Source organism: Aegilops tauschii, chromosome 6 (genome assembly GCF_002575655.3).
Source record: "Aegilops tauschii subsp. strangulata cultivar AL8/78 chromosome 6, Aet v6.0, whole genome shotgun sequence".
Classification (NCBI taxonomy): domain Eukaryota; kingdom Viridiplantae; phylum Streptophyta; class Magnoliopsida; order Poales; family Poaceae; genus Aegilops; species Aegilops tauschii.
In genome coordinates, this window is record NC_053040.3 from 19,088,310 (window position 1) to 19,158,301 (window position 69,992).

The following is a 69,992-nucleotide window of genomic DNA, read 5'->3' on the forward strand; positions in this document are numbered from 1 at the left end:
CCGGATAGGACAGATTCATTACCATATACTCATAGGCGAGACCTCTAGGGTTTAGCCATTACGATCTCGTGGTAGATCAACTCTTGTAACACTCATATTCATCAAGATCAATCAAGCAGGAAGTAGGGTATTACCTCCATAGAGAGGACCCGAACCTGGGTAAACATCGTGTCCCCCGTCTCCTATTACCATCGATCCTAGACGCACAGTTCGGGACCCCCTACCCGAGATCCGCCGGTTTTGACACCGACAATGAACTTCTATTAATTTGGTCACTTATCTATCCATGATATTCTGTAATGGTTTTTGACACACTTAATTATATATAATGCATGCAGATAAACCGGCAATGGATGTATGGTGACAGACACACCTCTGAGTATGTTAAGGGCGTGCATAATTTTCTCGAAGCGGCTGAGGCAAACAAGCAGAATGGTTTTATGTGCTATCCATGCCCTATATGTGGGAATACGAAGTCTTACTCTGACCGGAAAATCCTTCACAGCCACTTGCTTTATAAGAGTTTCATGCCACACTATAATGTTTGGACCAGGCACGAAGAAATAGGGGTTATGATGGAAGACAGGGAATAAGAAGGGGACGATGACAACTATGTGCCCCCTGAATACGGTGATGCTGCAACGTGGGAAGCTGCTGAAGATCAAGAGGAACCAGACGATGTGCCCGATGATGATGATCTCCGCCGGGTCATTGTTGATGCAAGGACACAGTGCGAAAGTCAAAAGGAGAAGCTGAAGTTCGATCGCATGTTAGAGGATCACAAAAAAGGGTTGTACCCCAAATGCGAAGATGGCAACACAAAGCTCGGTACCGTACTGGAATTGCTGCAATGGAAATCAGAGAATACTATGCCTGACAAAGGATTTGAGAAGCTACTGAAAATATTGAAGAAGAAACTTCCAAAGGATAACGAATTGCCCGACAGTATGTACGCAGCAAAGAAGGTCGTATGCCCTCTAGGATTGGAGGTGCGGAAGATACATGCATGCCCTAATGACTGCATCCTCTACCGCGGTGCGTACGAGGATTTGAACGCATGCCCAGTATGCGGTGCATTGCGGTATAAGATCAGACGAGATGACCCTGGTGATGTTGACGGCGAGCCCCCCAGGAAGAGGGTTCCTGCGAAGGTTATGTGGTATGCTCCTATAATACCACAGTTGAAACGTCTGTTCAGAAACGAAGAGCATGCCAAGTTGATGCGATGGCGCAGAGAGGACCGTAAGAAAGACGGGAAGTTGAGAGCACCCGCTGACGGGTCGCAGTGCAGAAAAGTCGCGAGAAAGTACTGGGCTGAGTTTGCAGGTGACCCAAGGAACGTATGGTTTGGTTTAAGCGTGGATGGCATTAATCCTTTTGGGGAGCAGAGCAGCAATCACAGCACCTGGCCCGTGACTCTATGTATGTATAACCTTCCTCCTTGGATGTGCATGAAGCGGAAGTTCATGATGCCAGTTCTCATCCAAGGCCCTAAGCAACCCGGCAACGACATTGATGTGTACCTAAGGCCATTAGTTGAAGAACTTTTACAGCAGTGGAATCGAAACGGTGTACGTGTGTGGGATGAGCACAAACAGGAGGAATTTAACTTGCACGCGTTGCTGTTTGTAACCATCAATGATTGGCCCGCTCTCAGTAACCTTTCAGGACAGACAAACAAGGGATACCACGCATGCACGCACTGTTTAGCTGACACCGAAAGTATATACCTGGACAAATGCAGGAAGAATGTGTACCTAGGCCATCGTCGATTTCTTCCGACCAACCATCAATGTCGAAAGAAAGGCAAGCATTTCAAAGGCGACGCAGATCACCGGAAGAAGCCCGCCATGCGTATCGGTGATCACGTACTTGCTATGGTCAATGATTTACACGTAATCTTTGGAAAGGGTCCCGGCAGACTATCTGTTCCGAATGACGCTGAGGGACGCGCACCCATGTGGAAGAAGAAATATATATTTTGGGACCTACCCTACTGGAAAGACCTAGAGGTCCGCTCTTCAATCGACGTGATGCACGTGACGAAGAACTTTTGCGTGAACCTGCTAGGCTTCTTGGGCGTGTATGGGAAGACAAAAAATACACTGGAGGCACGGGAGGACCTGCAACGTTTGCACGAAAAAGACGGCATGCCTCCAAAGCAGTATGAAGGTCCTACCAGCTACGCTCTTACCAAAGAAGAGAAGGAAATCTTCTTTGAATGCCTGCTCAGTATGAAGGTCCCGACTGGCTTCTCGTCGAATATAAAGGGAATAAAATATGGCTGAGAAAAAGTTCCATAACCTAAAGTCTCATGACTGCCACGTGATTATGACGCAACTGCTTCCAGTTGCATTGAGGGGGCTTCTACCGGAAAACGTCCGATTAGCCATTGTGAAGCTATGTGCATTCCTCATGCAATCTCTCAGAAGGTGATCGATCCAGAAATCATACCAAGGCTAAGGAGTGATGTGGCGCAATGTCTTGTCAGTTTCGAGCTGGTGTTCCCACCATCCTTCTTCAATATCATGACGTACGTCCTAGTTCATCTAGTCGACGAGATTTTCATTCTGGGCCCTGTATTTCTACACAATATGTTCCCCTTTGAGAGGTTCATGGGAGTCCTAAAGAAATACGCCTGTAACCGCGCTAGGCCAGAAGGAAGCATCTCCATGGGCCATCAAACAGAGGATGTCATTGGATTTTGTGTTGACTTCATTCCTGGCCTTAATAAGATTGGTCTCCCTCAAACGCAGTATGAGGGGAGACTGACTGGAAAAGGCACGCTTGGAGTTGACTCAATAATATGCAGGGACGGGCATTCTTGGTCTGAAGCACACTACATAGTTCTACAGAACTCTACCTTGGTGACCCCGTATGTCGATGAACACAAGAATAGTCTGCGCTCCAAACACCCAGAGCAGTGTGGTGACTGGATTACATGTGAACACATCAGGACTTTCGGCGGTTGGTTGGAAACATGTCTCAGAGGTGACAACACTGTTTGTGATGAGTTGGACTCGTTGTCCAGGGGACCATCTTCGACTGTATTGACTTACAAAGGATACGAGATAAATGGGAATACATTTTACACGATCACCCAAGATCAAAAGAGCACCAACCAAAACAGCGGTGTCCACTTTGATGCAGCAACCAAGAGGGGAAAGGACACATATTCTGGTTACATAGTGGACATATGGGAACTTGACTATGGACATGATTTTAAGGTCCCTTTGTTTAAGTGCAAATGGGTCAATCTGTCAGGAGGAGGGGTACAGGTAGACCCACAGTACGAATGACAACAGTGGATCTGAACAATCTTGGGTACACAGACGAACCGTTTGTCCTAGCCAATGATGTGGCTCAGGTTTTCTATGTGAAGGACATGTCTACCAAACCGAGAAAAAGAAAAGATAAGGAAGCGAACACATCATACGATGAGCCAAAGTGCCACATAGTTCTTTCAGGAAAAAGAGACATCGTGGGAGTGGAGGGCAAGACAGACATGTCCGAAGATTATGAAAAGTTTCATGAAATTCCTCCCTTCAAAGTCAAGGCTGACCCAAGCACCCTGTTAAACGATGAAGATTATCCATGGTTACGGCGCAATAAGCAAAGGACAGAAGCAAAGAAAAAGTGAAGACTTTCTCTCCACGACTATTATGATGATGCCTTTGATCTAGAATATCCATGTAACAGACGAGTTTCCGTATGAAACCCTGATACTTCGAAAGAGATTGTCCGTTTTGTACACGAAGTGCATCCAGTTTTTGCCATAACCCTCTCAACTTTTTAGCACATGCTATTTGGGTGAAATGATGATACCATGCCAACTTTCAACCTTTTCAGAGTTCATCTGTAGTGCTTTTAAATTTCAGGGTCATTTAGCTAAAAAATCAGTAAATGCATGAAAAATAACAAATGACGTCAGAAAGGGTTGAAAATTGATGATGTGGCTTTGAATGGTGCATTTTGAACACACAAAGAGTCTGGAGTTAAATAAGTTCAAAAAATCAAAATTGATGTAGTGCTTTTCAATTTCATGGTCATTTAGCTCAAAGAATGAACTAATATAAAAAAGAATGAACTAGAGAACTTTTATGAAACTCTAATAGCAAAAATAATAAACTAAAATTTATGCAACTAAAATTATCAAAGTATTTTCTGTTCAAAACATTAAAAGCAAAAAAGAATTTTCATAAAGAACTTTTTTTGTTAGAAACTATAATCGCAAAAAGAATTATCATAAAGATTTCTTTTGTTAGAAACTAAAATAACAAAAACTATTTTTGAATATAATGATAAAACACAGTAATATTAAATAGCAGGAAAAGGAATCACTCCAAAATCTATTTTTACAGTAAAGTTAATCACAAACTAGTGATTCACACAAATTTCAAATAATTCAAATTTAAAGTATTCAAATTGGAAAATTAATGGCACTAACAGAAATTATATAATTTTTATTACCTAAAACCAAAAAGAATAACTGAAAAACTAGTAAGTATTTTGTTGTAAGTAGAAACAAAATAAAATAAATAAAACAAAATAGAAAGCAAAAAAACTGGATATTTTTTAAAAAAGTGCCACCTACTTGGCCACCACGGCCTGCATACGACTAGAAACCCGCTAGTGGGGCCAGGATGCAGGTCCGCAGTAGGCCCAATAGGCCCACAGGCACAGAGAGTGGATTTAGGCCTGTAAGCCTGCAGTAGAGAGGAGCTCGAAGTGGTCGGCTCGGCAGGGCTTATAAACCACTCCGAGCCCCTCTCGGCTAGCGAGGTGGGACTAAACATCGCACCGCATTGCGCCAGTTCCAGCACACGACCTTTGGTCCCGGTTGGTGGCACCAACCAGGACTAATGGGTGGCATTGGTACCGGTTCTTAGCACCAACCGGGACCAATGCCCCTCTTTGGTCCCGGTTGGTGCCACCAACCGGGACCAACGGTCGCTGTTTCCCGCCCTTTGGGCTGCTGAAAAGAGGCCTTTGGTCCTGGTTGGTGGTAATTTAGTCAAAAAGTAATTATGTATTAGGAAAAACCTTCACTTTTTGACTAAATTTTCTATTTGAACATTTCTTAAAAAACCAAGCAATACACTTTATTTGAACATTCTCTGATTTAGGTTAGTGCATTAGATGTTAGGTTAGTGTGCATTTTAGATTAGTTGAATTAGATGTTTTTTAGTAAGTGTTTAATAGAATTAGTTAGAAAAATAATAGAACTAGCTAGTTAAACTAGTTTATTTTTAGTAAGTACTACTTTATTTTGTTTATAGTAATTAAGTGCTTAGTAGCTGAACTAGTTGATTTAATAAAACTACTTTATTTTACTATAGAAGTAGTTTATTTTTAGTAAGTAGTACTTTATTTTATTTATAGTAAGTGCTTATTAGTAGTTGAACTAGTTGATTTAATAAAACTACTTTATTTTACTATAGAAGTAGTTTATTTTTAGTAAGAAAATTAATAGAACTAGTTTATTTTTTTAGTTAAAGCAATTATTCCCGCATCGACGTCGACGATGCCTATCCCGCATCCTCGTCGTCGACTCGGCGGAGGAGGCCTGCTTGATCAGAGGGGCCATGTCTGGGACTAGGCTCCGCCGGGCTGGTATTGGGAGGTGCTACCTTCCAGGGGCGTAGCTTGGTGAGGAGCCAGACCGTCGTTGACCCGAACCTTGTTTGGTGGCGGTCGCATGGGCCAGTGACGGTGCTGAGGCTTCCGGACACCGCGGAGGTGGTACGTCATCATGTCAGCGAGGAGGACGAGCACGTCCGTCGCTACATGGTTGTGTTGGAGGGCAGGTTCTCCAATACCTGGGAGGTTCTTCAGGGATCTCACTGGAGCTATGATCCTGTGATGGTTCCTTCTCTTTGGGTGTCCACCGACCACGCCGATACCGTCGGGCGCTATGGTTCTAGCTGTATTAGCGATGCTATATGTATGATACTATTCAAGGTGTATTAGTGATAATATTCGACGGTGTACGGACGCAAGAGATGATGTAGTTTTGCTTACTGAATGCATGCTAATTTGAATACTAATTTATTTTACGATTTGGTTTTGCTTATTGAATGCTCAAACTGGAAAACTACTCCCTACTTATAATGCTAAAATTGGAGAGCACTATGCAAGGCGTATGCATTTGATTAGTTCATAGCTTATAGTGTTTTTGTTTTTGCAGAAATCTAGGAGCCGCCTCCATCATCCCCGCCGTCGTCCCCGTCACCGACCCCCCCCCCTCCGACCTCGAGGTGAGACCAGCCAAATATCCATGTCAATATAAGTCCTATAAGATATTTTGAAATGTTTTTGCTCATATTTTCAACCATTGAAATGTAATGGCCATCAAGTTTGAATGCTCATATGATGTAGATAAAAACATGTATATTTCCGTTCCGGCAAATTTCAGGCGCTCGATATGTCCTTTTTTAGAAAGATAATTAAACGATATTTCGGGTTGACTTTAAGTCTATCGAGTCTCCACCATATATGAGAGGACGAAGAATCCCGACTGTTGTCGTGGGGGTAGCTTCTCCTTCGTTCCCGTGTGCTAGACAATTTGGTGTAATGCACTCTAATAGCTATTTAGCTAGGAGTTTCATTTGGAATGGAACCTTACATCCATGATCTAGTTCTACTCTAGACATAATTTTCAAAATAAAATTATAATATGCTATTAGCAACAAATGCACCTAATAGCTACTCCCTCCGTTCCATAATATAAGATGCTATTACATCCAATATACTCACATATTGGATGTAATAACATCTTATATTATGGAACATAGGGAGTAATAGCTTAGAGTTCTGATTGACCTTGTCATCTAAGCTTGAACACAGTTCCCATATGAGTCAAAAATCTAGTACAAAATGTGATCCCCCAATTTCCCTGTTAATTGCTATCTTTGAATCTTTTTTACTTGAATTGTGCCTGAATTTGTTTGCCTTGGTTTGGTTTGGTTTGGTTTGGTATCTCGAAGGTCAGCAAAACCTCCTAGCCAAGTTAGGAGACAACTAAGGAATCCTCACAAACCTCATCTGTGAATCTGGCCATCTAAACATTTCATAAACTTAGACAACAATGCAAAACCAAAATAAAATGCTGAAAACATAAACAAACATCAACTGAATGCGAAGTCGAAACCCCTTTGGAAACAACATATTTTGCGATGAAAAAATCTCGAGAAACACGATGAAATTCCATACTTAGTTTTTTATGGTGTTAATGACCTGAGATCTCTTTTCATTGATTAGGTGGTCGCAGATCACGATGCATCTGCCAGGAAGGACCGACAACGAGATGAAGAACTACTGGAACTCGTACCTAAAGAAGAGGGTGATGTAGTTGGGCTCCTCCAAACCTGCCAGCAAGAACACGTAGCCGGAGATGCTCACCTCAATGAGGGTCACCACCAAGCTCATCATGACCTAGTTAGAGAGTCTAGGTAAAGCAAATGTTTAGTATGAGAAAGGTTGTATCATTGGCAGATAGAATCTGAAAGGATGTGTATCCTATCTTTAGCTCTTTTGGGATATCGGCAGTCCATACTTACCATGTCCACTTTGGAAAGTGCTATAGTAACTTCCTGCATTTGAGGACTATCAAGGATGCATCCTCAGAGGAGGTGTTACGCAACTGGAGGTGGAACTTGCGGATATCACTGCCGTCTTGGCGCTCCTCGTGGACCCGAAGATCGTCAAGGAGAATCGGGTAGTGCTCTTGCTAGTCCAGAGAGCCCACACGGTTGACCGCCAGCACTGCCAGTTCCGCATCAACAAGGCACGGTACATCTAGCTCTTCAAGGAGCTCGAGGCTAAGTACGACAAGGAGGCGGAGCAGCACGCTGATGATGCCAAAGATGTGCACGTAAATGACTCCGGTGGGTTCTCGCCGGCGACCAATGACGACGAGGTGGGCGGGGCGTGGGGGATGTCGATCTCACCTCTGACATGAAGGAGTGGGATTTAGTTGTTTTTAGTAGTTTTAGTGATCTTTTGGATGGTAAAAATCCTATGAACTAGCATTAACGTTGAATGGCTCAGTGTGCGTGTCCGTCTTGTTTGAGAGATAAGGTTGGATGGCATTCGTTCGGCCCGGATGTTTGCGGACACATCCAGATACGGACACCTGACGTGTCCGTGGACATTTGTGGGATTCTCTTTGATGAACCTTGTTGGAGTTGCCCTTAGTAGCTTAAGGGACATTTAAAGCACATGTGTTCAAAGGTGTATACTAGAAGAAAGTGACTAAATAAGATGCGTGTGGGGGTGGTTCTTGGTTCATAACTTTACTAGTGTTCACTCTATCTCGGCTCGCAACTACCGGCTATAAAAGGAGTATATCTTTATCTAGAAGGAAATAAACCTTATCCAGCAACAGAGTGAGAGAAATCGAGCACCGAGAGGAGGGTCACTTGCACTGCACACCTGAGAGGCAGTGTTGTTCGTTCTTGAACATCTGCCAAATGTTTCATGCAGGATCTGGACCTTTTTTTTGGTGGTTTTACCCTTCCAATGTGAGCATGCGAAGCATCAGGATGATAAGCACCTGCATGAGGAAGATACTCGGTCGGTGCTGGAAACAATAATAGCCAAGGTACTGCAAATAGCAGCTTTTGCTACTACGTCTGCTCAAGTATTTTCGCTGAAACCGGTTCACGAAGGGCCTGATTCGTCCAGTAACCACTACAATTGCGAGCGCCTGCGGGTCGGTACGTCTCAGGGCAAGTTAGTAAGCACGGATTGCGTCCAGGGTAAGGTTTCCTTCTCCTTCCGTGAGAACAGAGGAGACGACTCAGCCATTGCTGTCAGTCTCTCTTGTCGCTAGCCAATATACTATAAATCCCGCGCCAAATCTCTCCTTGCGTGTATTTAGAGAAAAATCGTAATTATCACAACAAAATCAGAGTGGCGCAGCGGAAGCGTGGTGGGCCCATAACCCACAGGTCCCAGGATCGAAACCTGGCTCTGATATATTTGATAAATTTTTTTCTGCTTTGTTTGATTCCAAGTTATTCTCTCTGATAAATTTGGTTGCCCTTCGCTTTACTTCTCGTTCAGGTTCCCTTCGATCGGATTCAAAGATGGAGGAATTTGAGAATTTTCACACCATATGTTCTTTCCGAAGTGCAGTGCTGAAGAATGCTTAGACCAACTATATACGAGGACAAGTCATGAGTACGTTTCAACTGAATTGCTGCAGGCCAACAGCGCGGAGAATGAACTGGTTCTGCCTCAGCCCTCGATGCTTTCCAACACTCGGAGATATTCCATGGTGGTTGTTGAAGCCAAGATGACAGGCTGATGCTGAACTGCTTCTGTATATCTACCTAAGTTTTGTTCTGGGTGCAGAGGATGGCACTGTTCCATTTTCCAGTGACAAAACTGACTTGTCTCATTCCCAAGTGCAAAACAGATGGACATTGATCTGCACTGTGCTGATCACACACTTCTCTCTTAAAATTCAAAATAGAACAGATATTGCAGGGTCTCAGCAAGGTGCATCCGACATAGAGCATCGCCGGTGCATACTTTCAGAAATCAACAGGCATCATTCTGCAGTTACAATTGTATCATAAAAACACACTGCCATCATGCTCGTAAATGCATGATGTGCCTCGTTTCTTTCTTTTTTCCCCATTTTCTGTCCATTGACCGACCCAAAAAAGGTTAGACATTGTTGAATTAAAGCCTAATGCATCATTCCCAGCAAGATAAAGGCGCCTAGCGTATTGTTGAATCTGATCCTAATTGTTGTTGCTCGACATTATCTCAACAGGTTCAGAACTTTGAACGCTGGGACAAGTGTAAACTACAGCCATGCTAGGCACTGCAGAAGCATGGAGTATAAAGTGTCAAAGCATCTGTTAAGAACAATTGAAAATGGAACTTTTGGCAGGCTCAGATCAACATAGGAAGCCATATTGTATTACCATTGCTAAATTTAATTAATTTAAGTAAACCAACTTGTCAGAAGCACTAATCTCATGAAATCCACAATGCATTCTGCTCAATATGGTCACTGTAGACAAATATGAAGTTTCTCATAAATAAATTCATAAGGTAAAAGCAACAACTATTAAGTCAATCTTTTTTTACTCTGAGTTAACATAAATCTTTGCAACCTACGGAGTTGCTGAATTAACACGATACTTTTGGAGATAAGGACATAGTACAGAGCTATGAAAATATTGAGTGCCCCCTACAAGTTGCTGAATTGCATTCCATTTATCATTGCAATCTTCATGCATCTCATAAAGGAGTATATCATCTAGCTTCAGGAATGTTAAGAAAAGAAAATGCAAGCAGAAGGCTTACAGTCGTCTAAGGATTTAAAAATATCACGCACTTTTACATGTATGTTATCTCAGATTTGGATCAACCTCAGAGACACATGATGGCATTAACATATCAGGATTCAGGAATCAAATTATCAGTTTCATCACGAATTAGCAACGACAAACAAGTATCGAACAGGCATATAACAGCCAACAGCGGACAAACAACATCCACTAAGGCAAAGAACACCGTGACAGGAATTAGCACCTTACCACACGGAGAGAAATTTTGGTTCTGCCATACGCAGTCCCAATTTTCATAGCCCATTCTTGGTTCCCGTCAATGTGGATCCAGTGGGCACTTCCCCTCGGCAAGCTGTGGCATAGTACTCAGCGAGGTGCGGTGCAGCTTCCTTATGAGGGCATATATACACCTCAAAGAATACCTTCTCGGTTGCCTTGAAGATTGGATAGTACTTGGGGGCGCGCTTGAGCAATCCATTTGCCATTAGAAACATTATAACGTCGTACCTGGGCCTGAGCCGGCCTTCCAGGCTAAGACAGAGTATTACCGGCAGACGAGCAATGTAGGCCGGTTCCAACCCCACCTTAGAGATAAGGAACTCGGACTTACGCAGGAGCATGCCCTTTGATCTCCTCAGCAACGATGGATACCTAGACAGAGCAATGCGCACCTCGGCATCGGACCACCTGAACGTGTTCTTCAAGTAGTCCAGTTTGGCGGCGATCTCCTCCTCGCTGAGGAACCGCGGGGCACGCCTACAGCTTCGGCGCACGCTGCCATCGCCCGGACGCGCTCGGGGTTGGTGGTCAGAAGCCTCGGCGCATTGACGCACAGCGAGGCAATATGTCGAACATCTACCCCGCACTCCCGCAGGAACGCGACGTTGGGCTCGACCACCGTCCCGACGCTCGAGGAGAGAAGGCGGGGGCTGACTTTGAGCACCCGGAGGAGCTTGTCGGAGGAGCCGAAGAGGTGGTGGTAGTAGCGCAGCTTGGCCACCACGGATTTGGTGCGGAGGCAGTAGTCGGTGAGCGAGGCGAGGCGCGCGATCTCGGAGTGTGACAGGCCGAGGCTGGTGAGCCCGGCGACGATGGGGGAGAGGGTACCCTCCACTTTAGCGCAGAGTAAACTGGGGTTCCTTGCCACGGCGGCGGCGACGTCGGCCCTGGAGAAGCCGAGGCCGGCGAGGAAGGCGAGGACGGCGTCGGGTTTGGTGGGGGAGTTGAGGTGGGAGAGTCTCGTGGACGCCTTGAGTGCTCGCGCTCGGGTGAGGCCGCAGGTGGCGACGAGGTAGTCCTGGACGGCGAAGCCGCCGGCGACGGGGTCTGCAAGAACGGGGGGCGCCGCGGTTGAGAGGAGGCGGAGGGAGAAGGAAGGGGGTATGGTGGAGGCGGAGGGAGAAGAGAGCTGTTGGGTGAGGATGCTCTTCAGGAGGCGGAGCATGGCGCAGACGGCGGCGGCGGCGACGAGCGACGAGCGGCGAGCGGAGAAACTTCCGGTGGGAACTGACAAAGGGGATCGCGTTCCGTAGTGATTTCTATTTCGTTTCAGTTTAACAGAAGAAAAGTCCATTTTACTCATGGAGCAGAAAATGGTTGGTTCGCATGCTTTTTTTTCACAAATACGCAAAGTTGCGTATCATTTTATTGATAGAAGAAGATGATAGAAGAAGAAGAAGAAGAATGAGTACAGATGGGAACAATACATGCATGAACGCTAGAAGGCATCACATGGTGTCTGGAGCAGAGACATGGGGTGCTCAGCCCAAACAAAGAAAACAACACGGCGACACACACCTAGCCCTGAGAAGCTACTCGAACCAAATGAAGACAACCAACACGTCTAACTCCACCATCGGGGACGCCGCGAGCGATCAAGACGACGTCTTCAAGAAGGGAAACGACGTCAAAGACACCGTCGTCGTCCGGTCCAAGGACTGGACCTAGGGTCTCCCCTGATGCTCGAAGAAGGGCAAAGATGAAGACCATGACAGTGCCTCCAAGAAGGGAACGGCGCCCACGGGCGTCGCCACTGCCAGCACCGGCAAGCCCAAGCCGCCAGGGTAATCATCGGAGGGAAGGAACTCAAGACATCGGTCAAAACCGCCAATGCAGGGGCATCAGATGTCACCGAAAGAGCGAGAACAGATCCGGCAGGAGGAATAGCAAGGCGTAGAGGTAAGCGGGGTTGGGCGGTTGGGCGGAGAAGAATACGACGATGGAGGGGATGCAACGGTGGCCAGCAACGCGGACGCGGCAAGATCTGGAGAGAAGCGCACATCTGGGCCGCCGGAGCCAAAGCCACCGGGACGCCGGCAAGCCCAAGACTATATATCAATTTTTATTCTGTTGAGAATTGTACAGTCGCGTTTGATAGCATGCAGCGCACCCAACCAGGCCGCGCAGTGCAAAAATAGTTTGTTTGGTAGCCTGGCCTGCATCCAAACATCTCCAGCCAGGCCTGCTATGAACGACCGAATCGGTCGTTTCCTCTAAGCCAGGCTCGCGGCGTGTAGGGAGGGGAACGCGGCGCCGAGCTCATGCAAGCAGGGAGATGACACGAGGGGTTGGGTCAACTATCGTCGAATCGGTCACCCTATTTAGTAACCTTCAGCCGACCGTCGAAACACCATGACCACCCCCCCTCCCCCCTCTTGCCTTCAAGCTCTCCGTCCCGCATGGATTGTTCATCGACGAGCAGGTAAGCGTCGAGCCTTTTCCGGTCGGCACATGCAGGCCATCAGACGTTGAATTTCATTTTGGCATGTGTTGATTTGTCGAATTGTGGTTCACTTTGCTTTGTTGCATTGTTGATTTGGTGATGAATTTGTGATATATGATTGACATGCATGGATTCACATAAAGTTGAGGATTCTGATGTGAGGAGTGTGGTTGTTCCGTAGGACTTTTGAGGGGCCTTCGACGCTGTCTGAAGTCTTGCGCGAGCATGTCTGCAGATGTTTAGGGTGCGGATTTGCGTAGTCCGGCTGTAGATGCTCTTACAAACAGGGTTTGGTAGCACATATATTTTTTTCTGTACCGCGATGAAATCAAGCAATACTAATAAGTTTTTATTTACATACTTATAACTCTTTAACAATATACAATAGGATATTCTCCTACTTTTCTCACATAAAAACAAGAGTTTTATTTCTCTGTTGTTCCACTTTGCAATCGTTGCTTTGTCCTTCTTTGTTGCAATATTCAGTTTTTGGTTGCTTCAACCGTAGATGGGCACCACAAAGCGTCAAAAGTTCTTGAACAATTACATCACCTGTTGTTGGAATAAATGGCCACAACAATTGACATGTGAAGTTGTATGAAGGGGTGATGTCTGGGCCACACACCATGCCCATTCGCTGATCTTCTATAAATAACCACTACTACCTCCGTTCCAAAATACATGACGTTTTGGTATGCTAGTTTACCTACTAAAATGTCATATATTTTGGAATTATCTTGCTTGTATGGAAGAATCACGTTTAGTTGCTAAGGAGAGAAAGCATGACCAAGTGTGTGAGGAGGGCAACAATGATGAGCATGAAGAGTGTCAAAAGTCTTTCCCGGGGAATGAGATGGGTTGGGAATTTGATTGAAACTTTGACAAACCTAGCATCTTTGGAGTCCTCTTCTTCCAAAGTTACTGTGATTACTCACTAGAGTGGTATGCTGGAACTGAGCAAGCCACAGGGTCATCTTGGGCATTACTTCCTCAAGATGCTTACTGCGATTGTTCATCTCACTTCCACCAGTTTGTTCCACTCTATCCTCTATGGCTTCTAGTGTGCACGACTGTGGTGGGCAGATGGAGCCCTACCTATTGCTAGTCAAGCTGTGTTTGTCAACTGTTGTAACTGTCAGCAATTACTCTTTTGTTAGGGGAAAAACAATCCATACCACCCACTGAATGTTGACATTGTTTCAGTTTTCACTGCGGCGGGTCGGCGAGAGGGCAAAAATTGCTGACATATTGTGAACAGGACAGAGCCAAAACCTGTTACGATCAGAATTTATTCACATTCATGTCATAGATGTCCTAAGAATTAGGTGATTTGTCTGTTAATCCAATCCCACCGTAACAAAAAATTTGTTTTTCAGAGCTGCTTATCATCCAGATCAACCTGCATAGAGAGTAGGAGGGGGCGAGAGTGGCCACGACAGTCACGGGCGTGACCCAGATGGCGACCGTCGACTGATTCATCATGTTGGCCGGACGCCGCACGTACATTAAATTTCATTTGGCATGTTTGAATTGTGTTTCATTTTGTTTTGAGGATCAAAGCGATCAACGTTGTCATACAACAAGCTTACAATCACAGAACATAATATCGCTAAGCTCAGGCAGGACAACCGCCAGAAAGAAGAAAACGCCTTGACTTGTTGCCATGGCAGCGAGCCTGTGTACCCACATGTTCTGATCCCTTCTCCCGCAACCAAACTGAATGGACCTGAACGAGCGTAGTGAAGCAAGAATATCAGCAATGATTGCAAACAGGCTAATTGGGTGTGTTCTGATCCAACGCCTTAACCAAGGATAGGCATTCCAGTTCCACCTGCACAACACCGTTAAAGTATTTCGAAAGCTGTTGTAGGCCCGCCAAAACTACCAAACCCTTCGCTTCTTCCGCAAAAGACCAGGGACCGATGCGATGCCCCATCGAGAAGAAGGGTCGGCAACTGGCGTCCCTGGCCGTTGCACCATCGGCACTCATTCCTGAGGTTGCTTAACACTGCCGCCAGGTGGGAGATTCCAGCCTGCAGCGGCAAGCGGGCAAGTGGACAAGCGACGATCCCCAAATAGATTACTGCAGCAGCTACTTTTCTCGTTTTTCGTTCGTCCCCCGGGCATTGCTGATTTCCTCCGTATACCTGACCAAGAACGACACTGAACTCGAGATCGATTCGTTGCCATCGCTGTGTACTATGTTGTCTCGAAGAAACCATGCCCTCCATATGAGGAGCATAATTTTTGCAATCGTTTCTTCATCACAACTGCTGAGGAGCACTTGCAACCAATCACTCCCAGTGTGCCAAAAGGCCTTCTCTTTCGGAATGTTCCAGTGCACTCACATAGCTTGTCGGAGGGCCTTGCTTTTTGTACATGAGACCACCGCATGGTACTCATTTTCTTCAGCACTTTCACAAATGTCACAAATATACGAATTGTGGTTCATTTTTCTTTGTTGCATTGTTGTATAGATGAATTTGTGTTATATGATTGAAGTGCATGGATTTGCATGAATTTGAGGGTTTTGACCTGAGGAGTGTGGTTATTCGGTAAGCCTTTTGAGGAGTCGTCCTACACTGTCCAGAGTTGTGCGCGGGCGCGTCTGTGGATGTTTAGGGGGCGGATTTATGTAGTCCGGTTGTAGATGCTCTTACAAACAGGGTTGGGTAGCACATATATTTTATTTCTGTACCGCGATGGAAATCAAGCAATACTAGTAAGTTTTTCTTTACATACAATTTTTTAATAGTATACAATAGGATATTCTCCTACTTCCCCATAAAAAAACAAGAGTTTTATTTCTCTGTTGTTCCAATTCGCAATCGTTGATTTGTCCTTGTTTATTGCAATAGTATTTACTTTTGGGTTGCTTAAACCATAGATGGGCACCACAAAGCGTAAACAGTTCTTCAACAATTGCATAACCTGCTGTCGAAACAAATGTCACAAGGGGTGGAAATAAATGGCCACAACAACCGTCATGTTAAGTTTGGTGAAAAAAATGATGTCTGGGCCACACATCATGTTCATTTGCGGTCCTTCTATAAAATGTTCATTTGCGGTCCTTCTATAAATAACTACTATCTTACTTGTGCAGCAGAATCACATTTAGTTGCTAGAGGGAGAAAGCATGACCAAGTGGGTGAGGAAGGCAACAATGATGAGTATGATGAGTGTCACCGGTCAATTCCCCATGTAATGAGATACATTCAGAATTTGATTGGAACTTTGATGAACCGAACTTTGATGAGCATGATGAGCATGATGAGTGGTACGATTGGAACTTAGGGCTAGTTCTTTTGAGCTATGCTGTGGAAATAAACTCTAGATAAGCTCCTGTGGAAATAAGATCCAGATAATAAGCTAGCCAGTTCTTTTCAGTGTCTGTTTTTTCAGCTTATTTGTTGTATGGTCAGTAAAAGGTCTGTAATGCCCTTGGACTATATGGTTCCTGATTAAATGATATCGTGTTATTTTTATCATTTTGCTGCTCGAATGAACATAAATTTGACTTCAAAACACCACAATATGTTACAATCAAACATAATAAAGATCATTGAAGATAATATGCTTGCAACAACGCAAAAGTCAAGTTCATCATTGAAGATAATATGTCTCGCCGGACTGGGTCGCTCCTGGAGTGGGGCGCCGACGACACGAGCTGCTGCAGGCCACCGGGGAAGGTAGGGGTCGTGCCCGAGGTTGTAGAAGCGACGAAAGATGGGCTCCTACCCTCCGGTCATGCCGCCGAAGCTAGCCGCGACGCCGAGCAGATGAGCCGGGGACCGGTGGCGGCGGCAACAGGAACCCTAGCCTGTGCGGGAGCGAGTCGGTGCGAGGGGGAGATCGGGGCGGTTTTTTTTTTCCGTCACAAAAGAAATGGCCCTTACTTGCGTCAGGAATGTTGGAAGAATGTACTCCTACCTCTCTATCCTCTTGCTTTTGCGACTTGGAGGTGCCGTCAACTGTTGCAACTTTCAGCATTACTCTCTTGTGGGGCAAAAAAGAAAATCCAAATGTGAACGGGACAGAGCAAAAACCTGTTACGATCAGAATTTATTCATATTCAACAAGTACAAACATACAACTCAGCTTTTCTTCCCGCATGTTTACAGTCAAAAGTCAATCAATGTACAGCCATCCCACCAAAATACAGAAGTCGATATACAGCCACAAGAAAAAGACCAAACGTCCACTGTTATTTCAGTTCACGGCACAAGCAACCCAGCGAATGGCCGTCTTCAGATGGTGATGACACTGCACTTCTCCGGCGAGAAGTCGTGCTCCATCAGCGGCCCGGTTGACGAGGAGACCAGGAACCCGTCCACCCTGGCCGCCATGTCCATGTCGATGGTCACCGTGCTCAGCCCCTTGCCGATCACATAGATCTTCCTGCCGATGGCCACAAGCTCGCAGGGCGGGCGCGTGAGCTTGTCCGACAGCCTGCCGACCATTACCCACTCCTTGGTCTCGTTCAGCCACATCATCAGCTTCGTGCCGAGGGACTGGTCGAGCATGTAGAGCGTCCCATCAACGACGACCGTCGGCCCAGACCAGCACAGGGCAATCTCATTCTCCTTGCCCCTCCAGGACTGGTCGACCGGGTCATATATTCCCGCAAAGTACATCCTGTTCCAGGACGCCTTATGGATGGTCACCAGCTCATCATCCAACGCCACGAATTTGACAATGTCGGGAGTGAGCATCGGGTTCTTGTGCAAGAACCAGGAGTCTGTGGCTTTGTCATAGATGTCCCAAGAATTAGGTGACTTGTCGGTCAGTCCGAGTCCTCCAGTAACATAAATCTTGTCGTTCAGAGCTGCAGATACAAAGAAGCACCTGAAATCAAAGCAGCAAAGTGTGAGTGAGCTGCCCAATTAACCAAGATACTAGGCTACATACATAACGGAGAAAACAAACAGAGAACAGTGGCTGAAGGAGTACCTAGCAGTAGGCATTGGTGCTGCTTTGCTCCAGTGATTTGAAGCAGCATCGTAACAATACACTTCATCAGTAGCATCCTTTAGCCAACTACAACCACCCATGAGAAATAACCTCCTGTCCAAGGTCTCTATGGAAACGCCTTCCCGCCCTGAGCATGGAGGTTCCATGACTTGGATGACTTTCAAGCACCGGGTCATAGGGTCAGGAACAAGAACATAGCATTTGAAGCCTGTACCCCTACAGATCACATATATCCAGGACTCATCCAAGTTGTTCCTCTTGCGGTAAGAGTGCCACTCTTCACTACATAACAATGCCTTCCATCCCCTCGAGACACATCTGAGAGCATTGTGATACTGCCGAGGAACCCTTGCCAGGCAAAGAAGAGCGATTTCATCCGGAAGACCATGTAGAAGGGGAGTCTGGAGCTCAGCAGAATCCATCCTCCTACAGAAGAGCTTCTGGTAATCACTACTTTGAAGGTGATGGTTCATCCTAGTAACACAGAATAAAGTAGGTGAGAAAGGGACAGCTGTTCGAATTGAAGCCATAAAACATAACCTTATGTAGAGAAAATCATTCAAGTCAAATTTGATATCTGAAATTGCAAAAGCAAATGTGCCTAAAACCCATTTGGTGGAATTCAACTCAATCAAGGAACACAGAAATCAAGAGGTGGTGCGCTTGTCCAGAAACACACAATTTTCTGATGGCACTACTAACATAAAGAGGAACAGCCAACAAGTATTTATGATAATATAGTGATACTGACAAACCTTGTTATCAAAACTATTATAATCATTGTTTCATTCTTAATAGGCACATTTGCTCAGAAAATTTGATCAGTTTAGGATTTATAATCAGGTAGGGTAACTTCTTAAAGAGCCACCTTTCTAAGATACCGTCCTTGTGATCTCATCACAGCAAACAAGCAGAAATGAAAGGAAACTAAAAGGAATTATCTGTTAACTTCTGTAATAGTGATTCTTAAATGGGTGGACAGCACAACACTAAAACGGTGAATACAATGGATCCCTTGTTTTTCAAGTAACAAAATATTACTTTCAATAATTGTTTATGCACATCGCTGCTCAGAAAATTTGATCAGTTTTGGAGGTATAATCAAGGAAAGAGGACTTTATAAAGTACACCTTTCTCAGATACCGTCCTTTGATCTCATCACAGCAAATTAGCACAGAAACTAGGAAACAAACCAGGTACCCTAATGGCACTACTAACAAGCAGAATATATTGCTCTTTAAGCTGACACATGTGCAAATGACAAAAGGCTGTTGTGGTCTGAACTCCATTTGCTCAGAAATTTGATCAGTTCAGAATGTACAATCAATGAAGGAGCACTTTTTAGGAGACACCTTTCTCAGATACCGTCCTTGTGACCAGTTTTATATTACAGCAAACAAGCAAAAAAGAAATATATTAGTTCTTCTATAATTCAATTACAGCACTTTGCTCTGAATATTTTATCAGTTTAGGATGCTTAATCACTCATTAAAGAGCCAAAAAATTGTAAGGATGACAAAGCAAACACGAAATGGGGGCAAGGTGAGCTATTATTAATATGTGAAACATCAAAAAATCATGTAATTCTGGTCAAAATGCAAGAAGAGCATGTGGATTGCCATTGAATTCAGGTTTGCGCATGTTTGCTCAGAACATATGATCAGTTTAGGATGGGTAATCAACGAAGGGGGACTTTTTCAAGAGCCACCCTTACTCAGATACCATCCTTGTGATTCGTCACAGCAAACAAATAAGCAAACAAAGGTTACACAACCCATGAACATAGCAAACTACATGGATTTACATTTCAAGCAGGAAAAGATGCGCTTCAAAAGAAGAAAAGGTATTGTAAAGTGACACACTTTAGTCATTGTGGATCACTCTTCGATTCATGTTTTCAGATGCTTGCTCAGAATATATGATCAGTTTAGGATGCGTAATCAAGGAAGGTGGCCTTTTTCAAGAGCCAACTTACTCAGATACCGTCCTTGCAATTCATCATAGCAAACATGCAAGCACACAATAGTCTATGAAAACTAGTCATACTCCTGCTACCAGTAAACCGAGCAAAGTACATGGTTTACATTTCCATGCAAGAGAACAAAAAGAAACATGGAAGGGTGTTTGCTCAGAAATTAAGATCAGTTTAGGGTGTATAATCAAGGAAGGTGGCCTTTTGCAAGAGCCAACTTACTCAGATACCGTCCTTGCGATTCATCATAGCAAACATGCAAGCACACAATAGCTATGAACACTAGCCACCCTCATGCTACCAGTGAACCCGGCAAAGCACATGGTTTACATTTCAAATGCAAGAGAACAAAAAGGTATCATGGAAGGGTGTTTGCTCAGAAATTAAGATCAGTTTAGGGTGTATAATCAAGGAAGGAGGGCCTTTTTCAAGAGCCACCTTACTCAGATACCGTCCTTGTGATTCATCACAGCAAACATGCAAGGAGCACACAATAGCTATGAAAACTAGTCATACTCATGCTACCAGTGAACCCAGCAAAGTACATGGTTTACATTACAATGCAAGAAAACAAAAAAGAAACATGGAAGGTTGTTTGCTCAGAAATTAAGATCAGTTTAGGATGTATAATCAAGGAAGGAGGGCCTTTTCAACAGCCACCTTACTCAGATACCGTCCTTGTGGTTCATCACAGCAAAAAACAAAAAAAGCTAGTCACACTTATGCAACCCCCCATGAACCCAGCGAACTAGATGGTTTACATTTCAAACAAGAAAGGTAGCACGACAAAAGAAACAAAAGACGTTGTAAAGCAACCCACTGAATCCAATGTTCAATTCAGATTTGAATATGTGTGCTCAGAAATTAAGATCAGTTTAGGATGTATAATCAAGGAAGGAGGGCCTTTTCAACAGCCACCTTACTCAGATACCGTCCTTGTGGTTCATCACAGCAAACAATTAAGTTGACACAAGATGTCATCTAAGCATATGTTTAACATTTCAATGCAAAAGAGAAACAAAACGCAGTGATGGGAACCATGGGAGTCCGTTTGCTCAGAATTTATGATCAGTTTAGGGTGTGTAATCAGGAAGGTGGCCCTTTTTCAAGAGCCACCTTGCTACGATACCGTCCTTTTGATCCATCACAGCAAACAAATCAAGCCAACACAAGATGATACAAGTGGAGTGTATGCTACACATTTCAATGCATGCGAACAAAGAAACAGTGAAGCGTGCGCTTGCTCAGACATTAGTCTCAGATTGGGTATAATCACGCGGCGGGCAGGCCCATCGCTCATATACCGTCCTAGGGAGTCATCACGGCAGGCAAAACAATCGACGGGCAGATGAACTAGGTCCAATCCAGTAATGCATAGCGATCACTGCTAAGTAGTACTACTTCACATCAGCCACGCCCAGATCGGGCGAACGGCGTCTGACGCACGAACGAACAAACCCTGTGAGCGATGCACAGTACCGCGCGATCTAATCCAATCCACGGACGAACCCTAAGCAAAGCACACTGGTAGGCGGACAAAGACTGGACTAGCATCGGAGGGGGGGACCAATCGCACCTTGTGAAGGTGCGTGCCCATCGGATCTGAGGGGACTCGGGGTGGGGGAGCGAGGAGAGGGAGGGGTCGGGGGCACTACCGGCGGCGAGAGGTGCGGGGAGGCAGGGAGCACCTAGATCTGGCCGGGCGGGGATCCGCCCGGGGGGCGGAGTGGGGGGTGGCGGGCGGGCGGGCTGGGCTAGGGTTTGGTGGCGGCCATGGATGCGGAGAGGGTGGGAATGGCTCCGTCTACCCGCCGTTATATCGTGGCGGAGATGGATATTATCCGTACAGGCCCCTCATTTTCCAACTATTCGCACACTCTCAGCTGATCTGCGCCACTCAGGGCTGAAAGTTGGATTAAATGTTCTTGTGGGGGCTTGAGCATAAAACTGGCAGCATAATCGTGCCATGGCAGGCCGGGCCTTGCCAGGCAAATGATGGGCCGTGCCAACCCGGCCCGTTTGGCCAGCTCTTAATTTAGCGACAAAATAGAAGGGGGCAAAGAGAAAATCGGAGCCCAAAACCCTAGCGCGCCGCCACCCCCGCCGCCAGAGCAGCAGCAGCAGAGCAACCCCCTCCCCTCCCTCCTCGGCGATGGAAGAAGCGTGGCCGGCCCTCGGCCCGGCGGCCGGCGACGCGGCCTTCCCGCCCCCGCCACCTCCCGGCGCTCCTGCCGGCGGCGGGGCCCCCGTGGCGTGGGGCGCGGCCGCGACGGCGAGGCGGGAGGCGGTGGCCAAGGAGTCGCCCGCGCAGGCGGTGAGCCGGATCGTGTCCAGCTGCGCCAACTCGAGCGGCCTGGCCGTGGCCGTCGTCGACGCCAACGCCGTCATCTCGGGCGGCGCCGCGCTGGCCTCCACCGCGGGGCGGCTGGTCACCGTGCCCGAGGTGCTCGAGGAGGTGCGCGACGCCGCCGCGCGCCGGAGGCTCGCGCTCCTGCCCACCCCCGTCGAGACCGTCGAGCCCGCGCCCGAGTTCGTCAAGCGAGGTCGAATGCTTAGCCAGCCACTGCAACCATTTTTCTGTTGTTGCTAGAATAGAGCTGAAACTCTGCAGTACGTGAACTAACGTTAATTTGCTCATCGATTTGTTTAGCTTGTTATAGGCACGGGATGATGATTTGCATAAGTGGCTTAGTTTTTATTTGTTTTCGTGATCATTGAACGTGTCATTCAGAGCAGAAATTAGACCTGGAGTAGTATTCATTCAGTCTGCTATTATTTGGGATTGGGCATGCGTATGGAACAGGGTGCTGGGTGTCAAGCTATCTGTGGATCTTTTGGGCAAAAAGTTGGCATTACTGCCTGCTTGATTAGAAGCAGTTATTATTGTTTGTTTTTCCTATACTGCAACATGTTGGCATTTGGTGGTCTCATATCCTACAAGTTACTTCTGCAGAATAGAATTAGAATTTCTCTGTCAATTTACTCTGATCTAAGAATGACATACTTATAGGCGAGACTAACTTTTATATCATCATTGCTTGCAGTTGTCAAGTTTGCCAGGGAAACAGGAGATCTCCAGACACTCTCAGATGTTGATATGAAGATTATCGCTCTAGCTTACATGTTGGAGGCTGAGGTCCACGGTACCAGCCATCTGCGGGAGCACCCACCTCCATTGCATGTGGTCAGTGTCAGGACATTGCAAGAGGCTCCGCTGCCAGGCTGGGGTTCTAATGTGCCTAACCTAGAAGAGTGGGAAGCATTGGATAAGATGTCCGAGGCAGGCGGGAATCTTAATTCTCGGATACTCCCACTGAAGGACCTTGAGAACCAAGAAATCCCTACAAGCGAGACCAACAGTATTTCTGAGACACAAGGAGGTGAAGAGTTTCAGCCTTCAAAGAAAGATGCATGTATTCCTTGGGAAGATGATGAGAACAATGAAGGTTGGTTGCCTGCTGTTGGCCGCACCACGCACAGAAAATATTTGCGGAGGAAAGCGAGGCGAGATGCCCTCAAGGCATCTGGAGAAAGTTTTGATACAAGTTCTGTTGCTCCATCAGTCGATGAAGATAATGACTTGTCTGAAAATGGATTGGATTCAGTGGATGGCCCTTCTGCTGTTCCAGAGAAAACAAGGTCAAATACTGACAACTTGGAATCTCTGGAAGGGAATGAACCAAAAATTGCTGGAGATCAACTATCTAATGGGGAGAATGGGGTAGGCGATGCTGATACTGTTGAGGGCATAATTGATACTGATTCATGCACTGAACAATTGGATAATTTAGATATAAAAAGCGAGACCGAGGAAGGTGTCAGTGCATCTTTTGTAGATGATGAGAGCAGTGAGCAGAGTTGGGCCCTGAGGTCCTTATCTGAATCTACTGTAGCATGTGTTACTAGTGACTATGCCATGCAAAACGTTATCCTCCAGATTGGTCTCCGTCTCTTGGCACCAGGTGGCATGCAAATACGTCAGTTGCATAGGTATGTGAATTTGACATTTTCGGACCACTTTTACTTCTCTGCATCCATTTAAATTTGTACCTTATTTATAGAAGCTTGCTCACTCTTATCTGTCTCATGTGTTGGTGCTGATTGGCCAGGTGGGTTCTGAGGTGTCATGCTTGCTACAAGGTGACACAAGAGATTGGAAAAATATTCTGTCCAAAGTGTGGCAATGGTGGCACCTTGCGAAAGGTTTCAGTAACAGTTGGTGAAAATGGGATTACTATGGCTTCACGACGCCCGCGTGTTACTCTCCGAGGCACAAAAGTGAGTGGTCAACTTCACTTAATGCTCTCTCTTTTTCTATTCCCTAGACCTTTTGTTTTGTCACTTCTGTGATTAAGTGTGTCAACTCTGGTTAATTGTTCCCTGTATATTCCACTGTTCTCCAAGAAATTTAAAAAATTGCACATGTGGGGTAAGTTTATCGTAGAACGTCTGCATATTTCTTTACATGACGCTCACTGAAGAATTGTGGTCTTTAGAATCAATGGTGATGAATACCCAGAACTCTGCTAGGAGCTTTTCAACAGTTCCATATGCATGCCTTGATATTTATTTGAGACATCCGATCTCTCTTTGGTTTAGCAGACTGTAAATATCTTGCAGTGTGATGGTTTTCCAATGTGCGCCTTCGTGTTCATTTCATGTCCTTGTCTGGATACTCTGGTTAAAACTTTTCCATGCGTCTAACCTTTGCTTGGTTGATTCATGTAGTGACCGTCGATGATGTTTGTTTCTAATTGCCTGTATTTGCTTTGCAGTTTTCCCTTCCGATGCCTCAAGGTGGAAGAGATGCCGTCATTAAGAACCCCATTTTGCGTGAAGACCAACTTCCACAGAAGGTTCTGCATCCTAAATCGAAGAAGTCAAGCAAGCTGGTCAGTGCCCCTGCTAGTTTTTACACCAGCGTGTTGACAAGGACACATAGTTTTGAGATGTCAATTCCATGAACACCCATAGTTAGTTTTATATACTATCATGGCGTCCCTGTTCCCTCTTCTACTGTCACAGGTATATCAGAGGAACAACTCTCGTAACCATTGCTGTTTGCTACAGGGGGATGATTTCTTGGGCGCTGAGGACATATTCACGCACAGCGGCGAGAAGAAGGTGGAGCTGAAACCTCCAGTAAGGAAGGCGCTCGCAATGTTCAGCGGGAAACGGAATCCGAACGACAACCACTTTTCTCGCAAGAAGAACTAAGTTCCTGTTTGCCCTTTTGTTCCTTTCTCATCCATGGCATTGTAGTACCACATTATATGTAACGAGAAAATCAGAGTGCTATCTATATACCTCCTTTGGTGAGAATATCTACTAGAGTTAAGCATGTAACGTTACACAGTTTTGCAATATCTGTGTAAGGTTTACTTTAGAATGAACATCTATGTCATGTTGGTGTTTTATTACTGCCTTTTCTGTATCAACTCCACTGAGTTCAGTCCAAATTCTTTGAATGCAAGATCTCTTGGAGCAGCAATGAGCTGTGCATGATTTAATTCCCGTTTGTTGCAGGCCACAATTTGCCATACTTTTACTGATGGTGGAAAGACACAGTTTGTGAAACATTTTATGTTAAAAGCGTGGCAAGCCATAATTTATTATTGAAAATAAATCATAAATTGTCTACATTATTCAAATATAGATTTTGAAAGATTTTAGGAGTAGGGAAATTCACTTGACTTCTCTTTGTTAGTTGTATTTCTTAGAAAAAATTTATCTGACCTTGGCTCTTTTAACGTTTTCTCTATACTTTCGGGAAGCACTCGAGCATAATTTCAGTCTCATAATTAAGATAGCAGGACAGTACAAATAAATGCGGTTCGACATCAAAACCTGAGTACTCCCGGAACAGATGTTTGCTAAATTTTACCAAATCTATTACAATTAAGCTCACATTTGCACTTTACACGATACAAATCGATACGTCTTTTTTATTGCGGGAAAAACAACACCGAAAGAATTATGTCCAACCTAAGGGGAATTCCCTCTAATTAACATGATCACATTTAAACTTTTCCTTACAGAAGAAGAATCAAATTAATCAAGCAGTATACCACCTCTTTCCATTTTTCATACACAACATGAACACAAAAGAACACACATGCACAGGGGTCACGGCATCATCAGAATTTAGCTCCGAGTTTCAGAAGAGCAGATCGTCGTTCGTCGTGGTGAACCCGCCGTAGATGTCCCCCATGTTGAGCAAGTCGAAGTAGCCGCCTCCGGCGACCATTCCGGCGGCGCCGCCGTGGGCGCCCACGGTGGTGACCGCGCTCTGGTGGTGGTGGTGTTCCTGCTGTTGGTGATGCTGGTGCGGGTGCTGCAGCGCGGCGTAGCTGCTGCCGCTCATCTGGTCGCCGACGAAGGCGCCGTGCGACGGCGTCACGTTGCCGGAGCTGGCCGTGGAGGCCGGCCAGTGCGCGGACATGGAGTAGCTCTCCGGCCCCGGCGCCGCCGCCGCCGCGGTCGGCATCCAGTCGGCGAAGACGTAGTTCTTGGCCTGCTGCTGCTGGTGGTGCTGGTCGACGAACGGCTCGGCGGCCGAGATGGCGCCGCTGCTGCTGATGTTGGCGTCGTGGTCGTGGGTCGAAGTCGCCGTGCTGCCTCCGCCGCCGCTGGTCATGATGAGCTCCGTGGTGGCGCTCATGGAGGTGAGCAGCTCCGGCGAGGCGTTCTTGCTGGCCGGGTTGGAGTTGGAGTTGGAGCCCAGCTGCATCACCCGCTTCTTCAGGTACGAGTTCCAGTAGTTCTTCACCTCGTTGTCCGTCCTCCCCGGCAGATGCATCGCGATCTGCGACCACCTGACCAAAGATGAAAGGAAATCTCAGATCATCATCCATCGCCATGAAAAACAAAAGTGTGAAAGGTCGTGTCTTTCTCGAGCTTTTCTCGCCACGAAACACGCCGTTTTTGAAGGGGCTTCGACTTCAAAATTTAGTTGAATTTCGTTTGTATCTTCAGCATTTGGCTCTCATATTTTTGAGAAGTTTAGGTGGTGAGCGATGAGGTGTGTGTGTGAGGATTCCTTACTTGTTGCCCAGCTTGGCTTGGAGGTTGATGACGACGTCCTCCTCTTCCTGAGAGAACATCCCGCGCTTCAATCCGGGCCGCAGGTAGTTGATCCAACGCAGCCGGCAGCTCTTGCCGTTCCTCTGCAGACCTTTGAGGCAGCAAACAGAACACAGGGCAAACAAATTCAGGCATAATTCAGGTTAAAACAAGTGTTTCAGAGATACTGGCAACTAGCTCAAATTGCCACCTCACATTTTGTGATAGAATTTTGACTGATATGGGGACTACGTCCAGGCTTGGATCATGTGAAGGTCAAACAGGATTATAGGCAATTGGCTCTTTAGGTGCATTGTTGCTGATAGCAGAGTATAATGATCTTTTTGAAATTGTGTCAAGACTAGAACTAGATCATGGATGCAAGGTTCCAATCAGAACTCTAAGCTAAATACAAAAAAAAAAAACCATTAGGAATGATGCAAGTTCATCAAATTATTGCTAATGCTACTAGACGAGTAGTAGACTATAATTCACAATCAGCCATAAGCTGTTTCTGCAAGCATTGGCATGCAGCAATTTCCATGCATAAAAGGGGAAAGAAATAGCAACTAATCACTCCTACATACATTCAGAGAGGGAGCTCACCAGCCTTTGCAGGGACAGCACTCCAGCAGCCAAGGCCATGCTTGAGGATGTAGTCCCTCAGCCTCTGGTCCTCCTCGGGAGACCACAGCCCCTTCCTGTAGTTCATCTTGGGCTTGTCGCAGGACCGGCACCCCATCGCCCGCCTTTGCCCCTCTTCTTCCTCTGATATACCCCTTAAACTCCCTGCCCCTGCTCTTCTGCCTCCAAAGAGAAGATGAGCTGTTGCAGCAGCAGAGGTAGTGGCAGCACTAGACTTTCTTCCCCCCAGGCTCCATGTGCACCCTGTGATTTAAAGGGCTGCTGCATTTCACTCCCCGGTTTAGTTTAATCCTGTGGAATTGAGTTGGTAATGGCTGCACATGGTTCAGATCATGAGCTTGGGGGCTTGGTCAGAGGATGTCTACCTCCTTCCTCAAAGATTCTCGGGGGTTATTCACTCGGTTTTGGCCTCGGGCTAATGATTGTGTGGATGGATGGAAGGATGCTCGCTGGCACTCGGAACACATTTTGTTCTCGAGTCAGTAACTGGGATGTTTCTCTAATCGGCGATTATTTATATGATAGGTCACTTGGATCATCAACAGTTTGTTTATTTTCTTCTGAGTTTTACTGAACTTAAAATTCAGAGCGCATTCTGAGATAAACGCGAGCGCTGATAATCCGAGAATGTGCCGCCCTCTTCGGATGATCAAATTTGTGTAGTAAGAAAAAACTGTTATCCAATAATCGGCGCGATGAAGGTCAGACTTGTGCACCAATGATACTGGTGGAGCATTGACATGAGCTGTTCTTGCAATGAAACGGGCTCTTGGATTAATCAGCAATGACAAGGCCTCTTCCAAATGTCAATCATTAGGAAGGCCAGGAATGGAGAGCCAGGGACACAAGAAGGGACACAACAGTTAGGATCCAGAAGGATTTGCACTGCAAGTATCAAGAAGAGATAAAATGCATTCATAAACAAGGACCTTTCTGACACAGGTTAGCCATGATGAGGAACTTGGGTGCCAACCATAATTTCTTCTTTCACATTCACCAAGTGTTGGAACAAACTGAGCTGGCAGAATGGCACCACTGGTAATTAATATTCATCGAGGCGAATCGACCTGCCTGTTTCGTGTGCTCGTTTACGAAGAGTACAAGTGTGCACCAGCTGTCTGTCGGTGAATGGTACTCCATATGGCATATGGTTAGTAGGACTGAGATTATATGCTAAGCTGCAGAGAAGCTACCTGCTTCAGTTTGGCAGCTCACATCACCATGTATGTCTCAAGACTTTGTCCTTTGTGCACACCAGTTGTTTTCAGGAAATCTTAGTGTGTGTTTGGGTGTGGGTGTGAGTCTAACCTCCTTTTTCTTTATCTCTGCTCGAGCTCCTCACCCATGAAAAACAAAGACCTTGTATATAGTGACAGATGAACAGCAGAAAGACAAGTTTTGGCTCATGCACAACAACCTAAAGTCTTCACTCAAGTTTGGAAGTTGTCAATGTACTTCTGCCTCTTAGCATTCTCTGCATGAATCCACAAAGGTTTCTGTTTTGCAGAACACACAACCATTTGGGTCGCGCGTGTCGATGACTGCTTTGCTTTGGGACTCGCGCAAAGTCTTCGGATTCTGAATTTCACAGTGTCTTGCTGCCAGTAGCATTCTCTGCATGAGTCCACAAGGTTTCTGCTTTGCAGAACGTACATCGGTTTGGTTCTTTCTTCTCGACACGAGAACCAAAAAGAAAGAGCATGATCTAGCATGCACGCAGCATATTATTTACCAAGATACACATATCAACAAAGTTTCTGATCTGTAAATTTCCTTGACTAGGGGGGTGATTGTTGATTAATCATATGCCATGAGGTCCTATCTTTCTCTTCGCCGCATTTTAATACGCCGCGATGACCTACAAAACAGGGCGGCTCCATGTGAGCTCAAGGGCGCCCTAATCTCCTCAGCAACAAACAAGGGGATTTGCTGGATCATGGTGATGAGAACAAAAAGAAGAAAGGAAAGAATCAAAGCCTAGAGATTTCTATCTCTTTGAAATTAGCCGACACCTATAAAACTAGAAGAAAACCTAATTGACTTGGGCACAGTTGCATGTGGACAAACACCTAATCTCCATACAAATTCAGCATCTTGCACAATATATTATGCGCCAGCGGTTAAACTAATGAGCATTTCTTCTCAAAGGGAAGGATGGGAGGAATCTTCTGTCCCCAGTGAGAACTGAGAACAGCTCCATGACTTGCAAGAGGAGGACTTTCCTGCCCTTATCACATCTTCTAGATTAATAGGATGGTTTTTAAAAATATCTAAATTTGAAAATGTTTTCGGTGAATGATTAAAGAATGGGGATGTGCAAAATATGCTGCTGATTAAATAAGTGAGCCAAGAACATGCAGCAGGAAGGGGGAGGGGGCCTCTGATTTGTTGATGTACTGGCAATGATGGGATGCAAGTCAATGCTTTGGTCCAGAGATTAATCCACAGATCAGACAGGCAGGGTGGCCCAATTGTATACACAAGCACAGCTCACCCATCATGCATAGGTTAATTAATTAGTTAAATCCACTGCAAGTTGTGTCAGTATATCTTTGCAGGATTAAGTAGAAGAAGAGGGGAGCTGAAAAAATATATGTGCCGGCCTGTTAAGCATGAACATTAAACAAATTCAAGGAGTTCCTGAGGATTTAGAGATGATGTTGATTTCTTTGGTAATTACTACTGCTAATTAACAAGTACACTTTGTCTCCGCGCCAGATAGAAAATTAAGGTTGTGCCATGTTTAAGCATGTATGTGACACTGCACACACACTGGCAAAGAATAAGATTATCCAATGGATGGAAGTACATTATCATGAGTTCATGACAGTTAATGCCATGTAATGAGATTAGTGGCTTAAGTGGAGGAGAAGAGGGGATCCATGAGCACACTGCTACCACTTAACCCAACCTAGATCATATAAATCTAGTTTACTTAAAAGCTTTATGAGTATAAATGAGATAAGTTATTTTTTTGATTATAATGGGTTGTGCGTCATCCTTGACGTATCGGGGGTGGGGGGGACAGGAGCAAAGGACAACATGAAGGACACTCTCATCAAGCTTCGTTCAAACAAAAAACAAATTGACAACCTTCATTCCAAATACCTGACAACATTTCAAGCAGCACAACTCATCAACCTTGTAGCAATATCAGGCATATATACAGATCATACCAACTTCTTACATAGGACAGACCCAATGCTAGAAGCTCCCACACCAGGTGGGGTCTGGGGGAGGATTATACGAGCCTTAGAGCATCTCCAATAGATGGTCCAAAATTTGGCGGTCCAAAACCAGAGATGTAAAATTTGGACCGCCAAAAAGTGTGTTTTGGAGCTCCGAAAAAAGCTCAACTCCAACAGATGGTCCAAATTGATGGTCCAAAATGAAGATGTAAATTTCTTAAAACAACAAACTACTAGTCCATTCAACATAGTTCAAACATCAAATTCAACATAGTTTCATACATGAACTTCAACTACTACTTATTCAAACTACTAGATAAACTACTCCTCATCGCCGGAGTTGCGGAACTGCGCCCATAACTCGTCCTTCTCTGGGTTGTCGCACCCCTCCTCCTCCTCCTCCGAGAAGTCTGCCCAGTCCTCCTCGGAAGAGGACTCGATGGGGATCACCGTCGAGGGACCGGCCTCGTCCTCCTTCTTCTTCTGCTCTGCCTCACGCTTCCAGTAGTACTCCAGCTCGGCCTGGACGTACTCCGGATGCTCCCGAGCAAACCTCACCATCGCCTCCTCGTCGGTCTCGCCGGCACTGACGACAACCGACGGCTTCTTCGTCGTCTTCTTCTTCATCGGGATCTCCTTCATCTTGATGCCCTGCGGCACAAGCATCTCCGCTTCCACCCGACTCTTGATCTCTGGGAAGTTGAGGTGCTCCCGAGGCCTCTCGGCATGCCACACCGCCACGTCGTAGGCACGCGCGGCCTCGTGGGCGGAGGGGTACGTGCCGATCCACCAATGCCTCCCGGCGTCGGAGAACTCCACTCCGAAGTTACCGGAGGGCTTCTGCCTCACGCCGAAGAAGCCCGACTTGCCCTTCGGCGTCTTCTTCGGCGCCATCGGAGAGCGGTGGAGCGGCGGCGGCGTGCGGCCGGGGCGGTGGCGGACGGAGCCGGGCGGGGCGGAGCTGCGGCGCGGCGGCGGCGTGCGGGGCGGGGGCGGACGGAGCCAGGGCGGGTCGGAGCTACGGCGGGCAGGCCGGGGCCGGGCGGAGCTGCGGCAGGTCGGAGCTGCGGTGGATGGGGCAACGGCGCATGGGGCGGCGGCGTGCGCTGCGGCCGCGGCCGTGGCCGGATCCATGGCGGGCGGGCGGCGGGGCGGCATGGAAACAGCGGCGGGGGGCGGGGCAGGGCCGGATCTGATGCGGGCGGCGGGCGGCGGGGTGTGGAGGCGGCGGGGCGGGAGGTCGCGGGCGGGCGGGCGGGAAAGGAAAGGAACTGGCGGTTGGGCGTTCGCGGGCGGCGGGCGGCGGGGTGTGGAGGCGGCAGGACGGGAGGTCGCGGGCGGGCGGGCGGGAAAGGAAAGGAACCGGCGGTTGGGCGTTCGCGGGCGGCGGCTGGTTTTGGACCAGATGCACCTCGTGATGTAAATTTGCACCGTGAGGTGTTGTATTTTACATCACGAGGAGGCCTAAGTCCAATTTTTTTTACATATGAACCGTCTGTTGGAGCTGCGTTTTTGGCCTCAGACAGTCTAAAAGTAGTTACTTTTACATTTGGACCATCTATTGGAGATGCTCTTACCCCTGCACACTGCAATGCAGAAGCCGCGTCGAACCCAGGAACTAATTAATTAAATTTTGTAGAAACTAAACACCGTTAATGCTAACCTCAACCAGCATCTCCACCGCCATTGCGTCTCAGGCATAACCTCAATCATCATCAGTAGTCCTCTCGTCAGCTTGCAACACCTTGTGAGTACCTGCCCAATGTATACATAGTCAGATTGTAGAGGTGGGCAAAACTAGCTAAATCACTTACAAGAAAAGCACAGCAGAAAGCATACATAACAGCAAACACGTGCCATCAAAGGACAGGTAATCATATGGAGATGAATCATAAAATAACTTAAGAGCGATAAAAGAAGCCATGATAGCTTCATGCTGCAGGACATCACAAATTACCTAGTACAGCAACAAATTCTAAGGTCATTTGAAGGGAACAGAAAACTTGGTGCTGACAATCCAAAAATATTGTGTGTCCTGCCATTCTGCAAAAATTGATTTCTTGCATTTGTCATGTGTCTTGAAGGACAGATAAGTTCGTGTCAAAATTTCAAGCAGTCTTGAAAAAACGTAGGTACCTGCATCGAAGTTAACTTGATAAGCTCATTCCATTTCATATCAAATAGTTTCTCTGAACAATCGAAAGGTGAACTGGTAGCAATGTCCTGATTTATACTTGTATGCCTTCTCCATTAGTAATAGTTGTGATTTAGTGTTTCTGACGATTGCACGAAGCGCGATGCCTCCAAAATGCTACTCATAGCATGCACGGACCTTTCTTTTACTTCTCTGATCACCTTTAAAGTGGCAATTACAACAAACTAAGAAATATATCAAAATTATGTTCCCTGAGCTTGACCGTCTTAGCCACAAACACATAAGTAGTGACAAGTACCAGTACCAAACCGTGTAAAGAATTAACGATCACAGTAATGAACTATTAATCATCAGACAAGCTCTTTGATAACTATGAAGGGAAAGAAATAACGAGGATGCAACAGAAAGTTTACCACTTGGCACTGTTTTTTTTAACTGTAGCACTTGACACTGTTGTCTGTTGGTGTTGAAAACAATGGTGGAAAGTTGTAATATGCCCATCGGCAAAACATGCTTACATTTAAAGCACACACCCTCTTACGCTGGAATGTCTTGAAATCCAGTGAGAAATAGCTTCCATCGTCCATTAGGAATAAGTGCATCCTTGATGAACTCACAGAATGGTATCGAGAAGAATCCATTGAGATTGTCTTCTCCAACTGCCAACGACTGGAACTCCCCCCATTATTTTATGGACTCACGGGTGACCTAGTTGCTGGCGGTGTTAGGGAGGAAGGAGAAGGAAAAGTAGGAGGCGAGGACGACAACGTTGGCAGTCGATGCAGAGGGGTATGACGCAACAGCGGGGTGTAAGACTTCGTCAGTGTTGAAGAAGCTGATGAGGGGTAGGGTGTGGAGCTTGCGGTAATCCCGGAGGAAGGCACAGTCAGCGACGAGGCAGCGTGGTGGGGAGACATAAGGATTCTCAACACACAACAAACCTTTCTACATCATGTATTGTGGTTTGGATGTAATCCCACCAAAACTTTGGTTGCCACAAGTATCGCACATGCAGTGCACCATCATCATAGGAGGTGGGAGTGACCTTTCCAAGTGGTGTCCCCGAACTAGTGATTTCATTCTTTTACCTATATATCGACTTCTTTTTCTGGTGAGATGGATGAACGTCGACTTTTGACCGTAACATAAGCAAGGAAAGGACTAGGTGCTTTATTCCTCAGTGTGATATATGGTTGTACTCGAATGACAGGTTTCTTCGTGAACATTGTTTTGTTTTCATTACAAAACGGGATTATAAGACCTCCCACTCACTGGAAACTATTGTTGTCTGCTAAGATGATCCTGAGTATCAACACTCACGTTAAGCATCTTGAGGAAGTAATGCCCAAGAGAATGCTCTAGCTTGCTCAAGTCAACCGTATCACTCTCGTGAGTAATCTCAAACTCGGCATTATCTAGACTAAATTGTGCCAACTCAGCAGTGTACAGTCGGCTATGTGCTTACCATAACTCTAGAAGAGGACTCTAGAGATGAGTGCTTCAACGTTGTTCCAATCGAATTCCCGATGCATCTCATTCCTCGAGAAAATGCACTATCTGACCAGTGACACTTATCATGCTCATTATTGTTGCTCTCCTCACACACATGGTCATGTTTTCTCCCTCTAGCAACTAAAGATGATTATGTTATACAAGTAATCCCCGCTTCGGTACCCCCCCCCTCATAAAACATGTAAATGACAATTTAGACCTTTGGCAAACGTATACATACGTTTGAGAAGTATGTACGCCAACTCCTATTAGGCGCTGGTTATAGGCTCCATCCTGGGCTAGGCCCATTTAGATTTTCCTTTTTCTTTTTTAACTTGAAAAAATGATGCAAAAGTAGGGATTCAAACTCAAAACCAACAGGTTTATTTCCATCCGCAGCTACCACCTCTGACAGCTTTCCTGCTGTTCATGGTTTTACTTCTTTCTATACTTGTTGTGTACATTTCCGGTTCAGGCCTGGAAGGTTTTCTGGGCGATTTTTCTTTTGTTTTTTTCAAGCACAATTTTGCTCGGTTTTTTCTCTTTCCTTTTACCTTTTCAGTTTATTTCTCCTTTTTATTTTTCATGAACTTTCTTTTCTATAGGTGAACTTTTTTTAAATTTGTGAAACAATTATTTTCGAAATTTGCGACATTTTCTAAACTCGTGAATTTTTTTTTCAAAATCATGAATTTTTTAAATTATAACTCGTCAGCAATTTTAAAATTCGTACCCTTTTTTAAAACTTGTGAACTTTTTCAAATCCATAATTGTTTTCCAAATTCATGATCTTTTCGAAATTTTAAGTCACAACAATTTTCAAAGTCGCAAACTTTTTCCAAATTCATGAAATTTTTAAATTTTAACTCGTGAATAATTTCAAATTTATCAAATTTTTTTCAAACTTACGAACTTTTTACAAATTCATGAACTAACGGGTGAATCAAGCGGACATGCGAAACTTGCGTGCAGGCGCAGTATTTAGCCGCGGCAAAATGGCATGCGCGCGAGTGCTGGCTTCCTAAACGACACTTAAAGCACTGAATAGGGGCTCCCCAAATGGACTGTGCCACGCACAGGAGTTTGTTTGAAATTTCAAAAAATGTACGCCTTTTCAAATTTGGTTCAAGAAGTTACAAATATTCGCCTTTATAAAAACAGTACAGAAATTTCAAAAAACAAATTGTGTATTTCAAAAGTCCTGATAATGTCAAAACACGAACATTTTTTAAAAAGAGCGAACACAATTTTTAACATGATCTTTTTTAAAAGCACTAACAAATTTGAAATTAAAAAAACTCGGAGCTGTATGAACAACAATTTGGAACCAATTTTTTTCGTAAATTTCCCTGAGCAGTTTTTGTATTTGTGTAAAATGTTTTAAAAACATGATTGTTTTTGAAGTTCTGAACAACTTCTGAAAGCCCAAACTTTATTTTGAACTACTTGAACATTTTTAGTTTCTGAACAAGTTCGTAAAAAGGGAACATTTTTTGAATTTGTGAACTAATTTTGAAAACAGCCACATTTTTAAAATTAATCAACTTTTTTGAATTAGCGAGTGCTTGGCCCAGCTCAACAGGCACCCGATAGGAGCAATAGCTTCACCTAGTTGGGCCAAGACCTAAGTTTTTTAAAGAAAAAATTCCTTTTTTTGTTAATTCCTTTTTTTTTTGAACTTCATGATTCATTTATGAAACATGTTCAAAAATGTAAATATTATTTGGAATACAGAAATAAAAAATTTAAGTAACTATTTTAAATTATTTTTCCTTCTAATATTTATTAAATGCTTTGGAAAAAAAGCATTTACCGTTTTCAAATTTTATCCCTTGTGTATCTATTAGTTATGTTCAATATTTAAAGTAATGTATTTAAATACCTGTTGAAATTATGATTTTAAATTATCTTTTTCTTCAAATCTGGCATGGACGCTTATCGTCGGCATGCCGACCTCCTCGCAAAAGTTGGTGTCATGTCAAGAATGTCCAAAAGAAAAACAGGGTGTTCATGTAGGCGATAAGCTTTGTTTGAGAGCATGTTGTTTCTCAAAATGCGTCAAATGACCACAATTTGTTTCTCATTGGCTTGTATGACCAATTCAAGGTGCCATGACAAGTTATTTCGGTTTTCGACAAATTTTGCAATTTTTGAAGTTTTCTCGGTAAAAAAAGGTTGATAAATGGCCGAATGTCGCAACTTCCATATGGTATCAGAAATCGTTCAAACCTGGCATGGGCTCCTATCATGGACATGCCCACCTGCTTGCAGAAGTTGAGGTCATTTCAAGGATGTTAAAAAATAGATCATGTTGAACGGAGAGTGTTCAGGTAGACCACAAGGCTCCATCTGAGAGCATGTTGTTTCTCAACATCTTTCAAATGACCCTAATTTTTTCATGGCCTTTTATGACCAATTTTGGGCACTATGCAAAGTTGAGTTGTTGATTTTTTTTCACATTTTCTGGAGTTTTCTCGGTCAAAAAAGGCCGATAAATGTCCGGACGTGTCAAAACTTGCATATAGTGTCGGAAATCATTCAAACCTAGCATGAATGCCTACTATGGATATGCCCACATGCTTGCAGAAGTTGGGGTCATTCATAGGATGTCCAAAAACTGATCACGTTGAACAGAGAGTTAGGGTAGGCCACAAGGCTCAGTGTGAGAGCACATTGTTTCTCGACATCCTTGAAATGAACCATTTTTTTCCATGATCTTGTATGACCAATTCTAGGCACCATGCGAAGTTGTTTTGTTTTTTAACAAATGTTGCATTTTCTAAAGTTTTCCCGGTCAAAAAATACCGATAAATGGCCAGACGTGTCGCAACTTGCATACGGTGTCGTAAATCATTCAAACATGACATGGATGCCTACCATGGGCATGTCACCTGCTTGCAAAAGTTGGGGTCATTTCAAGGATGTCCAAAAATAGATCATGTTGAACGAATGGTGTTTGAGTAGGCTAGAAGACTACGTCCGAGAGCACGTTGTTCCTTGACATTCTTGAAATGGTCCCATTTTTTCCCATGGCCTTGTAAGATCAATTCCAAAGGAGGGTGCCCGAAGGCTCTGCCTGAGAGCACATTTTTCTCGACATCCTTGAAATGACCCTAATTTTTTTCATGGTCTTTTATGACCAATTCAAGGAATCATGCCAAGTTATTTTTGTTTTCGACATGTTTTCATTGCCGGATATGTCGCAATGTGCAAACGATGTCAAAATCCATTCAAACATGGCATGGATGCCTACCATGGACATGTCCACCTGTTTGCAGAAGTTAGGGTCATTTATCCATAGTACTAAAAACCCACCAGTTGAGAGGAGCGTGCAAGACTAGGCCACATGGATGAATCCGTGAGTATGTAGTTTTTTTAATTTAAAATTTTCTATTATTTACAATTTCTGCCATTACCAATCAACATGAACATTCATTTCTTGAAATTTTTCAAGAATTTTTCAATTTCAAATTGTGTACGTAAATTTTTATAAACTTGAATACTTTTTTCAAAATTGTTTACAAATAGCAAGAATTTATGAAAAATTTGAACACAAATTGCAAACCACGTACTTTTAAACATTTATCCTTTTCTTAATGCAACACTTCTTAAACTTGCAAATACATTTCCTGAAAACAAGAACATTTTTAAAATTATAAACAATATTTGAAAACAAGAACAATTTTTGGTATTCGAAATAATATTTCAAATGTTTGAATAGGTTTTCAAAAAATAATAAAGTTTAAAAATGAGAAAATAAATTAAGGATTTGAGAAAAGTTCATTAATTGTTGAAAATGTTCACGGATTTGAAATGTTTCAAGAGAAGTTCACTAAAAAAAGTTGCAAAAAAAGCTTGAGAAATTGGAAAAAATTCACAAAATTTGAGAAAAAATTCTCGATTTTTTTTTAAATTTGATGCATTTGATAAAACAAAAAAAGAAAAATGGAAAAATAAAAAAAAGAATCCCTGCATAAGATAAATCAAATGCCGGTTTTAAAAAACACGAACAAACCTTGAGGGTTGGAGTTGGAATCTCCTGTGGCGTACATGTTTTGAGGACTAAAAAGAAAAAAAAACTAGGAATGCCAAATAGGGTTTGGTGTGCCACGTACGCTGGGTCGTGTACGAGCGGTACGTACACATCCAGAGAATTGGGGGTGCCCTTATTTCTCTCTTATAGTGAGACGTAGGGAAGCCTCGTGTCGGACGCTACATATGCATCTCCCTCTTTCTTCTCTAATTGTTTGAAAAGTGTTTTTTTGAAGCAAGGCCCAAAAAAGCAGGATGGCACAACCTCATTCGTTTTCATGTTGTTGTTGTCATTTTTTTTATTTCAGTTTTTACTTTTATTTATGCATCCAAGTATTCTAAATAAATATGTTAGAATAACATTTTACAACAAACATTTGAAATTTTTTTAACCAAGCATTTGAAAAATGTTAAATGTGCAAAATAAATTTATGTATACAAAAATATATAATGTGTAAGAAAAAAGTTGGACATGTTTTTATAAAATTTAATCCAAGCATTTAATTTTTTTAAACAAGTACTTAAAATATTAAGTGTGTATAGGAAATATGTTGACTATGTATTAGAAAAATATTAAACTTGTATTTTAAATATTAATCCAAGTATTTGAAAAAAAATCTGAAACAATTATTCCAACAATGTTAATCAAGCGTTTGAAAAATATTAAATGTGTATAGGAAAATGTTGAAGATGTATTGAAAAAATGTTAAAATTGTATTCCAAAAATCTTAATCAAGCATTTTAAATATGTGAAAAGTGTATGGAAATAGTTGTGATGATATATTAAAAAAAGTTAATCTTGTATTTAAAAAATGTTAATCAGGCGTATGAAAATATTAAATGTGTACAGAGAAAATATTGACTACTTATTAAAAATAATCTTGTATTTAAAAATTATTAAAATTGTGATGATATATTAAAAAACAAGTATGTATTAAAAAATGCATTAGATACATACCAAAATTGTGTATAAAAAACAGTGAAACCCGATAAAAAACACAAAGACCAATATAAACGAGAAAGAACCAAACAAAACTGAAAAATAAAGAAAAAAGGCAGATGGAAATTTAGAAACAAACAATGGAAAACAAAGAAAAATAAAGAAAATAAAAAACCTAGTAAAACAGAGAAAACCCGTGAAAATATATTGAAAACAAAAATGAAAAAACCCGGGCAATCAGTGGAATAACCGGCACTTATCCCTTTAATTGGTCGCGCCCTACTGTCATATCGGAACTGCTACAGTGAGCTAGTGGTTTGTGGCATGACGCTTCATCTTGGAGACTTGTGTTCAATCCCTGCCGTCTCCCTTTTTCTTTCATTTATTATAAAGGGGTATGGAGAGATCTTGTCTGTTCATTCACCAGACTTCACATGACAATTGTTGTGGCCATTTATTTCTTCCCCTAGTGACCTTTATTCTCCGATAGAAGGTGATGTAATTGTTGAAGAACTGTTGACGCTTTGTGCTGTCCATCCACAATTAAAGCAACCCAAAACTGAATACTGCAAAAGGACAAAGCGACGATTGCAAAGTGGAACAGCAACAAACATGGCTATAGCTTACACGTGCACCAACGTTCAAAGTTCTGAACCTGCTGAAACAATGCCGCGTGATGGCAGTGCGTTTCTTGCTATAACTGTAACCAACAATGATATTTTCTTGATTTTGAAAAGCATTGAGATAGAGTCAGTTCATTCTACTACATGTTGCTGACCTACAGAAGTCCCAGTTAAATCAGTCGAAGCATCCTTCAACACCATCACTTGAGTTTCACAGAACATCAGTTTTGACCACTCTGCTTGAATTTAAATGAACATATGCAGTGTGAAATCTCGAATTTGTCTATCTTTGAATTCGATATAAGAGAACATGGTAGTGGCAAACTAACCGAAGTGCCTGGCAAAGTAATTGGGAACTGATGAACAAAAAAAGGAAATCAAAATTCACAGAGAAATAATTATGATAAAAAAGTTGAAAATGAAATAAATAAATTATCAGAGCAAGGTTTCGATCCTGGGACCTATGGGTTATGGGCCCACCAAACTTCTGCTGCACCACTCTGATCTTAATGTAATACCTACAAGTTTCATGGATTTGTTGGTTGGCTCGCAACGACAGACAGACAAACAGCGACCGGAAAGAATCTCCTATGTTCTCAGGAAGGAGAAGGAAACCGGTGGATTTGCAACTTTTGATTGAGTTGATAGCTTTGTGTTTTTGTTACTGATTTGTAGCTCCTCTATTTCCGTAACTCCTCTGGTTAGTAGGATCATAATTACCATAATAAAGCTGCCACAGTAGCCTTGTTTGAAGATCCATTGAAGAAACACGGAAAATCTCAGCAATCGATATTTTTTCTGAAAGAAAAATGGCCTCATATTGTTGCTGGTAGCTTGCAGTAACTGAGAACACTAGTAGTTATTGTAAATTTGAACAAACTGTTCTGCCAAAAATGACCATGATAGAGCCATTGCGCTGAGCTAGCAAAGTAGATAGGGTATTTTTTTTCTTTAGAAAAGGAGGTCATCCCCGGCCACTGCATCAGAAAGATGCATGCGGCCACTTTATTAAAGCAAGTTCAACAAAACAAATAGTCTGGTCTTCAAAGTACAACTCACAAAAGAAGCGAAATAAAAAAGGGACAATTGCATTTTTACCCCTAGTTGGTTCCTACCCACGGGTTTTGCCCTTACTTTTGAGCTTGCTCAGTTTTGCCCTTAATTTTTCCGTCGAGGTCCCTCGAATGCCCTTTGACCGTTTGACCAAAACTTTGAAAATTCATAACTAATTCTATGAACTCAGAAAAATGCAAATAATATATCAAAATGTTCAGATAAACATTACCTTTATGTGCATATCATTTGCATTCAGGACAAAATCACCCTTTAAACTACCTGAGGTAATTAATGTTATTAACATTATTAAAAATAAAAAGGTATAAGTAATATTTTTTTCATGAATAAAAATTACATGCAAATGTAGGTGATGTTTTCTGAACATCCTGATATCTTATTTGCATTTTTCTCAGTTCGTATCAACTTGTTTTGAGCAAGCTCAACGCCACAACCGGCTGGACGTTCAAAGGGCATTCACGACGGTCAAACGGTCAAACGGTCAAAGGGCATTCGAGGGACCACGACGGAAAAAGTAAGGGCAAAACTGAGCAAGCTCAAAAAGTAAGGGCAAAACCCGTGGGTAGGAACCAACTAGGGGTAAAAATGCAATTGTCCCAATAAAAAATAAACAACTCAATGCCACAACCGGCTGGACGAAAGGACATTAAGGACCTATCCTATTATGCGACCGCCATCCAAACCGGTTGAATATAGCCCATGCTACCATCTCCCACCGGTTGTACCCAGTAGCCAGTTGCTCCCTGGAGCCCGTAGGAGTGAGTAACGACCACGTACGGATCCATGCCCTAGCCCTGAAGATAACTTGCAAGAAGTTAATCATAGAAAGTCCGTTAAAAATCATATCATTCCTGCAGTTCCATAGCCCAACAAAGTGCACATATTCCAATCCGAATACTTGACGCAATATGAGGAGTCACTCCATTTAGCCATGTCCCAAACAACGCGTCAATACTAACTGGAGGAACAATATTAAAGGCTATATGAACAGACCTCCAAAGTAACTTTGCAAGGGGGCAATCAAAAAATAGGTGTTGGATTGTTTCATCGTGAACACAAAAGCAACATCGTGAACTGCCTACTCATCGCCGCTTTAATAAGTTATCTTTGGTAAGGATCACTTGCTTGTGTACAAACCACATAAAAATTTTAATTCACAAGGGAACCTTAACTTTCCAAATGTGTATCGGTCTTGGGATTGGGATAGAATTAATGAGTTCTAAGTAAATCGATTTGACCGTAAACACTCCATTACCCGTTAACTTCCAGTTCAATGTATCTCCCTGATCTGAGAGTTGAACGTCCATCAACCTCCTCACTAAGTGTAACCAGGAATTCCATCGTTCCCGTACCAGAGACCTCCTGAACTGGATGTTCAAAGGTACTGTCTGCAAAACCGTTGCTACGTAATCCTCCTTACGTTGAGCAATATGATACAGGGAAGGATATTGGAGAGCTAGCGATGTGTCGCCTAACCATGTATCCTCCCAAAATCTTGTTGTTGTTCCGTCCCCAACAATGAATTTCACCCTATGGAAGAAGGTCTTATGGTAACCTGAGCAAGAGTTTTAGCCATTTGCTCAACATGCATTTATTTTTAATCTCGAGGTTCTCGATCCCAAGACCCCCCTGGTCTTTTGGTCGACAAATAATATCCCATCTTGCCAGGCGATACTTTGTCTTAACCTCGTCGGATTGCCAGAAAAAAGAGATCGATAGAAGTCTAGTCTTTTGCGTACCCCTTTAGGCACCTCCAAGAAAGATAGAAGGAACTCTGGCATACTCGTGAGTACCGAATTTATCAATACTAGCCTTCCTCCATATGGCATAAGCTTACCCTTCCAGCATCTTAGTTTCTTCTCGAATCGATCCTCGATACATTTCCACTCCTTATTAGTTAATTTCCTATGATGGATTGGAATGCCTAGATAGCTGAATGGTAATGACCCTATTTCACAACCGAACAGTTGCTTGTAGCTGTCTTGGTCATCTTTGGCCCTACCAAAGCAGAACAATTCACTCTTGTGGGAGTTGATTTTTAGACCAGACAGTTATTCAAATAAGCATAACACTAGTTTCATATTCCTCGCCTTTGCAAGGTCATGCTCCATGAAGATAATAGTGTCATCCGCATATTGTAGGATATAAATGCCCCATCCACCAAATGGGGAACAAGACCACCTACCAAGCCTCTCTCCTTGGCCCGACCTATGAGAACTGCCAACATGTCTGCCATAATGTTGAATAGAATCGGAGACATCGGGTCTCCTTGTCTCAAGCCTTTATGCGTTTGAAAATAATGACCAATGTCATCATTCACCTTTATCCCAACACTACCAGCTAGTTATATGTTTGAGATTAAAAAAACGAAATTGCTTCATGCACGATCCTACTGCCCGACGCATGCACGACATCGAAATCCAACGGCCGGTGCCTGATGTATGCACGCATGTGTGGCCGGATTTTAAACATCGTCTATGAGTTGTCCATATTTTGTCGTGTGCATAGCACAGCTCTTAAAAAAACACTAGGTGTATGTGTGCTTTGATTCTAGTCAGCCAATTTGTAAATAAAGCGGTTATTTTAATCTGAATACACATATTGCTTGCTTTTCCATGTGGGTCTCTGAAGTTTGATCCAAATCTGAGATCACAAACATGTAAACGGTTGTGATGTATGTAAATCCTTAAATGACTGCAAGCCTTCGACTTGTATTTTCTTTACTTAAATGCACACTGTATCTCCTTTGTCTTGCTGATTTTCTGTCCAATGATATCGGCTTGTTTCATGATATAACTGTAAATGCAAATGATATCTGTTGATTTCTGAAAGTGTGCACCTCCTGTTGTGTATTGGATTTTAAGAGGCGAGTGTATGATGAGGAGCAAACTGTAGATCAGGAGGTTTTGTGTCCGAGGGGAAATCTCTAGGAAATTTGCAGCTCTTTGTGGCCTATAATGCCCTGCCATGCTGTCCTACTATCATTCGGATGCTATATCCAAGTCATGGAGCCTCCATGCTCAGCGCAGGAAGGCGTTTCCATGGAGACCATGGGCCGGAGGTTACTTCTTGGTTAATTGGGCAGCTCACTCACATGTTGCTGCTTTGATTTCAGGTGCTACTTCGTATATGCAGTTCTGAACTACATGATTTATGTTAATGGAGGACTTGGACTGACAGACAAGTCACCTAATTCTTGGACATCTACGACAAAGCCACAGACTCCTAGTTCTCGCACAAGAACCCGATGCTCACTCCTGACATTGTTGATGTGGCTTAACGAGACCAAGGAGTGGGTGATGGTCGGCAGGCTGTCGGACAAGCTCACGCGCCCGCCCTGCGAGCTTGTGGCCATCGGCAGGAAGATCTATGTGATCGGCAAGGGGCTGAGCACGGTGACCATCGACATGGACACGGCAGCCAGGGTGGACGTGTTCCTGGTGACGTCGTTGACGGGCCCACGGATGGAGCATGACTTCTCGCCAGAGAAGTGCAGTGTCATCACCATCTGAAGACAGCCATTCGCTGGGTTGCTTGTACGGTGAACTGAAATAACAGTGGACGTTTTGTCTTTTCTTGTGGCTGTATATCGACTTCTGTATTTTGGTTGGATGGCTGTACATTGATTGACTTTTAACTGTAAACATGAGGGAAGAAAAGCTCAGTTTGTTTATACCTCGGTGAGTTGATTGTGAGTAAGTTCTGATTGTAAAACTGAAAAAATGTCGAAAAGTTCAGGTTTGCGCCCTGTCTGGTTCAGTTTGGATTTACCCCCGGCATGAAAGTAAAGCTGAATGTTGCAACAGTTGACAAACATAGTTTCACTGCCCATCACGGCCTGGCACACTGGAAGCCATGACGTGAGAGAAAACTCGTGGTAAGCATCTTGTTCCATCGTCCCGTTCCAGACACCCAAGCCAATCAAATTCCCAATGCATCTCATTACCTGAGGAATTACCGTATCTGATTGGTGACACTCATCATGCTCATCATTGTTGCCCTCCTCACACACTTGATCGTGCTTTCTCCCAAGCGCACTTTTGGCTCCGGGCGGCGCGCGCCCCTGGTATCTGGACGGCGTTGATTGTCTTTAAGATCCGTTCGTAATGTAGTGGGTTTCTTTTTGTAAAAGCAGTAAACAAAGCTGAAGCACAAATACGCTGTGTATACGGGCGAGGGTGCAGGACGGATGACGCTGCGGTGCAGGTTAGAACAGGAGTTCGGTCGGGCGTATTAATTGTGGTTGGCGGAGGTAATCAATATCCTACGGAAAGCTGATAATTGAAATGAAGATATCCTTGGCAGTTTGTCGAGAGGCATATTGAAAATACGTAAGTCAACATTATCAAGGTAAAAAACCTGAAAAAAATTGCAATTTTAGTAATTCTGTGTGCATTTTTTTATAAGAAATTTGGGGATTAACAAGTAGGAATCTGACCTGAAGGAAAAGATGACATCCTTCTAAGTGTGTGGCAGTTCTGTTGTTCAAGACGTCAATTTTTAACTTTCAGACTAATCAGATATTCTCTCAGGGTTAGCTATGGCTGCCCAGTAATCAACTGGGGAAGAAGAGGAAAGGAGCTAGAGCAGGGGAGAGGGGAGAAGAGGAAGAAAATGGAGATACAGATGAGAACTGTACATGACATAAAAAAGCAATAACAAGCGTCTGGATGATTTTTTATTTATCAAAATGGGTTCCCCCGCCCCATTTTATTAGAAACGGAGCAAAGCGCAAGTCAACAGACACTGTTACAAGCAATCGGGCCTACCCGAGAGTGGCAGACCGGAGTAAATTGAAAGCAGGAGAAAACTACGGCCTAAAAGGTTCAAATTCGCGCGACATAGCTACAGCAAAAACTGCCGAAATGGAAAGTGCCTACTAACAGAACAGACAGACTACAGCCCTCGCCCGAGCCAAGACAGAGGCATTCCACGATATGCAGGGGATCGTTCATTTTTTTGCGCAACCACATTCCTTCACTCTGAATGAGCCTTCAGCGCCTTGTCTCGGGTCCTCTTCACGCAAGCTCTCAGCCCAATGCCCATGCAATCCTGAGCAGCTCGCCTCTTCGCCGATCCAGGAGTTGAATGCATCTTCTCAGCAGCACCGATTGGTCACCCACACAGAGAATCTTCCATTGATGTAGCGATGAGCTGATCCTTGCCAAGATTGCACGGGTGCTTGTCCACGGCGCGCCCTGAAAGCACATGTCATTACGCATAGTCCAAATGCTCCAAATGGTAGCAACACATGCAATATTAACAACAGATTTCTTGTTATTCAGGTTCCAGAAGGAAGATAATTCAGTCATATTATTAGGACTATTAAACTCAAAGGAGTTAGACACATCATTCCAGATTTGTTTGGCAACCACACATTCAAAGAATAGGTGACAAGCTGTTTCATCCTCATCACAAAACAAACACTTTAAGTTTTCCACCACCCTCCTTTTATTCAGATTATCTCTGGTAAGAATCTTATTATGGAAAGCTAACCACAGAAAAACTAAATATCTGTGGGGCACAACAATTTTCCAGAATTTTTTCCAAATAGGGGTAGAAACCCCACCCCAGTTAATCATGTTATAGAAGGACTTGACCGAGTAAATCCCTGATGATTCCAACACCCAAATAGGTTGGTCCACCTCATTAGTAATGGTCATGTTAGATATGATTCGGATCAAATCATGCCATCTCTCCATAAACTTAGTCTCCACACATCTGTTGAAGGTAAGTTTTAGAGTAGAACTATCCCACACCTCAGAAACTGTACAATGCTGTTGTTGGCAGATTTCATAGACATCCCAAAATTGGGTTTTTAGGGAAGAACCCCCCACCCAAACGTCATTCCAAAAGCTGATCTTTTCGCCATTTCCCAACTTCCATGTGTAGAAAGGTCTAATCCCTTCAAAAGCCCAGGTAACCCCTTTCCAGAAGGGAGAGCCCACACCCTGTTTGGCCCACAGTACATTGGGTTGGTCAGTTCTATACTTGTGATCAACCAGCCTCACCCAGTTTTTATCATTGTCCATAAAGTACCTTTTTGCCCAGGAGGCTAGCAGAGCCATGTTAAATTCCCTTAAGTTGGGTAACCCCAGACCACCAAAATCCTTTTTCTGAGAGATTAGCCCCTAGTTAGCAAGATGATACTTATGCACATCTCCCAGGTTCCCCCAGAAGAAGTGAGCCATCTGTGATGTGATGGCCTTGATCGCCCATTTGGGGAATTTGATGACAGACATTAGATACATAGGGACACTAGCAATGCATGCTTTGAGGAGGACTAACTTTGCTTCATAGCTAAGTAGTCTCCCTTTCCAGCCACAGATTCTCTTAATAATTTTGTCTATGATATACTGAATGTCTTCTCTCCTCAACTTGAGGTAATGTAATGGAACTCCTAGGTATTTCAGAGGGAAATCCCCCAACTTACAGCAAAATATTTGGCAAAGTAGCTTAGCATCATCTTCATTCATATTAATTGGCACTACCTCACATTTGTCATAGTTAATCTTCAACCCAGAAAGGTTTTCAAACCATGCCAGGAGCCATTTTAAATTCCTAACATATTCAGGTTTAGGGTTAAGAAAGAGGATTGTATCATCAGCATACTGCAGACATATCAGTCCTTGTGGGATGATATGGGGAACAATCCCAGAGATAATGTTGCTGTTAACAGCTTTGGCCAGCATACGAGAGAACACATCAGCCACCAAATTGAAAAGCATGGGGGAGCTTGGATCTCCTTGCTTGAGTCCTTTCCCCCCTACAAAGTAAGGTCCTAGGACATCATTAATTTTAACATAGAAAGAGCTTTGTTGCAAAATGTAGAGGTTCCATCTAATCCACTTAGCTCCAAAACCCCTAGAAGTTAGCATCTCTACTAGGAAATCCCAGTTCACCCGATCATAGGCTTTTTCATAATCTATTTTGAGAACAATCCCAGACTCATTTGATTTATGAACTTCATGAATGGCATCATGGGCAGTAACCACACTTTCTAAAATAAATCTTCCTCTTACAAAAGCAGATTGGCATGGAGATAGAAGCCTATGACCTACAGGGCCAACCCTGTTTGTCATAGCTTTACTAAAGATCTTAACAGAGCAGTTACTCAAACAAATTGGCCTAAATTTCCTCATATTTTTGGCATCTGGCTCTTTAGGGATCAGGGTAACAATAGAATAATTTAATCTCTGGGTATCCAGGGTCCCATTCTCAAAATCTCTCACCAGTGCGATAAAATCATGTTTGATAACCTCCCAAAAGTGTTGATAAAAAAGAAATGAGAGGCCATCAGGGCCGGGGCCCCCACTAGCATATGAGCCCATGATGGCTTCTTTAATTTCCTCTTCTGAAAATGGCTTTTCCAGGGAAGCATTCTCTACTTCTGTCACCATTTCTTCCTCAGACCAAAACTGGTCATCTAGATGGATATTGGGTCTGGGTTCATAACCAAAAAGGTTTTTAATAAAGTCAGTAGCAACATCCAACATGTCTTTAGTGGAATATACAGGCCCATTTGGCCCTTCCAGGATAGACAGCTGATTTTTCTTCTTCGTTGGTTAGCAACAACATGAAAATATGCTGTGTTTCTATCCCCCTCTTTGATCTTCCTATCTCTAGATCTCTGCCACATGGTAGTTTCCTCTTTTCTCCAGATCTCTTCAAGCTCTCCCCTGATTTGTTTCATTCTGAGGACATCCCCAGCATTGGTTCTATTTTGTTCAGCAAAGACATCAAGGATATCAAATTCCTGAAGTAGGTCTTTCTTCCTTTTCTTCATGGCTGCTTCTAGGTTTATACTCCAGCCTTTAACACTTTTCCTAAACAGCTTGGTTTTAAACTGCCAGGTCCCAATAGCAGTTGTGCATGGTGAAGGTGTGGCCCAAATTTTTTCTACCAAGGCTCGAAATTCTGGTTGTTCCAGCCACCACTTCTCAAATTTAAAGGGTCTGGATAGGTTGCAAGTACCCACCCCAGAGTCAAGGAGAATTGGGGCATGGTCACTTCCCACCCTAGGTAGTGCACACAAAGTGGTGAGAGGGAAGTGACTATCCCAGCTAGTAGCAGAGAAAACTCTGTCAATAGTGGCAAAGATGGGATTGTCCTGATTATTACTCCAGGTATAAACCCTGTTAGACAGCTTATACTCCATAAGGCCCCATTTATTTATCCAGTCATTGAACAAGAATGTCCAAGAAGTGTTTATATTGCCTGAGGATTTATCTTTAGCCTCTCTAATCAGATTGAAGTCACCCCCAAATAGAACAGCATAGCACAAGTCATCCATACTTTCATGTAGTTCAGCAATAAAGTCAAGTTTGTCTACAGCATAAGCTGTGCCATAAACCACAATCAAATGCCAGCAGAAACCATCAGTTTTGTTTTTTAATGTTATGATAATACAATAATTCTCATTACTAACACTAAGCACCTCAAAAAGATTAGATTTAGTACCCACAAGGATACCCCTAGTAGAGCCTACAGCAGGTAGCATATGCCAATCATAAGCAATAGAGCCAGCTAGGGCATTGAGAAAAGAGTCAGACAAGGTCTCTCTCTTAATTTCTTGAAAGCCTAAAAAATCAGGCTTATACTTGTTAACTAAGTCAAACAGGCACTGTAGTTTCCCTTTTTGGCCCAAACCTCTAATATTCCAAAAGATACCAATCATGGGATTTTGAATGGATGTGTCAGACTAAAAAGTCCACCTCTCACAGCATTCCTAGAACCACCCTCAGCACCAGCAGTGCCCCCTGGTGTGTTGGTGTTGGGAATGTCTCTTTTTGGAGTACAAACTCCATTATCAGCACTAGATCCAGTATCTAGACTATCAGGCAGAGATATTTCAGGATTCTGAGAGGCAAATACAAGGCATTTTTCAGTTTCATCTCTAATAATGTCATTAATGATCTGGTTTTTATCTATCTCACCATCACCAATCTTGATGTTAACTGCAGAAGCATAAGCCTCTAAACTAGATGTAGATTCAGTAGCAAAGGACTTACTTTTAAATGTAGGGGGGATTTCCAGGTTTTGTTTCATCTTGTAAGCTGCAGCTTTCTCCATGATATTTTGCCTGTTGTGGACCATGGAGCTCAGTCTTGGAGCAACAACTGGGCCCCACTTGTTCTTGGGTGTAGCCCTTTCCTTGGTTTTCTCCATAAGTTCCATTATCTTCAAGCCACTAGCTATTGGAGCTTCAACAGTAACCATTTCCTCATCAGGTTCAGCAGATTCACTGTCAGTATCAGAAGCAGAGTCTTCTAGTTCTTCTAGCATACCAGAACATTATATTTTTTGAGCAGACACTGGGGAAGTGATAGCAGCTTCACCACTTGACGATGCAGCAAGCATACTGACCTCATTTGCTTTGTTGTGGGGAGTGCTAAGGATTTTGATTGCCTTAGAGAAGGGTATCGAAGAGCACACGCTCTGGGCCACAGTTTCTTCTTCAGTCTTCTTATTAGCTCTCACAGGAGAGATGCATGCCTCCAACAGAGTAGGGGGATGGAATATAGCACCATCATCAGTCGCTTTCTTCCCAACTGGAGTTTTTGGGGGGGCTCTGTTGACAAGGTCTAGGTCATCTATGGGTTCCTCTCCATCATCCAGGATGTCTTTGTCTAGTTCCTCCTCATCAATTACCTTGTTGTCATCATCCACAGCTATGTCAGTAGGTCCATCATCATCATTAGGATCATCAGCCCCTATCTGGTCAAAACCTTCCATAGTAAAGGATAAGATATAGAGTTTTTTCTCATCTCCATAATCCTTTCGAAAGGGATCTTAGCTGGGTCCCTACAAGCAATTTTGACCCTCACTTTCTCATAGAAGCTCTTCATCAGACCATTCCAATCTACATCCACAAGAATTCCAAAGCAGGAAGCAATTTGAGATAGGACTTTCCATGTGCACCATTTGGATGACAGACCCTCAACAACTACCCATGCTTCAGTAAGCTCGCTGAATGGGTCAATTGAACCGGTCCACTTTTCCACAGACACAGAAACTCCATCGATGGGCAGATCGAAGGCAGGGAATTCAATCAGTTCTTCGACATCTTTCCAGGGTGGGAATCTGACCAGGAACTTCTTCTCTGACAGTAGCCTGATCTGCCACGTCCATTGTTTGTTTTTGCAAAATATACCAGAGAATTCTTAACTAGATCTGATTTGTTGATTTCACCTTTCATGATCCAAACTTCTCGTAGTTCCTGAAGTTCAGCCAACTTGCTTCTCTACCCACAGGAGCGTCGATGTGATAGAACCCCAGTCCCAGAGCAGAACTCCCAAAGAAAGTGGCAACTGGATGAGGTTGTGTCCAGGCTGCGCAATTATTGACATTGTGACCCTCCAATCCACAGAGGAAGCAAGCTTCTTCTGGATGCAATTACCAACGTAGTGGCCAGGGCCTCCACAGGTAAAGCAAACCATATCCTTGTATCGCTCGTCGAAGACTTGCACCGGTGGGGTAGGAGGGATCGGTGGCGGTGGCACAACGACGATAGTTTGTGTAGGAGGGGCAGCACCTTTACCAGGCGCATCACCTTTACCAGGCGCAGCAGCAGTACGCGCACCCCCCGTGGCTTGGCGACGCCCCGGGATCTTCGGCGGAGCCGGGCCGCGTTGCTTCAGCCCCCCCGGCGGCGTATTCTTGTCCGCCATGACAGTCTGTGCAAAGGACTTGGATCCCGCCCCAATCCCCTCCCTGATGATCTTGAGCTGCGTCGGAGGAGGATCAAACGGGCGGAGATGCTTGACTGGGAATAAATCAGAGGGAGAAAAACATCCCGAACGAGCTAGATCTTTCCTGAGCCATCCTAAAGTGGCGGTGGTTTTGCTAGGTGGAAAGGGGTGAGGCTGGTGACGGCGGGGGGAGGGAATGGACTAGAGCTGTCCAAAAACCCTAGAAATACTTTCATCTGCGTTGTCTCGAGGAGGAAGCGTATTAGCCAAAGGCGTTTTCACTTTCTCGCATCGGATTGGTGGGAGAGATGTGGCAATGGGCCCCACATTATCCCGCCCAAATGTATCCCCTTGCAACTCAGGGGAAAAATCCCCTAACTCTGGCAATTTGGACCTCACCGCCGACGGTGATTTTCGATTCTCCGAGCACAAGCTCCGCTCAACCGCTACTGGTTCTAACAATATCATCTATTGTGAAAACAGCTGACTAACCTGTCCCTTTGGGATACAAATCCCTTTGTTAGCTCTCGAATGGTCTCCTGGCGGAACCTCGCCGCGGTCTCCAAACCACGGCGGCTCCAGCGTGCTACGGCGAGGCAGTAGATCCACCCACCCGTACCGATCCTCAGGCGCTCGGTGGAATCACGCCGAGGATGCACTCCCATCGGAGGGCTCGCTGCGGCTCTGTTGACTTTGCTTCCGCCCTCGCCCAAACTACGAATTCGGCCGGCGGGGAAGACGGAAACGGGGGCATCCTTGCCCTCTCCTCCAGCGTGGCCTCCTCGAAGATTATCCGTGCTAGCTTCCTTTGGTCCACATCCGCCCTTCTTCGTTGGATCTCGGCGGCCCTCATGGCCGCAGATCTCATCTCCGGTGTGGTTGCTTCCGCAACCGCCCGAGCCGCCATCTTCCACTCCTGCACGCACCGGATCCACTCGAAGGTAGAGTCTCGGATCCTGGTCGCGCGCTCCGCCCACCCCACGGCTCTGGACGCCATGAGCACCGCCTGCGGGATCGGAGAAATCAACCGCAGGATCTCTGGGATTTCCTCGCGAATGGCCGGCGCAAGCTGCTGAGGTGGGGGAGGCGTGGGTGTAGCTAGCGCGAGCACCCCTCGCCGGTGTGGAGGCATGTCGCTGGGGCAGATCTGTGGTGGCGGCGGCTATGGCGAGAGGGAGGTGCGGCATCGCGAGAGGGAGAGGGAGAGGCATCCAGAATCGTCGCGAGAGGTGCAACCTCAGGTTAGCAAGCTAGCTAATTAAAGCTAGGTTGAGAAACCTTGAAGTACTCGTACGCGCGCTGCAGACATAGCTAATCATCTGGATGAAATTGATTGTGAAACGGTTGTAGCAGTAAAATTAATGCCCGCTGCAGACATGCTTGGTTCAGAGATAATGAATTCTTATTTTCAATGAATACGCGTTTATAAAAGGACAAAAGAGAGATATAGTTCGTTGTAGATGTTAACAAAATAATTCTGGTAGTAGATGTAAAATGAAAAAGATGACACAATCATATTATATTGCATTGGAGACAGTTACAGTAGAACCTCTGTATGATAGAATTGAAAATTTACAAAGGTACTACCACAGTTAACTAAGATGGCACTGGACCAGAACTAACTATTACATGGATAGGCAGCTGCTTGGCATAGTGATCATACTAATTAGAGATAAAACTATTACATAATTCCAACGGAGCAACATTTTGGAGACTAGAAGCGTCAGTACAGCAGCAAGAGTACCAAGGGCGACGCCCAGTGAAATCTTCAGGTCGGACTGAATGTCACGCAGGACCATAGTAGGAAGATCCTGGAGCGGAGGAGGTGGGGGAAGAAACACATGAGCCCATCGAGCGCGTAGGTAGTCGATGTACTTGTTGTCCCATTTCCAGAAGGTGCAATGACCGGACTGAAAACAAAAATATGAACTTGAGCGAGGATTTGAGGAATATGTATCAACATCTATGTCCAATGAATTACATCGCCGAAGTGACACTTGTAGAAATGACGACTGGGATTCAGGGGGGTCTCGGAGCTGAACCACTAAATCACCCCCATGTTGCATCTGGTGCACCGGATGAGGGGGAGAGGAGCGACGTCTTCGGTTCTGGCAACCGATCCGCCAGGAACTGAGGAAGCAGAAGACGCCATGGTGATAACCCACAAGTATAGGGGTTCGCAACAGTTTTCGAGAGTAGAGTATTCAACCCAAATTTATAGATTCAACACAAGGGGAGCCAAAGAATATTTAAAGGTATTAGCAGCTGAGTTGTCAATTCAACCACACCTGCAGCTTAATTATCTGCAGCAAGTAATCAGTAGCAAAGTAATATGATAGTTTTCATAGTAGTAGCAATAGTAACGATAACGGTAACAGTGATAGCAGTAATTTTGTAGCAAGTGAAACAGTGATGATAGCAGTAGTAACTTAGCAAGAACAATATAAGATAAATTCGTAGGCATTGGATCGGTGACTTGTTGGATGATATTCATCATGAGACAGTTATAACCTAGGGCGATACGGCACTAGCTCCAGTTCGTCAATATAATGTAGGCATGTATTCTGTAAATAATCATACGTGATTATGGAAAGAACTTGCATGACATTTTTTGTCCTACCCTCCCGTGGCAGCGGGGTCCATACTGGAAACTAAGGTATATTAAGACCTCCTTTTAATAGAGAACCGGAACAAAGCATTAACACATAGTGAATACATGAACTCCTCAAACTACGGTCATCACCGGGAGTGGTCCCGACTATTGTCACTCCGAGGTTGCCGGATCATAACACGTAGTAGGTGACTATAACTTGCAAGATCGGATCCAGAACATGAATATAATGATGATAACATAAACAGTTTAGATCTGAAATCCTGGCACCCGGGCCCAAAGTGATAAGCATTAAGCATGGCAAAGTCATATCAACATCAATCTAAAAACATAGTGGATACTAGGGATCAAGCCCTAACAAAACTAACTCGATTACATGATGAATCTCATCCAACTCCTCATCGACTAGCGAGCCTACGAAGGAATTACCCACTCCCGGTGGGGAGCATCATGGAATTGGCGATGGAGAAGGGTTGGTGATGACGAAGAACGAAGATCTCCCTCTCTGGAGCCCCAAACGGGCTCCAGATCTATCCTCCCGATGAAGAACAAGAGGTGGCGGCGGCTCCGTCTCGTGGATCGCGATAATTCTTTCTCCCTGATTTTTTTCTAGAAATATGTGATTTTATAGTATCAGGGTTGGCGTCTGCGGGGCCACCAGGTGGGGACAACCCACCTGGGCGCGCCAGGAGAGGGAGGCACGCCCTGGTGGGTTGTGCCTACCCAGGGGCCCTTCTCTGGTGGATCTTGGCTCCAGAATTTCTTATTTATTGCATATAAATTCCTGGCAAAGTTTCGTTCCATTCCGAGAACTTTTATTTTTGTTGAAAAACAATACCATGGTAGTTATGCTGAAAACAGCGTCAGTCCGGGGTTAGTTTCATTCAAATCATGCAAATTAGAGTCCCAAACAAGAGGAAAAGCGTTAGGAAAAGTAGATACGTTGGAGACGTATCAACTCCCCCAAGCTTAAACCTTTGCTTGTCCTCAAGCAATTCAGTTGATAAACTGAAAGTGAAAAAGAAAACTTCTACGAACTCTTTTGCTCTTGTTTGCATAAATAAGCTTAAACAGCATCCAGGTTTTCAGCCATCATTATAACTAACAATGCCGACAATAACTCTTAAAGATTACAATGACTCATATCAATGACATAATCAGCCAGCGAGCAATAATAAGGTATCTCAAACGGCGACACGTTGTCAAAACAACCATGATATAATATGACAATAGTGGTATCTCGCTAGCCCTTTCTGAGACCGCAAAAACATAAATGCAGAGCACCTCCAAAGTTCAAGCAATGACTAAACATTGTAATTCATGGTAGAAAAGATCCAGTCATGATGCATCCAACATTAGCTACACACAATACATGAGTCATGACAGCTGTGCTCTCAGGTTCTAGCGCTTGTTTTTAGAAGGTGATGGCACAGCATAAAAGTAAATAGATAGTCCCTTCGCAGAGGGAAGCAGTGATTTGCAGAGGTGCTAGAGCTCAAGATTTTAAAACAGAGGTAAATGATAATTTGAGGCATGCACCTTTCTCATTTACTTCACGACCATCAGTTATCAATATCTTCCATGCTATGCACGCTAGTGGCGGTTCCCAAGCGATAAAATTAAGGTTTTGACTCCATTGGGACTTTTTGTTCGATTATTTAAAAGATTAACTATTTTTTAGTTTGCAGTTTGGGACTGGGCATCCCTATTACCACTCTTTTCTCGTGCGATGGCGAGTGAATAAACACTCGACCTGAGAATAACCCGCTTAGCATGGAAGATACCGACCACCTCCTGTCGTTCCATGAACGATCCAGGCACACAAAAAGGATACATTTTTAGAAGTTTTTAGAGGTGGCACATGCAAATTTACTTAGGACAATAGGGTAATACCGCATATAGGTAGGTATGGTGGACTCATCTGGAATAACTTTTGGGTTCAAGATTTTGGATGTACAAGCAGAATTCCCACTTAGTACAGCCGAACGCTAGCAATTAGATTGAGAAGCAGCCAGCTAGAGAGCAACAACGGTCATGAACATGCATTATGCATAAGTAACATTGAGCACTAGCATGAGTAGGATATGAACACCATGAACATAAATATCATAGAGGCTTTGTTGGTTTTGATTCAACTACATGCGTGAACATGTGCCAAGTCAAGCCACCCGAACATTCAGAAGAGGATACCATATCATCATACTACACCACAATCATTTTAATGCAATGTTGATATCCAAGATAAATCATTATTCACTCTCAGCTACTTATGTATGGCATGAGAAACTATAATCTCTAATTGTCATTGCAAACATGTTTAATCATAATGGGCTGAAGCATGCATACTAGGTTAAACATATTTATACAAACAGAACAAGTCAAGTTCATACCAGTTTCTCCCTGCCATGGCCAGTTCATCGAATATCGTCATTATTGCCTTTCACTTGCATGACCGAATGATGTGAAAATAATAATAGTGTAAGAGTGCCGTGGACTAAGCTGGAATCTGCAAACATTTTATTCAATAGGAGAAGACAAGGTAAAATGGGCTCTTTATTAGTTCAACAATTATTCATATGAGAGCCACTCAACATTTTCATCGTGGTCTTCTCCTTGAAATGACTCGAATAAAAAGAAAAGAAATTCAGAGAAACACAATGAAATATTTTTCGAGTTTTTGGTTTACATGAACAAGCAAATAAAAGAGAGAAAAGCAAAAACGAGAAAAACTATTTACACGGGAAAGCTCCCAACAAGCAAAAGAAGAACAAGGAAATCTTTTTTGGTTTTCTTTTTAATATTACTACTAAGCACACATAGGAAGTAAACTAGCTACAACTATTTTTTTGGTTTTTCTAAGGTTTTTCAAACACACAAGAAGAAAGCAAGAAAATAAATCTAAGCATGGATGATACAATGAAAAAGTGTGAGCACCGACAGATGGAATAAGTGGACATGAATATAAAGTCGGTGGGAAACACGTACTCCCCCAAGCTTAGGCTTTTGGCCTAACTTGGTAGTCGATCAGTAGCCTGGATAGTAGTTGGAGTGGTAGCTCACGGAGGCTCTCGGTGCGGACGCCTCGGCCTGCCGTGCTGCCTCCAATCCTGCGTTGTGAGCTCGGGCCTCGCTCTCAAGAATAAAATATCTTCCTTTGCTGTGATAGTCAAAAAGAGCAGGCGCAGACAAATATGTGTGCACAATAAAATTCTGATTAAACAATAGATTATAAGTGAAGTTATCAACCTTTCCCTTGAGAATTTTATGATCTTTTAAGGTGTCAAAATCTAAATACTGCGTGGGTAGGATAGGATCAAAGGGCAAAGGTGAAACACCTAGCCCTCGTGGTAAACACGTGGCGTATATTCCACCATAGAAATAGCCACTGTTAGCGTTATGCTAAAGTCTGCGTGCAACAATCGCTCCAAGTTTATAATTCCTTTCACCGGTGAGAGCAGTGTGAATGAGGCTCAAGTCTGGAGCACAAAGTGTACTACAGTCTTGCTTGCCTACTATAAATTTCCCATTAAATAATGCAAAGTACTGAATTGCAGGAAAGTGAATGAATGCTCTTTATTCTACCTTGTGTTACTCCCCTTGTCTCACCGTAACAAAGAATAGTTAAGAATAATTGGTACTCAGCCCTTGGCGGTTCGTCAAGCGAACCCCAGAACGGGAGTTTGCAGTGATAAGCAAAATTCTCTAGTGAGATGGTATATGAATTATCATAAAGCATAAACGACACCCTAGACTCACAGGGATGAAATTTAAATCCTTTAACAAATGATTCAGTGAGAATGTGGTGTTGTTCGCACTTATCTGAAAGGTAGGCACCGAGACCGGCATTGTGAAGATATTGCTCAAATTCCTCCTTAATGCCCACACGCATCATATACTCATCGCAAGGCCATAAGCATGTTTTGGTGGCGGCATCTCGTGTGGAACTTTCACTTGGTTCAACATATGACTGGCGAGCGTAGCTGTCACAGAAGATGCCCCCGAGGATCGCCTCCTCGAAGAACTCCTTCCAAAAAGGTTCATCATGTTCACGTACAATTTTCTGAAAATTTTCGAGTGTCAAAAATTGATCAACAAAACTTTATAAGATTGATAGCAACTACTCATAGGGATACATAGAGGCCATAGCAAGCATTCATACTACTTAGAACTCTAAGAATTCAACATGCAAGCACTTCTACAACAGCACCAAGAGTAGCTAATTATTCAAAATATAAATCACTAAAACAAAAACTAATCAGACAAACGGTGGAGTCACATACCAAGCAACAATCCTCCGAAACAGTTTCGGAAACGGAGCTTCGAGCAAAGAGATCGAAATCCACGGTTTGAGAGCAAGAACACGATAGAGAGAGAAAGCAATGGAGAATTTTTTCTAGAGGTAAGTGATGATGTGGTGTGAAGAGATAAGTGAGGGGCCCCACGTGGGGACCACAACCCACCAGGGCGCGCCTGGGGGTCCTGCGCGCCCAGGTGGGTTGTGCCCACCTGGTGCACCTCCCTCTGATATTATTTGCACCAGAAATTAAGAAATATTCAGGAAAAAATCGTATTAAATTTTCAGAGCCTTCTGAGAACTTTTATTTTTTGGTCATTTTTATTGCACGGGAAATTCAGAAAACAGAAAAAACATGGCATTTTATTTTATTTATTAATAAAAACAGAAAACAAAAAGTAGGGACCGAAGGTAGTGCTTACTAAATTCATCAACTTCATACCGTTTAAAAATGATCCATTAATAAGGTTGATCAAGTCTTATTAATAACCACTTTCGATTAGCATGAAACCGGAGAACTTTCGTAAATCACTAAGTTAGCTCAACGGGGATATGCATTTCCCCAACAATAAGCATTTCATATTTGTTTTTAACAGTAGGTAGAGGTACTTGAAAACATCCAATAGTGATTGTCGGAGATTTTTCAATAACATTAATACCATTCACTTGGAATTGTTTCTTCGGAAAGTGCACCATATGCTCATTGCCATTGATATGAAAAGTGACCTTGCTTTTATTGCAATCAATAACAGCCCCTGCAGTATTCAAGAAGGATCTACCAGGATAATCTACATGTTGTCGTCCTCGAGCATCTCGAGTATAAAAAAGTCAGTCAAAATAGGAACATTAGCAACAACAACGGGCACATCCTCACAGATACCAATAGGTATGGCAGTTGATTTGTCAGCCATTTGCAAAGATATTTCAGTAGGTGTGAGTTTATTCAAGTCAAGTCTTTTATATAAAGATAAAGTCATAACACTAACACCAGCTCCTAAATCACACAAAGTAGTTTTCACATAATTCTTTTTGGTAGAGCAAGGTATAATTGGTATTCCCGGATCTCCAAGTTTTTAGGTACTCCATCTTTAAAAGTATAATTAGCAAGCATAGTGGAGATTTCAGCTTCCGGTATTTTTCTCTTATTTGTGATGATGTCTTTCTTATACTTTGCATAAGGGGATATTTTAAGGATATCAGTCAAGTGAGTACGCAAAAAGACTGGCCTCGGCATTTCAGCAAAGCGTTCAAATTCTTCATCATCTTTCTTTTTAGTTGACTTAGGTGGAAAAGGCATAGGCTTTTGGACCACAGTTCTCTTTCTTTACCGTGTTTTCTAGCAATGAAGTCTCTCTTATCATACCTTTTATTTTTAAGTTGTGGGTGATCAAGATCAACAGGTGGTTCTATCTCAACATCATTGTCTGGTTCCTTTTCATTAATTGGTTGAGAGTCTTCATGAACCTCATCATTATCTTTGTCATTATCAGAAGGTGAGTGTTCATTACTAGGTTGAGTTTCAGCATCAGAGATAGAAGTTTCATTATCATTATCAGGAGGTTTCTCTATGTCAGGTTCACAAGAAGTATGCAAAGTCCTATCATTTTTCTTTTTCTTTTTGTTTCTAGAAGGACTAGGTGCATCAATATTAGCTCTTTGTGAATCTTGTTCAATTCTCTTTGGGTCTCCCTTAGGATAAGGTGGCTCCTGAGTCATTTTACCTCCTCTAGTTGCAACTCTAACAGCAAAGTCATGCATATTATGATTCATTTTATCTAGCAGCTCTCTTTGAGATTTAGCAACTTGTTCTAACTGAGTTTGAACCATAGAAGCATGTTTTCCAACACCTCTAACATCATTTGATATTCTAAATAGCAAGTCACTCAAGCGAGCAATCATATCAGAATTGTATTTCAATTGTTTCATAACATTTGCATTGAAGTGATCTTATTTTCTAATATAGTTTTCAAACTCATAAAGGCATTGACTAGGGTGCATATTGTGAGGATTGTCATTATCATTGAACTTCATAAGAGAATTTACCTCTACCACCTTAGGCAGTGGTGGTGTATTAAGCCCATGTATTTCTTCAATAGGAGGTAAAATTTTAACATCCTCGGCTTTAATACCTTTTTCCTTCATAGATTTCTTTGCCTCTTGCATATCTTCAGGACTGAGATATAATATACCCCTCTTCTTAGGAATGGGTTTAGGCGGTGGTTCAGGAAGAGTCCAATCATCACAATTTTTCAATATGTTATTCAATTATTCTTCAGCTTGTCCAACAGTTCGTTCCCTGAAAACACAACCCGCACAACTATCTAGGAAGTCCCTAGAAGCATCGGTTAGTCCATTATAGAAGATATCAAGTATTTCATTTTTCTTAAGAGGATGATCAGGCAAAGCATTAAGTAATTGGCAAAGCCTCCCCCAAGCTTGTGGGAGACTCTCTTCTTTAGTTTGCACAAAGTTCAATATTTCCTGTAAGGCAGCTTGTTTCTTATGAGCAGGAAAATATTTTCCAGAGAAGTAATAAATCGTATCCTGGGGACTACACACACAACCAGGAGAAAGAGTATTGTACCAAGCTTTAGAATCACCCTTTAATGAGAAAGGAAATAATTTGAGAATAAATTAATAGCGAGTTTTCTCATCATGAGTAAAAAGGGTGGCTATATCATTCAACTTAGTAAGATGTGCCACAACAGTTTCAGTTTCATAACCATGGAAAGGATCAGATTCAACCAAATTAATTAACTCTGGGTCGACAAAGAATCCATAACCCTTATCGTCAATAAAGATAGGTGAAGTAGCAAACTTAGGATCATATTTCATTCTAGCATTCAGAGAATTTTCTTTATACTTGTATAATAATTTCTCTAGATCATCTCTATCTCTGCAAGCAAGAATATCTCTAGTTGTCTCCTCACTCATAACTTAACCTTCCGGTACCTTAGGCAATTCATATCTAGGAGGGCTAGTTCTAGCAGGTGTTTCAGGAGATTCAGTTTCAAGTTCATCATCAGATTCAACAATATTGATACGTCCATTTTGCATCACGCTTTTATATCGATATTTATTGCATTATGGGCTGTTATTACACATTATGTCATAATACTTATGGCTTTTCTCTCTTATTTTACAAGGTTTACATGAAGAGGGAGAATGCCGGCAACTGGAATTCTGGGCTGGAAAAGGAGCAAATATTAGAGAACTATTCTGCACAACTCCAAAAGTCCTGAAACTCCACGAAAGTCAGTTTTGGAATATATTAAAAATATTGTGCGAAGAAAGCACCAGAGGGGGGCCACCCACTATCCACGAGGGTGGAGGGTGCGCCCTACCACCCTGGGCGTGCCCCCCTGCCTCGTGGGCCACCTCGAAGCCCCCCGATTCCCATCTTCTGGTATAAGGTGTCTTTTGCCCTGGAAAAAAATCAGAAGGAAGCTTTCGGAACGAAGCGCCGCCGTCTCGAGGCGGAACCTGGCGAAACCAATCTAGGGCTCCGGCGGAGCTGTTCTGCCGTGGAAACATCCCTCCAGGAGGGGGAAATCGTCACCATCATCATCACCATCGATCCTCTCATCGGGAGGGGGTCAATCTCCATCAACATCTTCACCAGCACTATCTCCTCTCAAACCCTAGTTCATCTCTTCTATCCGATCTTTGTCTCAAAACCTCAGATTGGTACCCGTGTGTTGCTAGTAGTGTTGATTACTCCTTGTAGTTGATGCTAGTTGGTTTATTCGGTGGAAGATTATATGTTCAAATCCTTTATGCACATTAATACCCCTCTGATTATGAACATGAATATGATTTGTGAGAAGTTACGTTTGTTCCCGAGGACATGGGAGAAGTCTTGTTATAAGTAGTCATGTGAATTTGGTATTCATTCGATATTTTGATGAGATGTATGTTGTCTTTCCTCTAGTGGTGTTATGTGAACGTCGACTACATGACACTTCACCATTGTTTGGGCCTAGGGGAAGGCGTTGGGAAGTAATAAGTAGATGATGGGTTGCTAGAGTGACAGAAGCTTAAACCCTAGTTTATGCGTTGCTTCGTAAGGGGCTGATTTGGATCCATATGTTTCATGCTATGGTTAGGTTTACCTTAATTCTTCTTTCATAGTTGCGGATGCTTGCGTGAGGGGTTAATCATACTAGTCGTCAACCCGTGCATTCGCATGGGGCCGTTACAATTATGACAATGCTAATATTCACAGAACAAACATGTAGCAAACATAACTTTGCATATGAACTTAACTTTTCTTTCTCTTATTATCATCTAAGAGAATAACTAAGAATAATTGCATAGCTAAAAATAATAGTATGTCTTAAGCCATTGAGATTATGGTTGAAAGCACACAAACATTTTATTAATTGACTAAAGGATCATGAGGATGAGATAGACGAAGGCAAAAATATATAGGGAGCAATCCGTGAAAATCATGGCAACATGCAGCACACACTTCAAATGTCGTCTAGAAACGACATACATGAACAATGTATTAAAAATAACATCCATCAATGTTGGAAAAACCCCCAAAATTTTGGATCGGTAGCATTACAAAATATAATAGATTATAGATATAATAAGTAAGACTAATGTTGAACGGATACATCTGATATCATGCGTAAGTTACATAGAAGTGGGTTGATATAATTCTATGTCAAAACAAAAGATAGCTACACTCCACAAGAATGCTTCATATGTCCGTACCCTTGTCACGCCGAGATCCTTCATGATATCATGTATTACCTCCGTTCTTAAATATAAGTCTTTCTAGAGATCTCACTATGGACTACATACGGATCTATATAGACGTAGTTTGGAGTGTAGATTCACTCATTTTGCTCCGCATCTAGTCTTTTATTGGAATCTCTAGAAAGACTTATATTTAGGAACTGGGGGAGTATTAAGTAGCTGCAGTACGCTAAATTAGTACAAAGAACAAATTTAAGAAAGGGCGTGAAAGAACACATGTATCTATATACAAATAGGGTTAGGTGATATTGTTACCATTTCCATTAAATGGCCACCATAGTAGTTCGAATCTAGTACACTCAAGAAGTGTAGAAAATTGAAAGAAAATATGCAAGCGCTGATTAAATGTTAGTGAAACCGAATGGAGGATAGTAGCCTTGGCTTACCTGATTGAACTTTACTCGGCCGGTTCTGTAAATGTTGTTATGAAGAAACTAAAAACAGCTTAGATCTTATTCCTTGTCATAAAATCTGATAATAACCTCAAAAAAGTAAAATTTGAAGATGATGTAAAGATGTAAGATGTTCAATCCCCATGACGGAACTAACTTAGACTTTGCACATACTTAAAACAAAAAAGCCTAAGTATGGGAAAAAAACCATGGACCAATAACCGAAAATATGGTAAAAGATGTTGTAGTAAATTCATGAAACAGCCAACCTGTACACATCGAAATTTAAATAGTAGACGAAGCATTAATCTCAATTATTTTGTAAATTATTTACTCTTGTTCTACCATATATTAAATGTCGTCTGAGGTATTAGGAAATATATGTTCAAAACTTGATCATTTTATTACAGAAGAAGTCCTAATATTATGTATTGGGGAGCAAAATCATACTCACTAGTGCAAGTTCTCTCAACAATAATAACATAACTGGATCATATAAATACCCCTCAACATGCAACAAAGAGTCACTCCAAAGTCACTAATAGCGGAGAACAAACGAAGAGATTATGGTAGGGTACGAAACCACCTCAAAGTTATTCTTTCCAATCAATCCATTGGGCTATTCCTATAAGTGTCACAAACAGCCCTAGAGTTCGTACTAGAATAACACCTTAAGATACAAATCAACCAAAACCCTAATGTCACCTAGATACTCCAATGTCACCTCAAGTATCCGTGGGTATGATTATACGATATGCATCACACAATCTCAGATTCATCTATTCAATCCAACACAAAGTACTTCAAAGAGTGCCCCAAAGTTTCTACCGGAGAGTCAAGACGAAAACGTGTGCCAACCCCTATGCATAGGTTCATGGGTGGAACCCGCAAGTTGATCACCAAAACATACATCAAGTGAATCACGTGATATCCCATTGTCACCATAGATACGCACGGCAAGACATACATCAAGTGTTCTCAAATCATTAAAAGACTCAATCCGATAAGATAACTTCAAAGGGGAAACTCAATCCATTACAAGAGAGTAGAGGGGGAGAAGCATCATAAGATCCAACTATAATAGCAAAGCTCACGATACATCAAGATCGTATCACCTCAAGAACACGAGAGAGAGAGATCAAACACATAGCTACTGGTACATACCCTCAGCCCCGAGGGTGAACTACTCCCTCCTCGTCATGGAGATCGCCGGGGTGATGAAGATGGCCACCGGTGAGGGATCCCCCCTCCGGCAGGGTGCGGGAACAGGGTCCCGATTGGTTTTTGGTGGCTACAGAGGCTTGCGGAGGCGGAACTCCTGATCTATGCTATTCCCCGAAGGTTTTAGGGTATAATGAGATATATAGGCAAAAGAAGTCGGTAAGGGAAGCCACGAGGGGCCCATGAGGGTGGAGGGCGCGCCCAGGGGGGGTGGGCGCGCCCCCCTGCCTCGTGCTCTCCTCGTTGATCCCCTGACGTGCACTCCAAGTCTCCCGTATTGCTTTCTTTCCAAAAATAACTTTTCCGAAGGTTTCATTCCGTTTGGACTCCGTTTGATATTCCTTTTCTGTGAAACACTGAAACAAGGGAAAAAACAGAAACTGACACTGGGCTCTGGGTCAATAGGTTAGTCCCAAAAGTAATATAAAAGTGCATAGTAAAGCCCATAAAACATCCAAGATGGATAATATAATAGCATGCATACTTCATAAATTATAGATACGTTGGAGATGTATCAGCATCCCCAAGCTTAATTCCTGCTCGTCCTCGAGTAGGTAAATGATAAAAGAAAGAATTTATGAAGTGTGAATGCTAGCAAGTGCATAAGTTTGATCAATGGTAATTTCAGTCACCTTTTGTAGCATCATCATATGTCATAACAGTAGCTCAACTCATAGAACTTTTCATGATCAAGTAACAAGCTATTCACATGTCAAAGTATAGATCATAAACTTTCTTGAAAACTAACAAACAGTTCTCAGTCATCAAACAATTGCAATTCATCTTATTTTCAGGAAGAGTCTATGTCAGAGCTTTGATTTAGCAAACTTCACATACTCAACTATCATTTAGTCTTCCATGATTGCTACCACTCAAAGCATATTTTTAGAACAAATAGTATTCATCGAACACAGAGAAAGATAGGGGCTTAATGTTTCGCCTCCCAACCTTTTACCTCAAGGGTAATGTCAACAGTAATAATTCATGCTCAAATATATTTGAATGGCCATATATGCTTAGATCTTTCCATCACATGATGCTTGCCAACTAAAGAGTAGGTTGGAATGAGAAGGAATACTACTGACTCTTGCATAAAAGTAAAAGATAGGCCCCTTCGCAGAGGGAAGCAGGGATTTGCAGAGGTGACAGAGCTTGAAGCTAAAACAGAGATGAAAATAATTTTGAGAGGTATGCTTTCATTGTCAACATAACGACCAAGAGTTCCCAATATCTTCCATACTATATACATTATAGGCGGTTCCCACACAGAAAGGTAAAGATTTTACTCCCCCTCCACCAACGATCACACTCCATGGCTTGTCCGAAACAACGAATGCCGTCCAACTTTCAACAATCCTGGGGGAGTTTTATTTAAATTATTTGCGAATTTGTTTTTGATCTTTTGATCATAGGACTGGGCATCCCAGTTACCAGCCATTTTCTCGTGAATGATGAGCGGAGTCCACTCATCGTGAGAATAACCCACCTAGCATGGAAGATACTGCTAGCCCCTAGTTGCTACATGAGCGATTCAGGCATACAAAACAGATTATTATTTGAAGGTTTAGAGTTTGGCACATGCAAATTTACTTGGAACGGCAGGTAAATACCGCATATAGGTAGATATGGTGGACACTCATGGAAGGAACTTGGTTCAAGGAATTTGGATGCACAAGCAGTATTCCCGCTTAGTACAGATATTTTGGCTAGCAAAGGATTCTAAATAGCAAGCACCACATGTTAGAGGATCCATAACAATATAACTTCTATACAAATATACCCAAGCATAACTCATTATGTTGTCTTCCTTGTCCAACTTGTGCCAACCCCTATGCATAGGTTCATGGGCGGAACCCGCAAGTTGATCACCAAAACATACATCAAGTGAATCACGTGATATCCCATTGTCACCACAGATACGCACGGCAAGACATACATCAAGTGTTCTCAAATCATTAAAAGACTCAATCCGATAAGATAACTTCAAAGGGGAAACTCAATCCATTACAAGAGAGTAGAGGGGGAGAAGCATCATAAGATCCAAGTATAATAGCAAAGCTCGCAATACATCAAGATCGTATCACCTCAAGAACATGAGAGAGAGAGATCAAACACATAGCTACTGGTACATACCCTCAGCCTCGAGGGTGAACTACTCCCTCCTTGTCATGGAGATCGCCGGGGTGATGAAGAAGGCCACCGGTGAGGGATCCCCCCTCCGGCAGGGTGCCGAAACAGGGTCCCGATTGGTTTTTGGTGGCTACAGAGGCTTGCGGCTGCGGAACTCCCGATCTATGCTGTTCCCCGAAGGTTTTAGGGTATATGGAGATATATAGGCAAAAGAAGTCGGTAAGGGAAGCCACGAGGGGCCCATGAGGGTGGAGGGCGCGCCCAGGTGGGGTGGGCGCGCCCCCCTACCTCGTGCTCTCCTCGTTGATCCCCTGACGTGCACTCCAAGTCTCCCGTATTGCTTTCTTTCCAAAAATAACTTTTCCGAAGGTTTCATTCCGTTTGGACTCCATTTGATATTCCTTTTCTGCGAAACACTGAAACAAGGGAAAAACAGAAACTGACACTGGGCTCTGGGTCAATAGGTTAGTCCCAAAAGTAATATAAAAGTGCATAGTAAAGCCCGTAAAACATCCAAGATGGATAATATAATAGCATGAATAGTTCATAAATTATAGATACGTTGGAGACGTATCACACACTGCCAACTTAAAGGTGTTCCATCATAAGTGACTGATGCAGGATACACAAGAAGAGTAGTTTCATGTAAGAACATGGTGTGATAGACAGATATAGTATGTACCAAAACAGGAAAGCTTGTCATATTCACACGTATCATGTGTAAGCTAAGCAGATGCAGTTTACACTAATTAGGAGCAATACAAGCTAGACACCATATGCAACATGCAACCAGATATCACACTGCCAAGTTAGAGCAAGCACCTTGGATGGTGGAGTAGGGGAGCAGAGACTTGGACATTGTAATGCACTATCAGTGCAAGGAGAATCGGTACAGATGCTCCATTTACGTTGCTGTAGAGGACCACCATCATCGCCTTCCTTACTCTTTTCCTTCCTCTTTCTTGATTTTGCCTTGTCAGGTCAAACTCACAAGAAAAAGGAATAACATTTTCTCTTCAGAACTCATTGATGCATGATACTGACGAACACTACTTTCATGTAAGGCAGCCGTATGATAGGAGGATGGAATATGTATGAAAAACAGGACGGCGTGACATATTGACATGTATGATGTATAAAGTGTAAACTAAGCACAAGGTGCTTGAACTTGTTAGAATCAATGCAAGCTAGAAACCATATGAAAGATGAAACCAATATCACTCTGCCAAATTAAAAGGGTGCCCTAACAAATGTATTTGACCAAATTAGAAGCAATACATGGCAACAGGCTAGAAATAATATGCAATATGCAACGAATAAAGGTGACTCATAGTAAGTGATTGATGCAGGATACAAAAGAGAGGTAGTTTCATGTAAGAACAAGGTTAACACATAGATGTAGTGTGTACCAAAAATAGGAAGGCATGTCATATTCACAGGTATAATGTGTAAACTAAGCAGATGCAATTTACCCTAATTAGAAGCATTACAAGCTAGACACCGTATGCAACATGCAACCACATATCACACTGCGAAGTTAGAGCAAGCACCTGTGATGGTGGTGTGGGGGAATTGCGGTCATCAACTAGAGAGCTACGTTGACTATCTTCATTTAGCCTTGCTCTTTCTTGAGAATCATGTGGGGAGGATGACACTGCACTCTTTAAACGAGTATGGCGTCTCACAGTAACCCACCCGGGTGACTGTCTCATCATAAGTGATTGACGAGGGATACAAAACAGCATTAGTTTGATGTACGCACATGGTTAATAGACATATGTAGTATGTATCAAAAACAGGAAGGCATGTCATTATCAAAGGTATAATGTGTAAAGTAAGCAGATGCAATTTAACCAAATTGGAAGCAATACAAGCTAGACACCATATGCAACATGCAACCACATTTAACAGTGCGAAGTTAAAGCAAGCACCTGGGATGGTTGTGTGTGGCAATTGAGATCATCAACTGTAGAGCTACGTTTACTGTCTCCAACTGCTGACACTGCATCCTTTAGAGCGCTGAAACGCTTAGTGCTTATCTTCGAATTACACTGGAGCGACTTCTGTCTTTTCTTTTCAGCATTCATCAACACTGGGTCAGAGTCTGAAATACCCATGCATAAAAAAACAATAGTGTGAGTATGGGTGAAGTGAGCCATCTGTGATGTGATGGCCTTGATCGCCCATTTGGGGAATTTGATGACAGACATTAGATACATAGGGACACTAGCAATGCATGCTTTGAGGAGGACTAAATTTGCTTCATAGCTAAGTAGTCTCCCTTTCCAGCCACAGATTCTCTTAATAATTTTGTCTATGATATACTGAATGTCTTCTCTCCTCAACTTGAGGTAATGTAATGGAACTCCTAGGTATTTCAGAGGGAAATCCCCCAACTTACAGCAAAATATTTGGCAAAGTAGCTTAGCATCATCTTCATTCATATTAATTGGCACTACCTCACATTTGTCATAGTTAATCTTCAACCCAGAAAGGTTTTCAAACCATGCCAGGAGCCATTTTAAATTCCTAACATATTCAGGTTTAGGGTTAAGAAAGAGGATTGTATCATCAGCATACTGCAGACATATCAGTCCTTGTGGGATGATATGGGGAACAATCCCAGAGATAATGTTGCTGTTAACAGCTTTGGCCAGCATACGAGAGAACACATCAGCCACCAAATTGAAAAGCATGGGGGAGC

At 43.3% G+C, this 69,992-nt stretch overlaps 5 protein-coding genes, 10 non-coding genes and 1 pseudogene across 16 annotated transcripts; 2 read left to right on the forward strand and 14 right to left on the reverse strand.

Moving 5' to 3' along the window:
- Positions 1–17,078: 17,078 nt before the first annotated feature.
- Positions 17,079–21,755, reverse strand: LOC109762563 (F-box/kelch-repeat protein SKIP4). 2 transcript variants are annotated; one of them, XM_020321434.4, is made up of 3 exons: positions 21,549–21,755; positions 17,980–18,474; positions 17,079–17,874 (listed from the first exon to the last, which is right to left on the reverse strand). In XM_020321434.4, exons 2-3 carry the CDS (start codon positions 18,471–18,473, stop codon positions 17,277–17,279), a joined length of 1,092 nt encoding a protein of 363 aa, XP_020177023.1. In that variant the 5' UTR covers position 18,474; positions 21,549–21,755; the 3' UTR covers positions 17,079–17,276. The 2 variants fall into 2 exon arrangements, with proteins under 2 accessions (XP_020177023.1, XP_020177022.1); XM_020321433.3 differs by having other exon boundaries at positions 21,628–21,753.
- On the reverse strand, positions 18,802–18,909 carry LOC120967570 (small nucleolar RNA Z118/Z121/Z120). Its single transcript, XR_005761306.1, has one exon. It is a non-coding gene; the product is annotated as a small nucleolar RNA Z118/Z121/Z120 (small nucleolar RNA).
- On the reverse strand, positions 19,064–19,170 carry LOC120967574 (small nucleolar RNA Z118/Z121/Z120). Its single transcript, XR_005761310.1, has one exon. It is a non-coding gene; the product is annotated as a small nucleolar RNA Z118/Z121/Z120 (small nucleolar RNA).
- Positions 19,287–19,399, reverse strand: LOC120967576 (small nucleolar RNA Z118/Z121/Z120). Its single transcript, XR_005761311.1, has one exon. It is a non-coding gene; the product is annotated as a small nucleolar RNA Z118/Z121/Z120 (small nucleolar RNA).
- Positions 19,641–19,749, reverse strand: LOC120967571 (small nucleolar RNA Z118/Z121/Z120). Its single transcript, XR_005761307.1, has one exon. It is a non-coding gene; the product is annotated as a small nucleolar RNA Z118/Z121/Z120 (small nucleolar RNA).
- Positions 19,903–20,010, reverse strand: LOC120967568 (small nucleolar RNA Z118/Z121/Z120). The gene has a single exon (XR_005761304.1). It is a non-coding gene; the product is annotated as a small nucleolar RNA Z118/Z121/Z120 (small nucleolar RNA).
- On the reverse strand, positions 20,122–20,229 carry LOC120967572 (small nucleolar RNA Z118/Z121/Z120). The gene has a single exon (XR_005761308.1). It is a non-coding gene; the product is annotated as a small nucleolar RNA Z118/Z121/Z120 (small nucleolar RNA).
- Positions 20,342–20,450, reverse strand: LOC120967566 (small nucleolar RNA Z118/Z121/Z120). Its single transcript, XR_005761302.1, has one exon. It is a non-coding gene; the product is annotated as a small nucleolar RNA Z118/Z121/Z120 (small nucleolar RNA).
- Positions 20,565–20,672, reverse strand: LOC120967567 (small nucleolar RNA Z118/Z121/Z120). The gene has a single exon (XR_005761303.1). It is a non-coding gene; the product is annotated as a small nucleolar RNA Z118/Z121/Z120 (small nucleolar RNA).
- LOC120967569 (small nucleolar RNA Z118/Z121/Z120) lies at positions 20,823–20,930 on the reverse strand. Its single transcript, XR_005761305.1, has one exon. It is a non-coding gene; the product is annotated as a small nucleolar RNA Z118/Z121/Z120 (small nucleolar RNA).
- Positions 21,021–21,128, reverse strand: LOC120967573 (small nucleolar RNA Z118/Z121/Z120). The gene has a single exon (XR_005761309.1). It is a non-coding gene; the product is annotated as a small nucleolar RNA Z118/Z121/Z120 (small nucleolar RNA).
- Positions 21,210–21,303, reverse strand: LOC120967575 (small nucleolar RNA Z118/Z121/Z120; annotated as a pseudogene).
- A 283-nt stretch (positions 21,756–22,038) lies between the features above and the next one.
- On the forward strand, positions 22,039–25,410 carry LOC109762564 (RNA-binding NOB1-like protein). Its single transcript, XM_020321435.4, has 5 exons — positions 22,039–22,515; positions 23,017–23,962; positions 24,082–24,250; positions 24,748–24,864; positions 25,043–25,410. Exons 1-5 carry the CDS (start codon positions 22,125–22,127, stop codon positions 25,187–25,189), a joined length of 1,770 nt encoding a protein of 589 aa, XP_020177024.1. The 5' UTR covers positions 22,039–22,124; the 3' UTR covers positions 25,190–25,410.
- Positions 25,411–26,082: 672 nt separating this feature from the next.
- Positions 26,083–27,911, reverse strand: LOC109762565 (uncharacterized). Its single transcript, XM_020321436.3, has 3 exons — positions 27,641–27,911; positions 27,017–27,146; positions 26,083–26,787 (listed from the first exon to the last, which is right to left on the reverse strand). The coding sequence occupies exons 1-3, from the start codon at positions 27,774–27,776 to the stop codon at positions 26,130–26,132; spliced, it is 924 nt and encodes a 307-aa protein (XP_020177025.1). The 5' UTR covers positions 27,777–27,911; the 3' UTR covers positions 26,083–26,129.
- Positions 27,912–31,188: 3,277 nt separating this feature from the next.
- LOC109762575 (uncharacterized) lies at positions 31,189–31,761 on the reverse strand. Its single transcript, XM_020321444.2, has one exon. It carries the CDS (start codon positions 31,759–31,761, stop codon positions 31,189–31,191), a length of 573 nt encoding a protein of 190 aa, XP_020177033.2.
- Positions 31,762–44,187: 12,426 nt separating this feature from the next.
- Positions 44,188–44,694, forward strand: LOC141025716 (F-box/kelch-repeat protein SKIP4-like). Its single transcript, XM_073501628.1, has 2 exons — positions 44,188–44,243; positions 44,298–44,694. Exons 1-2 carry the CDS (start codon positions 44,188–44,190, stop codon positions 44,692–44,694), a joined length of 453 nt encoding a protein of 150 aa, XP_073357729.1.
- Positions 44,695–69,992: the final 25,298 nt, after the last annotated feature.

What these genes read in the sequence shown, in the direction of transcription:
- LOC109762563 (XM_020321434.4), bottom strand. Translation starts at nt 18,473, where the DNA reads ATGAACCATCACCTTCAAAGTAGTGATTACCAGAAGCTCTTCTGTAGG. An exon ending in GCACCAATGCCTACTGCTAG is followed by an intron (nt 17,875 to 17,979) that starts GTACTCCTTCAG and finishes CTTTGATTTCAG; the next exon opens with GTGCTTCTTTGTATCTGCAG.
- LOC109762564 (XM_020321435.4), top strand. Translation starts at nt 22,125, where the DNA reads ATGGAAGAAGCGTGGCCGGCCCTCGGCCCGGCGGCCGGCGACGCGGCC. An exon ending in GCCCGAGTTCGTCAAGCGAG is followed by an intron (nt 22,516 to 23,016) that starts GTCGAATGCTTA and finishes CATTGCTTGCAG; the next exon opens with TTGTCAAGTTTGCCAGGGAA. An exon ending in CAAATACGTCAGTTGCATAG is followed by an intron (nt 23,963 to 24,081) that starts GTATGTGAATTT and finishes CTGATTGGCCAG; the next exon opens with GTGGGTTCTGAGGTGTCATG.
- LOC109762565 (XM_020321436.3), bottom strand. Translation starts at nt 27,776, where the DNA reads ATGGGGTGCCGGTCCTGCGACAAGCCCAAGATGAACTACAGGAAGGGG. An exon ending in TGCTGTCCCTGCAAAGGCTG is followed by an intron (nt 27,147 to 27,640) that starts GTGAGCTCCCTC and finishes GCTGCCTCAAAG; the next exon opens with GTCTGCAGAGGAACGGCAAG. An exon ending in CAAGCCAAGCTGGGCAACAA is followed by an intron (nt 26,788 to 27,016) that starts GTAAGGAATCCT and finishes ATCTTTGGTCAG; the next exon opens with GTGGTCGCAGATCGCGATGC.
- LOC109762575 (XM_020321444.2), bottom strand. Translation starts at nt 31,761, where the DNA reads ATGGCGCCGAAGAAGACGCCGAAGGGCAAGTCGGGCTTCTTCGGCGTG.
- LOC141025716 (XM_073501628.1), top strand. Translation starts at nt 44,188, where the DNA reads ATGGAGCCTCCATGCTCAGCGCAGGAAGGCGTTTCCATGGAGACCATG. An exon ending in ATGGAGACCATGGGCCGGAG is followed by an intron (nt 44,244 to 44,297) that starts GTTACTTCTTGG and finishes CTTTGATTTCAG; the next exon opens with GTGCTACTTCGTATATGCAG.